Here is a 72089-nt window from a genome sequence, read left to right as displayed (position 1 = left end):
TCTTTCCAGATAACAGATGAGTAAATCGGAATTAGTAGTTCGGCTGATTTTAGAGGAATTTTTTTAACTTCCAAAACTCCACACTTAGAAAAATTTCCAAGTGAAACATGTTGATGTTAGCCTATGGAAGGAAATTCAAGTTACTGTAAATACGATTAGAATTACTTTTCAGGATCAGTAGTGGGCTGAAAGATGCAGCACTTAGGTCTCTCCCGATAACAGGTGAGTAAATCGTAATTCGTAGTACGGCTGAATCTTGAGAAATTTGTTAAACTTCCAAAACTCCACACACAGAAAAATTTCCAAGTGAAACCAGTCAATGTTAGCCTATGGAAGGAAATTCAAGTTACTGTAACTGCAATTAGAATTACTTTTCAGGATCAGTAGTGGGCTGAAAAATGCAGCACGGAGATCTCTCCTGATTACAGGTGAGTAAATTGGAATTCGTAGTTCAGCTGATTTTTGAGAAATTTTTTAAAGTTCCAAAACTCCACACTTGAAGAATTTCCAGGTAAAACATGTCAATGTTAGCCTATGGAAGAAATTTCAAGTTACTGTAAGTATGGTTACATTTACTTTTCAGGGTCCGTCCTGGGCTCAAAGATGCAGCACTAACGTCTCTCGTGATAACAGGTGAGTAAATCGGAATTCGTAGTTCGGCTGATTTTACAGGAATTTTGTAAATTTACAAAACTCCACACTTAGAAAAATGTCCATGTTAAACCAGTCAATGTTTGTCTATTGAAGGAAATTCAAGTTACTGTAAGTATGGTTACATTTACTTTTCAGGGTGGGTTCTGGGCTCAAAGATGCAGCACTCACGTCTCTCGTGTTAACAGGTGAGTAAATCGGAATTCGTACTTCGGCTGATTTTAGAGGAATATTTTGCTCAATAGTGAAGGAAGGGGCGGGCCTGAGGAGACATGTGTGCAAACATACTCCGTGGCGCGTTTTAGGTTGGGGAATATATTCCTCTTTAATCCTGAAGTCACCTGTGAGCTAACTAGCCCATCAGGTACCTTCAGTTTGCGCCAGAGAGCTGAGTTGCAGAGAGGTGTTCAGAGGGCACGCCCCGTTTTTACAACACTCTGCAACGCAGCTCCGTGGCACTTACTAGAGGTATCCGTTGGACTAGTTGGCCCCTAGGGGACCTCTAGATTGAAGAGGAATATGTTCCTCAACCTAAAACGTGCCACAGGGCGTGTTTGCACACATGTCACCTCAAGCCCCACCACCTACCTTCACCACTGTGCAAACATGCCCCGTAACATGTTCTAAGTTGGGGGATTAAGTCCCCTTGCATACTGGGGGTCCATGGGTGCCGATAAACAACAGAGGTACCAGAGGGTCTCAAATCAATGCGCCCATAAGTAAAGAAAACCAACCGAGAACCCACACTTTCTCACAGGTTGTGTCACAGAGAGCTCTACAAGGATGAGGATGTTTATCAGTTCTTGTGGGGATAGTACCCAGAGCCTGGTCTTTAAACTTCCCCTAGGTCCTCCCCCACCGTATTGTTCTGTTGTTTCAGTGCAGTTTTTTAACTGCGGACCTTGTACTCCCTACGAATTATTTTTATCGTAGTAGCAGTTCATCACGCAGATGTGATTTGAAACTTTTATTGTCACTCTAGATCATTTTTTGCACATTTGACGGGACATTTTCTCCTACCATGGCCGAGAACCATGGTTTATCTTTCTCCGATGCTGATCTCCTAGCAGCACTGGCTGATCATCCTGACCTGACAGAGTCTTCCGTGTCTGTTGTCACTGCGAGTGATGATGACTGGGGTAAACTGTTAGTTTTAAAGAAATCACAAACCAGGACAGCCACTCATGGCACAATCATGGCTCAATATCTACGAAATGACTGTGCACCCACCGGTCTCATAGTAACTAACACACCCAGACTATTTCTCAATGACAAAGAGTTTTTAAAAAACTGGGCATTGATCGCCTGGAGGTGCACCAGAGACTGGCTGATTTTGATCATCCAAACCTCGAAACGCATAGCTGACACTATGCTTATAGAAATTCAAATCCTAGAGTCTAAAATCAAAACCACAATAGCTCCTAAGGTCTTCAGCAAGAACTTAGATGACACGAATAAAAACAACAGAGATTTTAGAGAGCATACACTTTCGGTTAAGATGGATAAATTCAAGAAAGATCTTGATAAGTTTAAGTTCGAGAAAATTTATCCTTACTCTAGCGATACTTACACTCCCCCAGACTTTGGTACTAATGCCCGTAGGAAGGGATCATCCTATAGTACATCTAGTTCCGGCGAGAATTCGTCAGGCAGTGACACTGGTAGTGAAAACTCTTACTCACGAGGTCGAGGCCAAGGCAAAAGGAACTTTAGATACAACTGGAGGGGCAACCAACAACAACAATGGTGGTCACCCCATCCTTGGCAGTTTGGGGGCATGCACCCTTTCTTCCCACCACAACAACCAGGCCCGTTCCAACAGCCTATGGGACCAAATATGCCGAACTTCCCCGGTAATTTTCAAGCAAATAACTTCAACGGGCAGCCTTTTTTAGGGTTTGGCCAGGGCAGATCTCGAGGCAGGAAGAGAGGGAACACACAGCCTCAAGTTCACTTCAGCCCCCCATCAACATCAACAGAAGGGAGGACACTGAGGAGCAACTCGTCCAAAAACAAGGAGACCGGACAGAGCAGTGCAGCACCAGTATAGTCATCAACTTGAGCAGTCATGTTTTGACCCAGCAAGAGGAGGAGGCCCTGAATAAAGGTTTGGGCTTTGTGCCCACTCATTATAATGATGAGTTTGAAACCCGGCTAGAACTAGCCAGGTTTCTCAGGAAGATTAGATTACACTTCTTCTTCGCGGACAAAGAAGCGAGTGCACAGAGTGAAGAAGATGTCAACACCGGGCTGAAATGTAAGTCCACCTTCACTCCCCCCACCCATCTGATGCCTCCCCAAGTACTGGCCTATGAGCAGGCTCTAGAGAAAGAAATGGATGACCTCTTCAGTCCCAACCATAAAGTTTTTCATAATTTGCCTAAATCTCATCATTCAGCACTCAAGTCCTTGACTGATAATAAGGACTTAACAATAAAGCCAGCCGATAAGGGCGGATCGATTGTTATAATGGACACACAAGTCTACAGAACAGAGTGCCTCAGACAACTTAATATGAGACAATCTTATGCCCCGCTGAACCATGACCCGACAGATGAGCTGAAATCAAACATCAAAGCAATGGTGGAAGAAGCCTCTTCAGAGGGATGGATCACCCCAGCTGAAGCCAGGTACCTCTGCACTGAGCACCCCTACATGCCCTACTTCTACACCTTACCCAAGGTTCACAAGGAGCAACGACCGCCCCCAGGACGCCCCATAATTTCCGGGATAGGATCAGCCCTGGAACCCCTCTCCACCTTTGTGGACCATTTCTTGAGACCTATGGTGCAGGAAATGCCCACTTACCTCAAGGATACCACTGACCTCCTCAGATTGATACCTAACATCGAGTTTGATAGAGATACTGACCTCCTAGTTTCATTTGATGTTGAGGCACTCTATACCTCCATCCCGCAGGATGAGACATTGGACGTGGTACATCAACTTCTTGAGTCTAGAGAACTTAACAGCATTACTCCCGTCCAGTTCATAATGGCCTGTGCCACCCTGGCCATGAAACAAAACTTTTTTCAATTCGAGGACCAGGTTTACCTTCAAACATCAGGTACCAGCATGGGGAGCGTTTACGCCCCCAGCTTGGCGAATCTGTATGTTCACTCGTTCGAACAAAATCATGTACTGAACCAGACTAATCCTTTCATCGACAAATTAAAAACCTGGAAAAGGTACATCGACGACGTCTTTGTTGTGTGGCGAGGGACGAGCGAGAGTTGCTTAGAATTCTTGGGGTGGCTGAACAGCAGGAATAACCACCTTAAATTTACCATTGAGATCGGTCAACTACAACTAGCATTCCTTGATCTTCTGATAACAGCAGGACCAGAGGGCCTACTATCAGAGCTTTACAGGAAGCCCACTGCAAGGAACTCTCTGCTGCTATTCGACAGCAACCACCCACGAGCATTGAGGGAGAGCCTCCCCTTTAGCCAATTTCTACGGGTACAGAGAAACTGCTCCACGAGGACAGCTTTCAACAAACACTCGAATGATCTGAGTAGGCAACTAGTGGCTCGAAAATATCCCCCTAAACTTGTAAAAAGGTCCATGAAAAGGGCTATGAACAACAATCGGGAAGCCTTACTCCAACCGAGACCTCCCAAGCCGGACCTAGACCGCCTAACCTTTGTCCACACATTTGGTAGCCTTTCAAACAGCATTCAAAGTGCGGTCAAGAAGCATTGGCCTATACTGAACTCTGGACGCCTTACCCTTCCCCGTCCCCTGGTCTCCTTCAAGAGGGGCCCGAATCTGAGGGACAGACTTGTGCACACCAGGCCACGCGATGAGATGCCCAGAGCTGTAGGCACACTGTGGAATCTTCCCCCTGTCCAGGGACATCATCCTTGTGGCAACTGCCAGGTCTGTGCACAGACAAAGAAAACATTGGAAATTGACATAGGGACCACCAGACCATGGAAGCAAGTAAAGTTCACTAATTGCAATAGTGACCACGTGATCTACCTTATCACTTGCCCTTGTGGTTACAAGTATGTGGGCATGACCACACGCAAGCTCCGCATACGGATATCTGAGCACAAGAGCACGATCCGGTGTGCAAGACAAGCCACTAAACTTACTGGCCATTTCCTGGAAGCCAAACACCTAGCCACAGAATTTCAGTGGACTGTTCTTGAACAACCTTTCATACCCACACACACATCAGATGTGGCCAGCTACTTAATGAAAAAAGAACAAAGATGGGTACTCAAATTGAAAACCCACAAAGAGGGTCTGAATGACGACATTCCGTGGTCCTCACTGTAACTGATTCCTCCAGCAGTACCATTGCCTTATTTCAGCTTCACTCAACAGTGTAGCCTTACCCACAGTAGGAGGCAGATAGCTTTATCCTTAGCAGGAGGGAGACAGATACACAGATACACAAGATTCCCTGAGATATTTACACCCTGCTTCAAGCTAGGTCTCCAGGTGGGTGAACCACGATACCGTATTATGGACCCCCTGGCATTTGACTACTTGGCCGATGGGTAGCACTCCATAACAGCCTTGCTCTTTTTCTGGTGAGTTATAAAGATCTTCGCCGTGACCCTATGTGATAAAATTAAACTCCCCGTGAGTTAAGAGTCCTGCGCGTTTACATGTTGCTTGCCAGCGCTTTAAAATTAACAGCGTTTCAATTGAACGCTGCTTACATTCTTTAATTCATTTCCAAAGGTCCTTGCACGATTAGGACTTGTTTACCCCCTTGTTTGCCCCCGTCACCTTGACTACATGACGGCTGACCTGGTTTTCCAATAGGAGTGCAGCTTAACACGCACCCTGTCCAACCACGAGACGCGATTGAGCGCCTCACGTGACCACGCGTCCAATAGCAGCGCGGTTATCAAACAGCCCTCCGCCTGCCTGTTGCTGTTTACCTTGACTACGTTCGAACCTTTTCCGGTCTGGCAGCGAGTGGGCGTATAGCCCTATATGCGTCTATACCAATCCAGAGGCGCCATAGAACGCCCCACGTGACCACGTACCCAATGGGTGTAAGGTTTATCTACGGTCCCGCGCCAGCTGTCGGTACCTCCCCAGACGGCCAGGACGCCGGCCAGGAGTACCGACGGTTAGGTAAGAGGAGCCCTCGCACCCTGCCGCTTTTCCGCGCATTTTCCACCATGGGTATTTACTCAGACGGAGCCTTTCCTCAGAGAATGACACCACCTCTGTTGGATTAATAGGACCATGTATTTTCGGCTAATGGTTGTGAGAGGAGCCTTGTTCTGTCATGTGCATTTTATGTTTTAACGTGTGTCCTGCATGTTTTCTAGAGCGGTGCTTCATTTTCCCCTGAGCCTCTGCCAGGTGGGGTGAGGCCAGCCTGCCTTACAGATTTAGGTAAGAGCTCTATAACATTTGGCATTTGAAATTTCGTTCCAAATGTACTCAAATTATGTTTGCACCTAGAAAGTGCTCTTTCTAAACAACACTTTGTGTGTGTTTTCTAGTTTAAACCATAATTGATGGTCTTACTGTTTGGCCCATTTGCTATTGATAGCTATACCTCCTCATTTTCTCTCCACAGTGACTTGCACAGACTGTAAGGGCACCCGGAGCATTCAGCTGACCGTGTGCACTTGTTTATGTTTCTTTGGTGTCACCTTTCATTTTGATTTACTTTTTCACCTGGTGCAGTAGTATTTGTTTTAACTCTGGTCCTGATGAAAGCAAGGACGCAATAGTCCTTAAATTGCTGAAACTAGTCGACCATACTTACCTTAGGCTGTCTACATAAACAGACAGCTTGCGGTTGCACTGTTTTTAACATTGGTATGTCAAGCACACCTGGAATAAATTTTTGTCTAGTGCTCTTTCAAAACCAATTTTAAACACACTTTTTCTTGGTTTCTTTTTTTTCACACTTTTTCTGCACTGCACACCCCAGTCCCACTTTTTCTGCCACTCACCTACATCGAGTGGTACACCACACTGTCGCCTCTAATACTCACTGAGGATACCCCCTACCACCGGGTTGACCTCCGAGTAGAGCACTAGTAACCTCTGACGGGTGGTACGGATAAAATCCCAAATGATGAAGGGCGGATCCGAATGGTGACTGATGGGTATTTTTCCTCATCCTTGGAGAGCTCTCTGTGACACAACCCGTGAGAAAGTGTGGGTTCTCGGTTGGTTTTCTTTACTTATGGGCGCATTGATTTGAGACCCTCTGGTACCTCTGTTGTTTATCAGTTCTTGTGGGGATAGTACCCAGAGCCTGGTCTTTAAACTTCCCCTAGGTCCTCCCCCACCGTATTGTTCTGTTGGTCCATGGGTGCCAACTAGCACACCAGGAACCTCCAGTATGCGACAGGGGGCTGTGTTGCAGAGAGGTATAAAAAGGGGCGCGGCCTCATTACACCTCTCTGCAACACAGCCCCCTGGAGCGTTTGCAGAGGGGGAACTAATTCCCCTTGCATACTGGAGGTCCCTGGGGCCAACTAGCCCACCAGAAACCTCCAGTATGTGCCAGGGGGCTGCTTTGCAGAGAGGTGTAATGAGGCCACACCCCTTTTTGTACCTCTTGGCAACGCAGCCCCCTGGCGCATTTGCAGAGGGGGGACTAATTCCCCTTGCATACTGGGGGTCCCTGGGGGCCAACTAGACCACCAGGAACCTACAGTGTGCGCCAGGGGGCTGCATTGCAGAGAGGTGTAAAGAGGCCACGCCCCTTTTTACACCTCTCTGCAACACAGCCCCCTGGCGCTTTTTCAGAGGGGGAACTAATTCCCCTTGCATACTGGGGGTCCCTGGGAGCCAACTAGCCCACCAGAAACCTCCAGTATGCGCCAGGGGGCTGCGTTGCAGAATGCGACAGTATGCACCAGGGGGCTGCGTTGCAGAATACGCGCACCAACAGAAATGCTGTGATTAACTGGCCACAACCTGTGTAGATATTTTTGGACAGCATTTTATATAATGGGACACAGTCCCGGGGGGCTCAAAATAAGGATTGGAAGATATATTTGGTTTCAGAGTAGAGGGACCCTGACCCCTTGGGTGTGATTAAGGGGTCTATGAGGGACCCCTTATGTGTACAACACGTCAAAAAATAGCTGTTTGTTCACATGCGATATTCGTGAATCAGTCATGGCACTCAGCGCGGCCCCTACATGTAATGTTGTGACAAATTCACGAATATCGCCCAAAAAGTCTACCACATTGGGCTTCTTTCCTGGAGTGCATTTAGAAGTGGGTTAACAAAAGTAAAATATGAAAGGGATGGCTGGATTTGCTATCTTTGCCAGTATTACTGAATGCAAAGTTGCACAGGTAGCTATTACTTGTTGATATGCATGTGAGTGGTTTGTCATTCTTATGCTTAGTTTTTACATTATACTGAGTTTACAGTTCAACTGAGAGCATGAAAACAACTAATCAACCAACTCAATTAACAGGCATGTGAATTAAACTGTAGTTTAAACAAAAACGAAGTTAAAGGTATGTGTATAGATGAGTTTAATAACAATTGTGTATGATAAGTTTTAGTATTGTGAGTGTTTGAGAGAATCGGTGACTGGGTGTTTGAGTGTTTTTGTGGGTTCATGAATGTGTGTGAGTGTCTCTATGGGTGTGTGAGTGAGTATGTGAGTGTCTGTCTAGGTGTCAGAGTAGGTGTATCAAAAGTCCTTCAATCATGTGTTGCCCTAGAACTCTAGCATGTGTGTGTGTCATTTACCTGCGTGGTTGAGTTGGCATTAAAAACTACTTGCTAAGCTCTAATCTTCTGTTTTACTATGTACAGCTTTAAAATTCTGTTTAAAGTGCTATTTACTCCTAAGGTAGGGTGTAGGTAAGTCATAGGGGAGGTTGGTATGTGTATGGAGAGTTAGATATGCACTTTAAAGTCTCTCTGACTCATATGTGTAGTTTTGGACCTCTAATCATAGTTAGATTTGCAATCTTTCACCCATAGTGCAAGTTGTACACATATTTACAAAGCAGCGTTATGAACCTTGCTTGTAAGAGAGAGACAGCGGCATGGAGAAGAGATGTATGCGGAGAGAATGTAGCCTTGCAGTTAGAGCTGTCGACCTCGAAGCTGGGGAACCGGGTCCTAGTCTCTGCAATGATGCTGAATATCTGTGATTCTGGGCAAATGACTTAATCTTCCCGTGCCTAACAAAAATGTGTCCGTCTGTAACAAAATTGGTGCTCATGTAAAGCGCTCTGATACCCGATCTCACTGGTCTAGTTTGCGCTATATAAAACTCTTTAAAAAAAAATTCAACATTCAGAGACATATCCATACAGCACTTATGTAAACAGCAGTAACAGAGGCAGTTGCATACACATTTATAAAACCAACAATCAGTAATAGAGGCAAGTACATAATATATACAGCCACTTATACAGATAGAAATATATTGTGACTTAGTTACTTTCAGATCTAGTGACACATCCAGAGAGGAACTGATGCAATGAAGTAGTGATATTCCTAGGTATTCTTTCATACTAGCAGACCTTTCAATATGTGGGCTGCTTGCAACTGCAAAGGCTGTCTATGTAGGTTGACTGCCAGGTTCTGCATTTTAAACTGCTTACCACCCATACTGTGATTCACATACCTATTGACAAAAGCATAGATGCACTCAATCACCCAGTCAGAGATAGAATCACTGCAAATCAAATCAAAATTGTCTTTATTCGGTTTTCCATTGTTTTTGAAATACCATAAAAGTTCATAAAATACATCAATTTCATATTCATATATAAAAACCCATTTAAAAGCATAATAAAAATTCACATTTTGAATTCAAATATTAAAAGGTATTTTTTACCAGTGTTCATATACACGTAAAACAATTTGAGCCACTTATCACAGATTGGTACGATGTCTAATGCAAAATTTAAGAAAGTGCAATATGGATTTTGTCATAAGTTCAGTTTCCAAGAACTGTAAGGCCAGATAAGCTGGGCAACACTGACGCAACCTCGGAACCTTCAAAACTGGTACTATCCACCGCCTGCGTGGTGGAACATAAAACTTACAGAAAAAAAGTACATGTATAGTAGATTGTATAGAAATACAATCACAGGGGCAGGGGGAGAGATTTGTAGACCAATCATTTTGGGAAGGGAAGGAAATAATACGATGAAACACATTAAACCTGAAACGGGTCAACAAAAATCTACCATAGTGGTTTCAATTGAACTGCAGGTATGGTTGGATAGTAGGAACAAGTTGTATTAGCAAACATTGCTGTACCGAAGGTTTCCCTATTTCGTTTAACAAACGCATTTGGGACAGGTGCGACAAACATGCTATTTTTAGATCTTTTTTTGAAAGGTCCAATACTGATGAAGGGTCGTCAAAGAATCTTGCAAGTCCAATGTCAGTAAGGAATGATTTGACATAAACCAGCCACCTGATCTTCCCCATATTGTCAAGTTTCATACAGTCTTGGACAATTGTTCTCGTGAGGTGACATTGTTCCGTTGCCCAAATCCTTCGCCACAGCATGATTGGTTGGATTTTAATGATGTCCGAAATATAGTCCAAACCTAGATTGAGATGACAACCATATGTTGTGGTACTTTTTGGGACTGCCAACAAAAACCTTAAAAATGAGTTTTCGATTTTTTTGGAGCTGATCTACATTCGCCCCGCCCCAGACCCCTGCTCCATAGATCGCAATACTAAGACATTTTGCATTATATATTTTAAGCATTTCAGTCGGGGGTCTCTTGCCCAACCGAAGTGCAAAAGCCTTCAGTGTACCAACTGCCCTTAAAAAAGCCAATTTGCGGGAATTGACGGCTTCCCTCCATTTAAAAGCCTCGTCAATTAAAATCCCTAGATAGGGATATGTTTCTATTCTTTCAAGGGGGGATTTGTCCACATACATTTTCTTGGGTTTTTTACGCTTTATGCCAGCATGCATCACGTACGTCTTTTTTATGTTTATGTTTACTCTAAGATTCAAGCTGGCCATAAACGAGCAATACTTATTCAACACCCATTGGAGCTGGACTGGGGTTCTAGCAAGGATCACCGTGTCATTGGCGTATAATAAGGCTGGTATCTGCCGACGACCGGCTGCTGGGAGATCTTCTGCACCCTCTAGCATAGTGGCCTCTAACCCATTGGTGTACAAGGTAAATAAGAAAGGGGCCAGCACACACCCTTGTCTGACCCCCTTCTCTATCAGAAAACTATCAGTTAGTTGGCCTCCATCCCAAATCTCACTCTTCCCGTTGCCCCTGAGTATAATTCACGGAGGAAATTGACTATTGGGGTTTCAATTCCCATTTGCAGCATAATTGTCCACAACCTTGAGTGTACAACGCAGTCGAACGCTGCTGTTAGATCCACATATACCATGTGTAAAGAAGAACCTTTTGCCTCTACATACTTTCCGGCCAGAAGTGTCAGGTTTAGGGCCTGGTCCACCGTACTCAATCCTGCCCTGAACCCGTATTGCAGATATTGCCTCGTGGTCGTTCGTCCACTCCTGGAGACGGTCAAGAAGAATGCGCCCAGCCATCTTCCCGAGCGAATCCAGGAGTGAAATGGGACGATAACAGGCAGGACTGTCTCTGTCTCCCTTTTTAAAGATGGGAATCAATATCGTGGACGACCAAGAATCGTTCAAGCCGACCTCTTTGGCCGCATTCAATACGTTGGTGAGTAGCGGGGACCACAAGTCTGGTCTATGTTTAAAAAGGTCCACAGGGACCGAATCCGGTCCTGGTGCCTTTCCGGATTTAGCAGTTTTTATTGCCTTCTCTATCTCATTTAGTGTGAAGTGGAGGGCTAGTGGATATTTCACTGGAATCAAGGATTCTAGATGTTCTAAAAACCTCAGAGAAGTATTGCACCCAATCTCCTGCATCAATAGCGACGTCTAGAGATGGTGCGTCTACTTTATCTGTTAGGAAGGGAGATTTCACTACCTGCTAAAAGGCTGTGCTATCCTTTAGGATGCTACTTCTCTGAAGTTGGGCCCATAAGTTAGCTTGTAATTCCTTTTTCCTGGTTCGCAATGCGAGCGCATAGGCCTTCCTTAGTTTTATGATCTCCTCTCTGTCTCTCTCTACTTTGGCTAAAGCCTTCTTTAAGTTGGTAAGAGCTTTCGTACATTCTGTACTAAACCATCCCTTTCTGGTGCTCTTATTTTGCTTACAGTCCCTAGTTAGTTATTTTCTAATATTTTCTACGATGTCACCATAGATAGCCAATATCTCAGTTGAGGTTGTAGAGGGATCTAGACATCTTTCTATCGCGTTTCGGCTTGATTTTACTATTTTTGTGGTTATGGCTTCCTGATCTAATTTGCCCCATTTTAATGTAAAACCGGTTACCCTGTCCAATGTTAAAGTCTGTTGATGTAACAAGCTTAGCTAGCCCATATCTCCTCTATTCTGTGGTTTAGGTTCCTGGAGTGTCACGCTGATGGGGGAATGGTCACTAAGTGCGTTGTTAAGTACTTCAAAGGTCTTAATATTTGAAGCTTTATTAGTGGACACTAAGACATAGTCTATCAGGCTTTTGAGGCCCCTGCCATGAAAGGTTGGCATGAATTCAGTTACGGGAGTTTTTAATTTGTTAGCGAACCCCATGTCCAATTCAACCATGATCATCTGCATGTTGTTACCCTCAGTTGTATGTGTGAAGTGGGTTAAGCAGTTTCCATCTTCATCAATGATCCCACAGTTTGGGGTATCGCTCTTGTTGCATAAGTGCAAATTAAAATCTCCTCCCCAAACTACTGTGTGGGAATCCTTTGCATATTTAATTGCAAGATCGTGTACCAGATGGGAGATCTCGCTTAGAACCCTGGTTAACTCAGATAGAGTCAAGTTGTTGTAAAAATTGATAATCGTATAGACCTCTTGTCTACTTCTGTGAAAAATAATAAGCTGGTAGTTCTGCTCTAGCTTTAAGGGGATTATTTCGCAACAAGGCCAGAGATTTGAGACATATGTTACTAGCCCTCCCTTGCTCCTACCTGCATTAGATCTTATGGCTGCAGAAGAATATGTTTTGTAGCCCAGGAGATGAATGGGGTCATTAAGCCAAGTTTCCTGGAGGCAAATTAGATTACTTAAATTTGCCAAGTAAATTAAACTATTTTCAGAGTGTTTAGAGGCTAAACCCGCTACGTTCCAAAATAGTAACCTTAATTGAGAGTTGGAGCTTGTGGCGATTAGTTCCCTACTCTGGGTGCTATTATCTCCAGGGTAACTTAACTGTACTTCCCATTTCGATTTTAGAGTACTTCCCAGCACCTCTAGGTTATTTTCTGTGGGAAAGACAATACCGGTGGAATCCTCGGGAGAGGCGGAAAGCTTGTGTGTTAGATCTACCATGTTTGACTGAGCAATTGAGTTATTTAATCCAATTGATCTTTTAGGTGGTGTACGGCATCCCTCATGCAAACAATTATTTGTGTGGCTTTCTGGTATGTTTGTAATTATATCTCCAGTGTTTATTAGGCTAATCATATCGTGCTCCCTTTGTGATGGTGGTCAATCGACCAACTCTAGACAGCTGTAACTATTAAAGGTTGGTATTCCGCCCCAGGGTTCCCTTTGTGGTTCTACTCTCCTGCCATTCGTTTTCCAATCAGCCCAATCCCTGCTTTCATGCCCCATCCTCCCTGTTTCCAACCCCTTTGCCCGTTATCTGGCTGATTCCATGACCAATTTGAGGACCAATTTGAGCCTTCAAGATAGTGGCATATCGGGGGGTAAAAAAAGGATAGACGTTTGGTGTTTATGCCTCCATTCTTGTCCACTGTATCCCAGGAGCAAATATGGTCCACTGCCCGAGGATTTTCGAAGTTAACTATGACACAATCACCAAGGATTGTTTTTTGTTGATGTACTATCCATGGAGCCCTTCATGCTGTGACGATTCTGGTAACGTAGTTTTGCGGGTTTGGTCTGTTGGCATTCAACCAATGCCGAACTTTGTTTAATAGGGACCAAGTTGGTTACTCTGTGTCAGGACTCAGTTCAGGCACCCCTGTCAAAATAACTACGAACGGGGTTGCTTAAGGGGGGGAGGTTTATGGGCTTGGTCCATCCTTTCTTTGTCCGAACTCCCTGAGTGTTATATCTCTGTAGATGTTCATGATGTGGAGTATTTACTGGGAGTGACTTCGGAGCGATGTGTGTTGAAGGTGGGTTTTTCTGTGTGTCTGAAACTTTCTTAGGAAGCTTTTGGGGGGACTTGGTTTTTGGAGTTGCAGGGCCGTTAGTTGAGTTTTTGGCCATTTCTCCTGTCTTAGTAGTAGGAGTGTTACTTGTAGTAGTGGCATTTTTGGAGGATTGTCCTGGCATGATGTTAACAGTTTTATTTTTTGGTCCTCCTATATTTGTCAGCCCTAGATTCTTTGCATTTGCATTTGTTGGATTTTTTAGAGTGGCAGCTAGTGCTGCTATATGCTTCTCTATGACTGCCAAGCTCCTTTGGATGGGCTGTAGCTGATGTTTTATTAGTTCAGCTATCTGTGCCATCAGATGCTGATCAGTTTCGCGTAGTTTACATCCTTTATCCAAGTCGGGGTCTAGGTCCTCCTTGTGAGCGCTGTCAATGTTACTTTCATTCGTGCTGAGATCCACAACAGTAAGATGGGAATTAATTGCACTGTTGTCTACTTTGGATTCGTTAGAGATATTGCTTTTCTGCCTTTGCTCTTTTGTTTTATTTCCCGCTCTCTGGTTCTTGGGACGTGGCGTGTGTTGTAGCTTACTTATTTTTGGAGTTTTGATGTCTTTCTGTGTTTTTTTACTTGTACTCTTCTGTTTTGAAATTGCGCCCTCCCTTAGCCCCCTTTGTTCGTTCTGGTCGAGGGCGTCAGCCTGTAGAGGGGGACTCGAAAAAATATCGGGCATTTTTTCAAGCGCCTGGGTCAATTGGGAGTCCAACAATGACAAGGAGGCGGACAGATCAACCAGATTTGGGATGCCATGGATATCCGCGCGAGTTTCCAGAGCAGCTACGTTCTCCGGTTGAGTTAGCGGTGTTTGCGCTAGTATCAGGGGTCCCAACGACGATCGTCTGGCTTGTGCCAGTTCGTATGATACTCGGCGATCTAATAGTATTATACCCTGATCAATAGTTTGATTGGCTTTGGTGATAAATTGATCAATTGGACTAACTGTTTTAGCCATGTTTTGGAGTGTTTTGCTTCTAGTACCTCTCGGCGACATTCATTGAAAGACAGGGGATGACCACCTTTAATCTCGTGTATTTTATGTTATGATAGTAGCCTATCTGAATGAGATGGATGCAATATCAATATAACAGGCAGCATAAGAGGGTTACCTTGTATAAGATGTTAGAGGGGGAGCCCATTCCAGTCTTTTCCGGTCTGTGATGGGATAGGACGGGCCCGCGAGACGGGTCTGGTGACGTTTTTATGCGCCTCCTGGTGCTTACAGGTGACGCGGATCACCGAAAGGGCTGCTGGGTGATGTAGTCCGCCCCTCGCCGGTCTCCTCTCGGCGGCCCGCTCTGGATAACAAATGAGTGGCCGGACAGCGGAAACAGGCGGGCGGGTCCGCGATAGGATCAGGAGGTCAACAAAGGGTTTGTGGCCTGAAGAATCCTCATACAGCAACAAGGGCAAGTACAAAAGTTCCCCCACTCGATGGGGCTGGTGACGTTTTTAAGCACCTCCTGGTGCTTACAGGTGACGCGGATCACCCCAAGGGCTGCTGGGTGATGTAGTCCGCCCCTCGCCGGTCTCCTCTCGGCGGCCCCGCTCTGGATGACAAATGAGCGGCCGGGCAGCGGGAGACAGGCGGGCAGGTCTGCAATAGGATCAGGAGGTCAACAAAGGGTTCGTGGCCTGAAGAATCCTCATACAGCAACAAGGGCAAGTAAAGTTCCCTTAGAACCACAGTGTAGCGATTACCCAGAGCTGGAGAGCTAGTGTAAAGAACTACCAATGCAGCACTACAACTCCCAGAAAGCCCTGGGGCCAGACAATGCAGTCCATGCCCTCTGATAGGGTATAAAAACACTTCCGTCCCATTGCAGGTTGCTTGTCAATCCTTCCGGTTTCTTGATCGTGTATGGACCTAGCCTTCCAAGATCAGAGAGTGCGCGGACGCTTGCTTTCCCGCTGAGGACGCCGAGATCAGAGAGTGCGCGGACGCTTGCTTTCCCACTGAGGACGCCGAGAGCAGAGGGAGCGCGGAAGCTTGCCTTCCCGCTGAGGACGCCGAGAGCAGAGGGTGCGCGGACGCTTGCCTTCCCGCTGAGGACGCCGAGAGCAGAGGGTGCGCGGACGCTTGCCTTCCCGCTGAGGACGCCTAAATACTTTGTGTATTTCTAGTAAGTAGAAATCTGGTCTATTTATTATTTAGCACGGCCGTGCTATCCGAGAGTAGGTATCTGTTACCAACGGATATTTCCTAGTGGATCTTACCGAACCTAACTCTTACAAACAAAAACCTTATTCCTCCCGATAGTGATTAGAACTACTCGAGGAGGAAGTTAACCTGAATATTCCGTCTTGTGTATCAAGCTGTGCCTTAACAGCCCCCATTCCGCTTGAACTAGAGTCTCCACCTTTTTCCAGACTTCAGGCCGATTCAAGCGGTAATTATACGTAAGTGACCCCTTGTTTATATGTGTATATGCTTCCTTTGTAAACTTTGCCTCATAGCAGTACTAAACAAGTGTTCTTGTATTTACAGACATTGTTGTGACTTGAAGTCATCCGCATTCTTAGACCAGACCTTGAGGGGTATCTTCACAACAACCTTCCCCGAGCAACTACTCTTCCCTTTACCTGGAGGACTACCTGTCTCCGGTGTGTACCTCAACCGGAGAGGGTCAGTGTTATCGGGTATAGGGAAGACTATCTTCACTCCGTGGTCCCCACTGGCTAGACACCTAAAGGTTAGTGGCTTGTGTTTTCTTCTCTTGGGTTACTTGTCTGCCGCTAACCTTGACAGATTGACAAGCCCAAGGAAAGAGACCAGCCTGGGCCATGGATACTAATGCGGCCTTGGCCTCGTTACTTGAGGGATTTAGCGTACTACAACAAGAAGTTCATGCTTCCCGAGTTGAGAATCAAGAGCTTAGAAAAGATATGAACACCATGCGTAGAGAAGTCGCTGGTATGTCACGAAGAAATCCCGGGGGTGGGTCTTATATTAGAGAAGGTACGCTTCCTCCTCCCGGACAATCCATATCCCAGCCCGCGACCCCAATGGCATCAGGGGGTGGGTTCTTTAACCCCACAGCCGTACCTTCATCCTCCACAGACCACACTCCCACAGTGCACGTCATCCAGAACACTGGAATACCTTTGGCTGCCCCGGAGAGGTTCTATGGAGATCCCAAGAAGTTTGAAACTTTCTTAAACCAGTGCCATCTCCACTTCTTATGTAAACCTACCGTGTTTCATGATGATGCCGCAAAGACCGCATTCATGATGTCATATATGGGAGGAAACGCTGCGAGCTGGACTATCCCTTTGATGGGAAAGAATGATCCCGTTCTACACCGTTTCCCAGACTTTTGTACTGCCTTAAGGAAACTTTTCGATCTCAAGACTCATATGTTATCCTTAGACAAAGAACTCCTGACATTGCGACAAGGGTCACAGGATTTACTAGCGTACATCACCTCTTTTAATCGGCTCTTAGCCGAGACTGACTGGCCACAAGAAAAGAGGACCTAGTTGTTCTATCAAGGCTTGCGGAGCGAATTGAAAGACGTCTTGTCACAGGTAGTCCAATTACCTGCAACATGCGAAGAACTCATCGACCTCACAGTACAATTAGATGATCGACTGTTGGAGAGAAGAGGAGATCAAAGCAGGGGTGATGGACGTGGATGGTATCCTAAATTCAAACTCCCATCGGAAGACAACACCAAGAGTTCTGATGGTACGGAGCCCATGCAAATTGGGGGTATTCGTGGTCCTCTGACGTCGGAGGAACGAGAGCGACGGAGAAGAATGAAACTCTGTATGTATTGTGGAAAAGGGGGGCACTTTATAAGAGAGTGCCGAGCAAGAATCCCACAAACTGAGAAAACCACTGTACCAAGGAAGACGGCTGCTCTTGGATCACGTGAGACGTCGGAAAACTAGAACGTCCAACCCAGATTGAGATCTCTGGGATGGACCGGCAACCAACAATGATCTCCACCTTACTTGCCAATACGATGATGCCTGCTGTGGCACACATGAATTTGCCAATATCCCTGTGGACTACCCGGGATAACTACACGCAGATGGATGCGTTGTTAGATTCAGGAGCCACGGGAAATTACATGGATATTGACTACGCAGACTCCCTGGGGATATCGTGGGAACAGAAGAAAGAACCTGAACAGGTAAAGGCCGTGGATGGATCCGTTTTGTCTTCTGGGCCTGTTGTTAAACATACGATCCCGTTGCGAATGCAGCATGGAGAACACTCAGAGTATATACAATTTGATTTGATTGCTGCTCCTCAGTTTCGTCTAATCTTAGGCATGCCATGGCTCACGTTACATGATCCAGTAGTGAGTTGGTCAGCTCGCAGCGTCACCTTAACCTCTCCCTATTGCATGGAACATTGTTACAACCTCTTCTCTGTGTCCGAAGAAGACAATGAAGAACGTCCTAGTATCCGTCACCTGGCTGTGGCTTGCTCAGAAAAACACCTATGCAGTACGTCATCTCTGCCTGAGATATATAACGAATATCGTTCCCTGTTCGAAAAACAGAAGGCTACCGGTTTGCCCCCACACAGGGTCTATGATTGTTGCATCGAACTCCTCCCGGGTGCAAACATTCCGTGTAGTCGTGTGTATGCCCTGACTGAACATGAGAACCTCTATTTACAAAACTACATTGAGGAGAATCTTGCTACGGGGTTCATCAGCCATTCCACATCACCTGCTTCTTCGCCCCTATTCTTCATCCCGAAGAAGGACTGTGCAGAATTAAGACCCTGCATAGACTACAGAGCCTTGAACAACATCACGGTGAAAAATAGATACCCCCTTCCATTGATTCCAGTCATGATGGACCAAATAAAGGGCGCGCGTTACTTCACCAAGTTAGATCTCAGGGGGGCTTATCATCTGGTCAGAGTGAAAAAAGGCGATGAATGGAAAACCACTTTCCATTCAAAATTCGGCCTATTCAAGTATAATGTTATGCCCTTTGGTTTATGCAACGCCCCTGCGGCATTCCAATTCTTTATGGACGAAGTACTCAGGGGCCTTCTGGATACCATATGTATGGTGTATATAGACGATATCCTTGTATACTCCAGTACTCTCCAGGAACACGAACAACATGTCAAAGAAGTACTGAGTCGTCTGCAACAGCACCAACTATTTGCCAAACTGGAAAAGTGCCTCTTCCACGCAACAGAAGTCTCCTTTCTGGGATATGTAATCAACGCCAATGGCTTTCAGATGTAAAGTGGCAAGGTGGAGGCCATCACACAGTGGAAAACCCCTCTCGACGTGAAATCGGTGCAAAGCTTCCTCGGCTTTGCTAACTATTACCGACGTTTCATCAAAGACTTCTCTAGAATCATCCACCCCATATCCAATCTATTACGGAAAAATGTTCCTTTCAAGTGGGGAGAGGAGGCAGAACAATCTTTTCGCATTTTGAAAGACAGATTCACCAAGGCCCCTATCTTGCGGCATCCTGATGCCCAACTTCCATTCATTTTAGAAACGGATGCCTCACAGTACGCCTTGGGAGGAGTGCTCTCACAACGCCACCCAGAAACAGGACAAATCCATCCAGTGGCATTCTACTCAAAGAAGCTCAGTTCCTGTGAAGTAAATTATTCGATCACGGACAAGGAGTTGCTGGCCATCAAGAGAGGTTGTGAGGAGTGGAGGCATTACCTACTGGGGGCACGACATACCATTGAGATCTATACGGACCATCGGAACTTGCTGTTCTTAAAAACTGCCAAAGCGCTAACCCCCAGGCAGTTGAGATGGACTCTCTTTTTCTCTGATTACGATTTTGTCATCAAGTATCGACCAGGCTCTCAAAACGGAAAAGCCGATGCCCTCTCGAGGAATCAAGACACTCATGAAACCCAATCCGAAATACCTGTAGAACCAGCATCCATCCTTCCTGAAAAATCCTTCCCTGAAACCACTATTGCCTTACTCACCTCCAGTGATTTCCTCGAAGATACTAGAGTGGCTTTAACGGATATCGACGTCCAGGCTTGGCTACATGAAGAACCCCAATGGAGGACTCAAAAAGACGAACTCCTGTACTACCGCCAGGCCTTGTATGTGCCTGACCCTGGGTTGCAAATGCAGGTACTCACTTGGGCACATGACTCCGTGTTGGGCGGACATTGGGGAGTGTATAAAACTATAGCTACCATAGAGCGTTCATTTTGGTGGCCGACTTTACGTAATGATGTCAAAAAATACGTACGGAACTGTTCAGTGTGCACCCAAGGAAAAGCAAAACACACCAAACCCTCGGGTCTGCTACGCTCAATTCCTGTCCCTCCTGCACCGTGGCATACGGTCTTGATGGATTTCATAGTAGAGATGCCTTTATGTCAAGGAAAAACTACAGTACTGGTGATAGTAGATCACTTGACGAAAATGGGACATTTCGTACCTTTGGAAGGCCTACCTACTTCCGCCGAACTTGCCATGATTATTTTGCAGCATCTCATCAGAGCCCATGGCATTCCCCGAGTATTCATTACTGACAGAGGGACTCAATTTACATCCCGTTTTTGGAAAGCCCTTTGCGATTCACTAGCTATTGATGCTAGACTCTCGACGAGCTATCACCCGCAGACAGATGGCAAAACGGAGAGGCTCAACAAAACTATCGAACAATATCTGCGTTGCAAAACTCGACGGATTGGGTCACCCTACTATGGCTAGCAGAATTTACGTATAATAACTCTGATCATTCCACCCTGGGGTGTTCCCCCTTCTTTTGCCTCCTTGGGTACCATCCGAACATTCTTCCCTTCGAGTGGCCTGTAACGACCAACCTGACCAGTATTCAGGAACATCATGCTCATTTACAGGCTGTGCAAATCGACGCGAAACGTCACTTGGCGGAAGCTCAGGCATCACAGAAACGCTACGCCGACAAGAAACGCACTCCAGAACCGGTCTACCAGGTGGGGGATAAGGTATGGCTTTCCACTAAAAACATTCATCTCCGGGGTATCAACAAACTCAAACCTAGATACATAGGTCCCTATAGTGTTGAGGAAGTCATCAACCCTGTGGCCTTAAAAGTATCTATTCCCCAAAACTGGAGAATTCATCCTGTTTTTCATGTCTCTCTACTCCTACCTTGTCCCGTAGACACTAGATTGCCCGTGCATCCTGCACCAGTGTTGGTAGAAGGACTGGAGGAATACGAGGTAGAAGAGTTGTTGGATTCACGGATCCATCGGGGCCGAGTGCAGTTTTTGGTAGGTTGGAAGGGATTTGGGGTCGAGGAGAGAACTTGGGAACCAGAGCCGAATCTCCACTGCCCCGATTTGGTTACGCAATTTCATCAGCAGTATCCAGGGAAGCCGGGTCGACCGCCGGGTCGGCGATCCTCGAGAGGGGGTTCTGTAGCGATTACCCAGAGCTGGAGAGCTAGTGTAAAGAAATACCAATGCAGCAGTACAACTCCCAGAAAGCCCTAGGGCCAGACAACGCAGTCCATGCCCTCTGATAGGGTATAAAAACACTTCCGTCCCATTGCAGGTTACTTGTCAATCCTTCCGGTTTCTTGATCGTGTATGGACCTAGCCTTCCGAGATCAGAGAGTGCGCGGATGCTTGCTTTCCCGCTGAGGACGCCGAGATCAGAGAGTGCGCGGACGCTTGCTTTCCCGCTGAGGACGCCGAGAGCAGAGGGAGCGCGGACGCTTGCCTTCCCGCTGAGGACGCTGAGAGCAGAGGGTGTGCGGACGCTTGCCTTCCCGCTGAGGACGCCGAGAGCAGAGGGTGCGCGGACGCTTGCCTTCCCGCTGAGGACGCCTAAATACTTTGTGTATTTCTAGTAAGTAGAAATCTGGTCTATTTATTATTTAGCACGGCCGTGCTATCCGAGAGTAGGTATCTGTTATCAACGGATATTTCCTAGTGGATCTTACCGAACCTAACTCTTACAAACAAAAACCTTATTCCTCCCGATAGTGATTAGAACTACTCGAGGAGGAAGTTAACCTGAATATTCCTTCTTGTGTATCAAGCTGTGCCTTAACAGCCCCCATTCCGCTTGAACTAGAGTCTCCACCTTTTTCCAGACTTCAGGCCGATTCAAGCGGTAATTATACGTAAGTGACCCCTTGTTTATATGTGTATATGCTTCCTTTGTAAACGTTGCCTCATAGCAGTACTAAACAAGTGTTCTTGTATTTACAGACATTGTTGTGACTTGAAGTCATCCGCATCCTTAGACCAAACCTTGAGGGGTGTCTTCACAACAACCTTCCCCGAGCAACTACCCTTCCCTTTACCTGGAGGACTACCTGTCTCCGGTGTGTACCTCACCCGGAGAGGGTCAGTGTTATCGGGTATAGGGAAGACTATCTTCTCTCCGTGGTCCCCGCTGGCTAGACACCTAAAGGTTAGTGGCTTGTGTTTTCTTCTCTTGGGTTACTTGTCTGCCACTAACCTTGACACACAGATAGAATCACTTACACATTTAGTCACATGCCATACAGCAGTTATGTGTCCAGTAGAAGCAGAGTCACTTGAACACGCAGGTATTTATCTCACTACTCAGTAAGAGAGCTAATACGTAATATATACAGGCAGTTGCATACACATACAGACAGCCATAGAGATACTACGACAACTAGTCATATAGCAACATAGTCACATATCCAGTGACACACCCAGAGAAGGACTGATATACCTAATTAGATATGTACTGAAGTACTGATACTTCTAATCACCGATGCAGACAATTATCCCTACAAATATGTGTTTGGCCTACTAATGCAGAGCCTGTGTGTGCAACTTTCGTGCTAGGTTGAATTGACATTTAAAATTCCTTTCTAAGCTTTAAACTTCCCTTGTACTACATATAAGTTACTCTTAAAGTAGGGTGTACATAGTCCATAGGGCAGGGTGCTATGTGCTTAAGAAGTAAGACAATGTTTATGGTGTACAAATGAAAAACTGAGATCAGAAAAAAGGGAAAATGAAATGTTTTACTATAATGTGATATACTATTACATCATAAGCAAGGTATACTGTTTTAATCTGTAGTTTTGTGAATGTAATACTAACGTATGTTTATGTTCTTTTTCAACAGTGCTTGAAGTAGTTCGTCATTAGATGTTTCAACATACTCTTTGTGCCACATGAATATTTGTAAGACCTACCCTTGTGGAGGGTTTCTTCACGTAAAGAGTTCTTCACATGCTTTGATACTACTTTCTTTTGCCTGGAGCGTATGGCAAAAAACTCCCATGCAATAGATTGCTCCTTTGCTCGGAGTTGCTCCTCCAAAGAGTGGTGTTCCACAGGTTGTGGCAACTTATCTTCACTGCCACCAGATCCCATTTTATTGGCAAAATATAGAAATTACATTAACATTTAATGTACAAAAGAAAGAGAGAAGGTTCTCAAATGAGAAAGGATATTTAATAATCTTTATGATTATTTGTTTTCCCACGGTTCAAGGATGAAACTTTATACACTACATTGATTAGGGTGTACAAGTATAAAAGCTGAGAACAGTAAAAAAAGGGAAAAAGAAATGTTTTACTATAATGTGACTGCCAATACAGCATAATAAATGGTAGTGTTTGGTAATAGTATGAACTTATGCATTGCATAAACTAAATCTTTGTTGAGGAATTTTGAAAAATGTAATTCTAAGTGATAATCATGTTCTTTATGTTTTTAAACAGATGAATGACACCATCTATTGAACTAATTTCAAAATTGATTCTTTTTGAGTAGTTCTGCAAACTCACATTGTCAAGGTATACACCAAGGTACAGTGTCATAGAGCCACTGAGACATCCAGACACACACTGATAGAGCCATTCATATGCCCAGTCACCCACCCATTCAGCAACTCGTACACTCACTCACTCACTTACATACCCATATCACACTGTCAGTTACCAACACAAAAACTACCACATGCATTCACTCACCCATACACACACTCACATGCCCAGTCATAGACCTATACAGCCACTGACATACCTTATTTATATACTCGTAGAACTAATGACATACCCACTCACTCAGCCATACAGACACTAACATACCAACTTACTCACCCATACAGCTACTACCACAATCACTCTCACCTATGCAGGCACTCACATACCCAGTCACACACCTATACATCTACTGACATACCTACTTATTCACCCATATACCTGGTAACACAAGCACTCACTCAACCATACACTCACTCATGCATTCAGTCACTCACTGATACAGCTACTAAAACACCCACTCACATATACTGCTACTAACATACACACACAAACATCTATACAGCCAATCACTTACCCATAGAGTCAATGATATACCCACTAACTCGCCCATACACATACTCAGACACCCACTCCACTCATAGACCCATAGAGCAACTAACACACCCACTCACTCCCCCATACAGTTAATGACACGCCCACTCACTCAGTCATATAGACACTAAAACAGACACTCGCTCAACCATACAGCTAGTAATACAGCCTCTCACTTACCTATACAACCACTTACTCACCTTGCCACACACCTTACAGTCACTGACACACCCAGTAACCACCCATACAGCTATTAACTCACATACTCATTCAGCCATACAGACTGTCACACACATACTCATGCACTCATCCGTACAGCCACTTACACACCCACTCACTTACCCACATAGACAATGACACAGGTACTCACTCCCCCATACAGTCACTGACACAGTCACTCCATCAGCCATACTATCACTGATGCAGCCACTCACTCACCTATGCAAATGCTACCACAGACACTCACTCACCTATACAGGTACTAACACAGCCACTCACTCACCTACACAACCACTCACACCCAGTCACACACCTATATAGTCACTGGCATACCCACTGGTTCACCCATACAACCACTCACACATGTACTTACTCAACCATGCAGCCTATCACACACCCACCAACCCACTCACTCACTCATCCATTAACTGACACACCCACTCACTCATACTGTTACTGAAGAAGTGGAGAAGTGTGGCTCAGGGGTTAGAGGCGGCAGACCTGGAGCTTGAGTTCGGCCCTGGACCAGGGTTCCATTCCCCGCCTCGGCGGGTCTTGGGCTCAATAATCCCACGGACTCGATAATTCTCGCTCCGGTGCCTTCTCGACTCACGGGCTCACACTCTGCGACTCTGGGCAATAGCTTGCTTAATCTCCACATCGGCCCCTCGCGGTGGGATGCCTGGCTTTCACCTTGTGGATACCCTGCCAGGGTTATCTCACAGGGGAATACCAGGACGGGTTCCCTAAGCAAGCGCGGAGATGCCCCAGGGTAAGTCATGCGCTATATAAGTTTCATACATTTACATTTACATACCAACTCACTCAGCCACATAGTTACTAACACACACCATCACTCACCCATACAGCTACTAACACAGCCACTGGCACTTGTATATATTCACTCACACACCCACTCAGTCACCCAAACAGTCATTCATACACCCACTCAGTCACCTATACAGCTACTAACACATGCACTCCACTCACATAGCTGTACAGTTTGACACACTCACACACTCACTTACCCATACAGTCACTGACAGACCCACTCACTCACCCAGTCATTGACACCCAGTCATTCATCCATACAGCCACTAACTCACTCACTCCCTCACTCACCCATACATTCACTCACACAGCCACATACTCTCCCATACAGCTACTAACACACACACAAATTCACTTGCCCATACAACTATTCATATGCTTCTATTCACTCACCCAAACAGACACTGATTTCCATATTCACACATCTGTACACACACTCGCACAAGCAGTCACTTACCAATACACGCACTCACATACCCATACAAAGTTGCAGTCATTCATAAACCCATGCACCCATTATGACACCCACTCACTCATTCAACCACATACCCACTCACTGAAACACTTACACAACCACTTACTTACTCATTCACCCACTCACTAACACAGAAACTCAGTCATTTATACTCTTTTTTATAGATACATACACATACAGTTTACATATTTTTTAAATCAAGAAATTTTAATATTCAGAACTTTATTTTTTAACCATTCTGTAGTTTTTGGGATTAAAAAAAAAATGCCAACTGAAAAAAATAACAGAAAGTAATTGAAATTGAGGTCATAAGCGCAATTTAATGGCTCTTAGCTGCCTCTAGAACTGCGACAACTGTTTGTTTCCCCACCGTTACCACTTTTTTTTACAGGAGACATCCTTTACATCGAATGCAATACATCACATGCCATTACGATACGGTTGTTATAACAACCGCATTGTTACATCGCATACCTTTACAACGCAAGTTGTTACAACAACTTGCTGTAGGGGGCACAAGGTGTTGGAATTGAAATCCAACACCTTCCCAACTGTTGCACAGACTGGAGTTGGAATAGTAAATTATAATATTTTAACATCCAGCACCCCCTACAGCAAGTGGTTTTAACAACTTACATTGTAAAGGTATGCGATGTAACAATGCGGTTGCTGTAACAACCTTGTTGCAATGGCATGCGATGTATTGCATGCGATGTAACATCGCATATTCCTTTTTTTTACAGTCTGAATAAAATGTGCCTACTCTTCGCTGGGGACTTCTCTGGGAGACGCTGCTCTACTTCTGCAGGAATAGACTCCCCTGGCGCAATCAGTGTTGCCCCCTGAAGTTGATGCATCTTCTTCAGTGGGCTTTTTCTGGGTTCTGATCAAGTGCTTGATATGGTATGTTTTCAGATGAGTCAAAATACTTGTGCCACAAGTATGTTTTATTGAACCTCTGGACAGGGTCTTCTCGCATAATGAGCACTTCACATGCTTCGCCACTGTCTTCTTTTCCCCAGATGGAATTATAAACAATTCCAAGGTGACAGACTGCGACTTCCCTGGGGATTCCTCATCAGATGGTTTGTGCTCCTCAGGGTGTGCCTATTGCTCTGCACTGTCACCAGATGCCATTTTATTTTTTTCTCAAAAAGTGAAAAATGATATCCTCATATTAGAATTAGTAGGTGCTGCAAGAAATACTTTCAATCTGAGCACTGCAAGTGTGAAGAACAGAAAACTTGATGATGACTTCCTTTATAGAATAATAGAAAGTATCTTTATCAATGAAATCCCTTTATTTCATGTCATGTGATATTCATGAATGCCAATGTCTCTGCGAATGCTGAAGTAGTCACAAAAATGGGAAATGGAAAATAAAACAGTTTGGAACCATAAAATTACGTATGACAATCTCACATTACATGTTATATTAGTGAACTATTGAATTTATTATAATATGTGTATATAAGTTTTTAACATTCTTATGCCGTTTTCATGTATATTTGCGATCCCGGGATATACGTAGAGCACCTTTTGCAACAAATTTGTCAATTTAAAAAAAAATCCGAAAGAAAGGAAAGCCTTCTGGGAACATTTGTTTCTTGATGTCGAAGAAATGATGCTCTGTTTTTGATTTCCAAGAATATTAGGACATCTCCACCAAACAAAAAAACTTGCTTCATTTACTTAGGAGAAAGTACCCTTACTTGGTGGAGATTCATCTCTTTGTAGTCCTGTTGACTTCTCTATAGCAGGATTCATGTTATCACAGATTTCTGGATAAAGACCCATGAAGGACAATAACATTGCTGAAACATAGAAAAGGTTACAGGAGACATTTACTCATGATTCTTTATGCAGCTATTGTTTAGAATACGCAACTGAGATTTACCAAATGAGATAGCACATACTAATTAACCAGTATAAGCTAGTCAAACTGGGCAGACATTTTGGAATTGTGTTGGATAAATGGGCAGGTGATGTTCCTTTCTGGCCCTGATGCTCATTTTACAGAAATTAAAGGTTAACAGGAAGCATTTACACATATAACATAGCAGGTGTTCCAGGTGAAGCTCTATGTGGACTTGGGGAACGTGCGGACCGGAATAACAGGCGGGGAGGCCGAATATAGTGAGCTATGTCTCTGGTTTTATTGCAACAGATGGATGGAAATACAAAGTCACTGTGCCGTTAGGGATGGTGGATTTGGTTGATGACCCGGTTCGATGAGGAGGATCTTGGATCAGGTGTTGCTTCCCGCTTTTGCCTTTCGTCTCCTCGGGATGGCGCTGGGGCTCCACGGAGGCTTGAAGAAAGGGAGAGAAGCGCAAGGGCTTTAGTCCGTGTAACACAGTCGGAATGCTGCCACCTACACCCGGGTGTGAGACGGTAGGAAAAAGGACGGTGAGGGAGGGACGGAAACGGGTTGTGGATGAGACCAGGAAGAGACGGGAGGGAAGAGAGGTGCCCGGTGCTGGGTAGTGAATGGGCTCCATACAGCGTGCGTGAAACAGGGGATATTAATATATATACAGTGACTCGGTGCTCGTGAATCCTACGGTATTTACAACTATCTATATACAATTCTATGTACAGGGGCACTGAGAAAGGGTGACGTGTACTCACGTGCCCCGCCGCAACTCTCGTCCGAGTTGCGGCCGCTCTCCAGCTTCCTCCTGAGGACGCCACCAGTCCTCCGTCCAGACGTCCTCGTCTTCCTCCTCGCTTCGCTCTCGGTGTGCTGTGCCGCTCTCTGTCGGGGGTCCGTCGCTCTCCGCTGCCTCCTGCCACGAGTCGGTTGCTCCGAACGCCTTTCCTTTCTCCTCAGGGCTTTTTCTATCTTCCGGCTGGTCGACAGCTCGTCCACTTCCGGGGTCAGGGGCGAGTGCTTCCGGGTTGAAAGAGGTCGTCCTGTTTCCGCTTCCGGGATCGTTGGTGAGGGTTTCCGGTTCTTCGCGTTCAGGGTTCGGCACCTGCAGGGGATGAGAAAGAGAGGGTGTCCTGGGTGACCGGGACGTTAACTGGCCAAGCGAGGGAGGCAGGAGTTCCCCGCTCGGACACCGCCGGAAAGAGGTAGGCGCAGCCTCCGTTCCACATCCCCTTTCCCTAGCTGTCTTTCTTGTAGGGGGGTTTGCGAGGCGGATACCGGGAAAGATAGTCAGCATTGCCCTGTTGTAATCCTTTCCGGTGTAAGGTTTTAAACCTAAAGGGCTGTAGGGAAAGAAACCACCGGAGGACTCTGTCATTGTGGCCCCGGTTGCGGGCCATCCATTCCAGAGGGGCATGATCGGTGTATAGTATGAATTCACGCCCCTCGAGGTAGTACCTAAGACTTTCCACTGCCCACTTAATGGCTAGGGCCTCTTTTTCCACCACGGCATAATTTACTTCACGGGGAAAGAGTTTTCTGCTGAGGTATAGGATTGGCCGTTCGACCCCTGTCGGGTCTTTTTGGGAGAGCACGGCCCCCAAGCCTTGATCAGAGGCATCAGTCTGCAATATGAAAGGTTGTGTATATTCCGGGCTGACTAACACTGGTTCCGAGACCAGGGACTGTTTCAGTTGCTCGAAGGAGTGTACTACCGCAGGTGAGGGATGTCTGAGTGCTTCTTCGGTTTTAGTGCTTTTCTTTAACAAATCGGTCAAAGGTGCTGCGGTTTGTGAGAAGTTCGGGATAAACCTCCGATAGTACCCCAGTAATCCAAGGAAGGCACGAAGTTCCTTCCTGGTTTGAGGGAAGGGTATGGTTTGAATGGCCTTGATTTTATTGTTCTGAGGCCGTATGAGTCCTTCCCCCAATAGGTATCCGAGATATTTCACACTCTGGGCTGCGAGGGTGGTCTTGGAGGGGTTGATGGTAAATCCCTTGTTCCCTAAAGAGGTCACTACAGCTCGTAAATGGTCTAAGTGCTGCTCCCAATTGTCACTATAAATGACAATGTCGTCTAGGTATGCCCCGGCGTATCTCATGTGTGGCTGTAGTACCAGGTTCATGGCTCGTTGGAAGGTGGCCGGGGCACCATGAAGCCCAAAGGGCATCACCTTGAACTGAAATAATCCCTCCGGGGTGGAAAAGGCCGTTTTGTGTTTGTCTGTCTCTTTCAGTGGGATCTGCCAGTAACCCTTGCAGAGGTCAAGGGTGCTTATGTACCTGGCTTTGCCTATGCGTTCCACCATTTCATCTACGCGTGGCAAGGGGTAGGTATCGAAGGCTGATATTTTATTTACTTCTCTGAAGTCTATACAAAATCTGGTGGATCCGTCTGGCTTGGGTACTAGAACAATCGGGGAATTCCAGCTGCTGCAGGATGGTTCTATGATGCCCATTTTCAGCATTAGATTTGTCTCCTCTTTAATGATAGCTCTACGAGCTTCGGGGATGCGGTAGGACCTTTGTCTCACGGTTTTTCCCGGTTCCGTATTGATGGCATGTTCAACTACGGTGGAGTGACCGGGAAGGGAAGAGAATACGGTTTGTACCAAGGATAAGGCTCGCCTGAGATCCTGTTTGTTGGCTTCTGGGAGGTCAGGGTCAATGCATCCTTCAAAGGGGGGAACTATGGCATTGGACATGACAGGACGGGCTCCTTCCCACTTCTTCAAGAGGTTCACGTGATAGATCTGCGTGATCCCTCGGGTGGGTTCTGTCTCCACTTCATATGTTACAGGAGTCACGGCTCTTAGTACAGTGAAGGGACCCTGCCAGTGCCCTAGTAACTTGTGGTCGGAAGAAGGTAATAACAACAATACCAGATCACCAGGATTGAATTTCCGGGCTTTAGTTCCCTTGTCGTATTGACGTTTTTGGGTATCTTGAGCTGCTACCAGATTTTGTCTCACAATGACCCTTATCTGTTCCAAGTGGGTCTTTAGATTGTCCACGTATTCGGGTAGGTGTCGGGTTCTGTCTGGTTCGGCCTCCCAGGCTTCTTTAGCCATATCTAGAAGGGTCCGTGGGGCTCGCCCATACAACAACTCGTACGGTGAATAACCTGTGCTGCTTTGAGGCTTACACCTGATGGCGAACAGCGCCAGGGGAAGCATCTCCTCCCATCTTTTGCTTTCGAGGCCTAAAAGCTTCTTGAGGGTCGTTTTGAGAGTAGCATTGTATCGCTCTACCAACCCATCTGTCTGGGGGTGGTAGGCAGCTGTTCGTATTTGTTTGATGCCGAGGTGGGAGCAAACCTGGCGCATAAGGGAGGAAACAAAGGGTGTCCCCTGGTCCGTTAAAATCTCCCGGGGAAAACCTACTCTCGAAAATATGGATATGAGGGCCTTGGCTATTGTTTGGGTGGTGGGTTGTCGTAAGGGTACTGCCTCGGGGAAGCGGGTGGCATAGTCCTCCAGTACCAGAGCATATCTACATCCTGATCTCGAGGGAAGCAAAGGCCCTATAATGTCCATGCCTACTCTGGTAAAAGGGACATCAATAATAGGAAGGGGTTGGAGAGGAACCCGGGGAGGACGGTATCGACTGTTCCGTTGGCAGACTGGGCATTCACGACAATACCGTGTGATTTCTCCGTGTACCCCGGGCCAATAAAACTTGTCTAGGATCGTGTGTCCGGTTTTTTCATCGCTGAAATGACCTCCCAGTAAGTGGCTGTGGGCTAGGAATAGTACTTTCTCTCGAAACAACCCGGGGATAACCAGCTGGGTAGGTTGTTGGGGTCCTCCCTTTCTGTACAGGAGTCCGTTCTTCCGGAAAAAGTAAGGACCTACATGTAGGGGATCCTCTGCATCCAGAGCGCGGGCCCAAGCCTCCTGCAACACCGGGTCTTCCTGTTGGGTGGCGCGGAACTCTCTGTTGGTTTCCCAGGGATGTATCTCGACGTGGGCAGGACAGGCCACTGCAAAGTCCTTTCTTTCATTCCTTTTCTGCCTTTTGGTCTTGAATGGTTTGCTCGCTGGATGTTCCGGAGGGGGTTCACGGGAAAACGGGGCATCGGCCCACCACTTCTTCAGAGACTCGGTGGTGTCTTGAAGGAGATGGGGTAGTCCACTATAGTCGCTCCCCAATATTGCTTCTTCTGGGAGAGTGGGTATGAGGCCCACCGTGAGTAGACTACCCATATCCGAGGGGTGTTGGACATGTACCTGGGTGGTCGGATAGTTTTTGGTGTCGCCATGGACACATTTGATAGCGACGGTACCGGTGACCGGACCGACAGGGCGAGGTAGTTCTTGGGGTCTGATGACGCTTTGCCTACATCCAGTGTCGGCCAGTGCCATCATTTGGTGTCCTTCAATCCGCACTGGGCATCGAAACGGAGGTGGAGTATTTTCAGCGGTGAGGCACACATAGTTTCTTGCCATCCCTATCTCCATTGGCTCCTCCTTTTGAGGACATACGCGAGCAATATGTCCGTATCCACCACAATGATAACATTGGGGTCCAGGTGGGTGAGGCCGCGGCAAGACAGGATAAGGCAAGAGGGGAGCAGGCTCGGGTTTCCTGACCACTGGAGGAGGTCGTGGGAGCCGAGCATGGTACCCTGGAGGTATACGGGGATGGTGTTCATCCTTAGGACGTTGGGACTCCTGGGCTCTGCTATATGCGCTGGCTATTTCTACAGCACTGGCGAGCGTTAAACGCGCATGTTGGCGTACCCACTTCTGGGTGGCAGGGTGCAGGGACGCCAGATACTGCTCGAGATATATTTTGGACAGAATGTCTTCCTTGGTGGCGGTAGCAGGTTTTAACCACCGATTGGCCAGATCTTGGATCCGAAAGGCTAGAGCTCTAGGGGTTTCCTGGGGTCCTTCTTTTGCCTGTCGTAGCCGAACCCTGTAGGCCTCGTCATCAATCCCCAGTCGTTCCAGGATGCAGGTCTTGATGTCGGCATAAGGTGTTTGTCCCTGGATGTTGGCTTGCTGGTAGGCGGCCTGTAGTTCACCCGTCAAGAGTGGTCCTAAGTAGTGGCCCCACCGGTCTTCGGGCCATGCAGCCGCCTGAGCTAGGCGCTCGAAGTTCGTGAAGAAATAGTCTGGATCCTCACCGGGTACGTATTTCTGTAACACGACTGAGGGTAGGGAGGTGGCGGGTCTTTGTTGCCCCATAACGGTTGTGAGCTTCTCGAGTGCTTGATCCTGCGCGGTGCCCTGGCCCTTCAGCACATCGTGCAGCTGACCGCGATCGTCTTCCGCCGTCTTGAGGAACCGCTCCATCATCTTTCCTAGTTGCTCCTGGCTTTCCGCCAGTTGTTTGACAGCGGCCTCCATGCCTCCGGGACATCCCACTTCTGACACCAACTGTGGACTTGGGGAACGTGCGGACCGGAATAACAGGCGGGGAGGCCGAATATAGTGAGCTATGTCTCTGGTTTTATTGCAACAGATGGATGGAAATACAAAGTCACTGTGCCGTTAGGGATGGTGGATTTGGTTGATGACCCGGTTCGATGAGGAGGATCTTGGATCAGGTGTTGCTTCCCGCTTTTGCCTTTCGTCTCCTCGGGATGGCGCTGGGGCTCCACGGAGGCTTGAAGAAAGGGAGAGAAGCGCAAGGGCTTTAGTCCGTGTAACACAGTCGGAATGCTGCCACCTACACCCGGGTGTGAGACGGTAGGAAAAAGGACGGTGAGGGAGGGACGGAAACGGGTTGTGGATGAGACCAGGAAGAGACGGGAGGGAAGAGAGGTGCCCGGTGCTGGGTAGTGAATGGGCTCTATACAGCGTGCGTGAAACAGGGGATATTAATATATATACAGTGACTCGGTGCTCGTGAATCCTACGGTATTTACAACTATCTATATACAATTCTATGTACAGGGGCACTGAGAAAGGGTGACGTGTACTCACGTGCCCCGCCGCAACTCTCGTCCGAGTTGCGGCCGCTCTCCAGCTTCCTCCTGAGGACGCCACCAGTCCTCCGTCCAGACATCCTCGTCTTCCTCCTCGCTTCGCTCTAGCCGTGCTGTGCCGCTCTCTGTCGGGGGTCCGTCGCTCTCCGCTGCCTCCTGCCACGAGTCGGTTGCTCCGAACGCCTTTCCTTTCTCCTCAGGGCTTTTTCTATCTTCCGGCTGGTCGACAGCTCGTCCACTTCCGGGGTCAGGGGCGAGTGCTTCCGGGTTGAAAGAGGTCGTCCTGTTTCCGCTTCCGGGATCGTTGGTGAGGGTTTCCGGTTCTTCGCGTTCAGGGTTCGGCACCTGCAGGGGATGAGAAAGAGAGGGTGTCCTGGGTGACCGGGACGTTAACTGGCCAAGCGAGGGAGGCAGGAGTTCCCCGCTCGGACACCGCCGGAAAGAGGTAGGCGCAGCCTCCGTTCCACACTCTACTTCTGTAAAGGTCAAATTATTCTGCCTTCCTGGGCTTGATGAAGGCAAAGCAAGTATGTTCTCCCAGCAATTCTACATTAAAAGACGATCTGAAATGTTTTGTGGAGGTGAATGCATCAATGCTCTATTGGAGCGCAATATGTAGTGATTGTGTCGAGTGGGTTCTTTCTTGTCCTTAACTGATGAAAGCAGAGTAGGCCTGGGTTAAAAACTCCACTCCACTTGAGGAGTTTAAGGAACAGGGCACTCATGGTCGCAAACTCACCTTGAGTAGCTTTCCTGCTGGAGAAGCAGCTGAATCTACTTCAAAATACATTTTTGAGTGGATTTTCTTCTCCACCTGACCATTCAAGTTATTTTCTTGTGCAAGAAGCCTTTTAAAAAAAAACTAAAAAAAACATATTCAAACACTGATGAAGTGCCCCAGAGACTCCAACTTCCTGTTTCTGTCCAGCAGGCTCCTCTTAATGCTTTGTCAATCTCCTGGTCACTTTTCATTTGGATTTGGAGCTGGAAGGAGCACCCTCATTGTCTGTTCCATTCATACCATTGGATTAAAGGGCTTTGTATTTGAGATTGTACAAGTAAGTTAAAAAAACTCTTGTAACACAGTGTTTGTTTGATAGAGGGCATGCACCAGTATTCATTTGTACTTTTATTCAATTTTTCAAATTTATTCTGTTAGGTGGTCTGCAGTTTCGGTACAGGCCTCACTATATTTTTGCATACATTTTTACTTCTTTTGTAAAGGAACAATGTTGCACAGTTCAGTAAGCCAGTGTGCTTTTGTCATAGGTTGAATGTGTTTTTGTTACCCATTCTTCCTTGCTCATGTTGTTTGACCATGTGACTACCAGCCATTTTGTTCATCCAGTTAGTGTTTTTTTACCAAATTCTTGCATGTATTCTTTATTCCCTGTGCCTCCTTGCTCACTGCTGTTGTTTGACCATATGGCTGGAAGCCATTTTGTGCATCCAGCCAGTGTGCCTTTGCCATAGGCTTGCCTGGATCGATGTGTGATATCAGTTTAATAATATGCTTGACGATCATTGTAGTATATGTATATTAAGAATTTGAGTTTGATGAACTGTGCATATTTATTACATGCCTTTTTTGCAATTTTTATTTTGCACAACGTTGCCTCACAAAAGGTTTATTCTCATACTTCCATACCCACATCAGCAATTACTGATTGTTTTTTTATTTTCATTTTTCACTTGCTTTTTTTATTTACATTTTAAATTGTAACTTTCTAAATATTTTTTCCATTTTTATTTTATTTATTAGTTTGATTGTTTCATTTTTCATTTTTTTTAAATTATATTTTTTCTTTTTTAAATGTATAATTTTTTTGATTATTATATTTTTTGCATTTTGCTTTCATCCATCCATACATCCATCCATCCATCTAGCCATCCACCATAGGTGCACAGCCATACAACAGCATTCCGTTTTTTGGGACATAACTCCTTTTCCTCCCAGACACCCTGGCTGTAGTGCACTGCAGACATATCAGCATTGTTATCATTATTCAATTTCCCCATGCACCACATTGCCTGCCAATTGCATGCATTTCATTGATCCATGCACTTTCCTGAGTGCTACTGGTGTCTCCTTTAGAATAGATGGACATAAACCAAAGAGCTATATCTGTCTGTTGTGTTATCCTGATTGGAAATTAGCAGCTAGATTCATGAAGCATTTTTGCGGGCGCAAACGGTGCGAATCGCAGAATTCGGCCGTTTGCACCCGCAAAAATGGCATTTGAAATTCATTATTGGGTCATGTACTCGCAATTTGAGAAATCGCAAAAAATTGCGATTTCTCAAATTGCGATCGCATTTAAGGAATCTCTATTTGAGATTCCTTAAATGCTATTCATGACTAAGCATGGGCGGAAAATCCGTTACTCTTGCGGATTTTGCGGATTTTCGGTAAATTCGCAATCCGCGAGATCCGCGAATTTCCCGCAAAATCCGCAAATTCGCACGCAGCGGATTTTTTTCTCTTGGTGATACAATTTTACTGCGTGCGGTGTAAGTTCGCAATTGCGAACTGGTACAAAACCCTCGCGAACTGGCAGAAATCCTTGCGAACTGGCAGAAATGCTTGCGAACACAAAAAAAGCATTCAGCAGGTTCAAAAGTTCAAACTCATCATTAGTAACCATTCCCTGTAGTGCTTCCTGACAAGTGCCCCTCCAGAGTTCAGTTGCTAGTTGCAACAATTATATGAGCCTGCTCTGACCCTCACAGCAGGCTCATAGAATAGCTACAAGTAGGCCACAAAGGTCCTGGAAAAAAAATTGCACTGCAACAGAAAGCAAATTACAGATAAGGAAGCAGGCAGGTACCAGACTGGAATTTTAAAACAGTGACACATTAATAAATCAACCCCAAATTAATTCATGTCAGTTGAAGCAGGCAGGTGTGCTTGCTTTTCCCCCCATAATCTACAGTGATGATGAACCAGAGGGTGGCATTGATGCACCAGAGGATGGCATGGGTGAAACAGAGGGTGGCAGGGGTGAAACAGAGGGTTCTGGGAACCTGTGATGATGAACCAGACGTAGAAACAACATAATCGTGACCGTTGCGAGCCGACATGTAAGTTCGCAATTGCGAACTGGTACAAAACCCTCGCGAACTGGCAGAAATCCTTGCGAACTGGCAGAAATCCTTGCGAACACAAAAAAAGCATTCAGCAGGTTCAAAAGTTCAAACTCATCATTAGTAACCATTCCCTGTAGTGCTTCCTGACAAGGGCCCCTCCAGAGTTCAGTTGCTAGTTGCAACAATTATATGACCCTGCTCTGACCCTCACAGCAGGCTCATAGAATAGCTACAAGTAGGCCACAAAGGTCCTGGAAAAAAAAATTGCACTGCAACAGAAAGCAAATTACAGATAAGGAAGCAGGTGCCAGACTGGAATTTTAAAACAGTGACACATTAATAAATCAACCCCAAATTAATTCATGTCAGTTGAAGCAGGCAGGTGTGCTTGCTTTTCCCCCCATAATCTACAGTGATGATGAACCAGAGGGTAGCATTGATGCACCAGAGGATGGCATGGGTGAAACAGAGGGTGGCAGGGGTGAAACAGAGGGTTCTAGGAACCTGTGATGATGAACCAGACGTAGAAACAACATAATCGTGACCGTTACGAGCCAACATGTAAGTATGCAATTGCGAACTGGTACAAAACCGTCGCGAACTGGCAGAAATCCTTGCGAACTGGCAGAAATCCTTGCGAACACAAAAAAAAATCCGCTAATTCGCGAGAATTCGCGGATTTTGCGGATTGCGAGTTAGCAAATTCGCAAAATACGCGAACGCCAGATGCGCAAAATTCGCCCATGCTTATTCATGACTCAATAAAAATTTGCGAATTCGCTATTTTTTCCCGCTATTTACCGCAAAGTCAGACTTCGTGGTAAATAGCGAAAACGGAGAAAAATGCACTTTTGTGCATTTTTCTCAGTTGTATGTTACACACACACATGTCCTTCGGACATGTGTGTGCGCAACATGAGTCTAATTTACATTTCAGGGGTGCTACAGGGTGTCCTGTGGACACCCCTAGCACCCTTGAAATCGCCTTTAGGCCCAAAGGATTGAATGGGGAGTTATTCCTTATTTGCAATTAGCAATTTGCTAATCGCAAATAAGGAATGTGTAGGAATCGCCATTTCTTTTGCGATTCCTAAATGAATCCCGTTTTGCGAGTCTGTAATAGCGATTACTTATTATTCGCTATTACAGACTCGCAAAACATGCCGATGATGAATCGGGCTGTAAATGTTAAGGCACGATGTTGTGGTTTGGCTTTAAAGTGGGCGATTTATTATTACCTAATTGACAATCCACACTAATATTGCCTTTGTCTGTACTAATTCAAACATCAACAATGCCACTATTCACTAAATATTTTTCTTGTTTGGTTGCTTTTAGGTGTAAAGAGCAGAAAAGACATCACCCACAGTACTGCCAAACAGGAGGCCTGTACAGTGACATCAGTCCTCCAATCTCTTCCGCATGTGCAACTTAGTGCCACTGCTAACTGAGAGCTTTAAGATGTCCCCAAAGAAAATTGCTCCCCAGAAAGTGGTCAGTGAGAAGAAGCAGCTTTTCACCACTGGTGTGCCAACCACCAACTTTTCAGGGGCCGTGTGCATGCCAGACCAGCTCGAGGGAGGAATCTTGGAGCAGCATACCCACATCAGCAGCCCCATTCCACCCCACCACCCCAAAATGAGACCAAGACTGTGTCTGTCAATGAGACAGCCACTGCAATCGTGGTGACGCCGACAAGCAGTGACGCTGAATTTTATTTGTCCCTTTCGCAAAGTAGTACCCAATCATTTGAGGAAACAGACAAAGTGGACAGCAGCTGCAGCCAACAATAGTACATGTTCCTCAAATTAGAGCAGAATAGGAGGTTGGGCTTCCTGCCGAGTAAGAACCTCCTCTTTTAGAATCATTGGCTCCCAGAACTCCACCAAGGAAAAGGTAGGGTACTACTCCACCATCTTCTCGAAGTACCACTACTGATGGTGGTGATAGGGACATGGAATGAACCCCGGCATAGTCAGGGAGATGCAGGAGAGGCAAAGGAAAAGAAAAGTTCCTGAAAGCCTTAGAATTATGGAAGAAGATGATGAGGACAATGATGACGATAAGCTAGTCATTGTGGAAGGTGGCACAGAGGAGCCTAACATTACCATTCAACCTGCTCCAAGGATGTGGTACAGGTAACGCCGCCAGCTCCCATATTTGAAAAGCCCCAGCTGAGCCCTGTGCCAACCCCTACCTCAATAGAAGTATGCAATGTAGAGAAGCAATCAACAATGCACCCACCTACCTCCAGTTCTTCATCAGGAATTGGCGGTGTCCCAGTAAAAAGTACTCCTCCCCAGTTTGGGAATTTTTTACACTTAGAAAATGCCGGGGTACCTCATTGGTATTTGCACCTTTTGCCACATGAATGTTCATTGAGGTAAGTCTAGTTCAGTTCCCATTTTGGGCCTGGAGACCAAATGACCCATATGAAAAAGCATCACACAATCCGGTAGAAGGAGCACCTTAAAAAAATTGCTGAATGTGGTGCTGAAGGCGAGGAGAGTCAGAAACATCAGCTACATATCCAATCACAGTGGGAGGTGATGAGGAAGCAGAGGGAGTTATCCTCATGCACAGCAGGCCTGTATCCAGAAGTGCGCCAGCAGAATCACCCCCCTCAACGTCCTCATAATAGCACAAGTAGAGTCAGATGTAAACGTCATGGCATTGTGACTGCCCCAGCACGCTACACATTGAGTTTACCACTACCTGCTTCTTGAAAGCCGTCTACATAAGTGGCCCCAGAAAAAGAAGAAAATCCAAGCTATTGCTATGGGCATGTTTAGATAGGAAGGGCCCTACTACCGCAACCATCCAAAGGCATGCTTGTACAATGGGAAGCTGCCAAAAATGTTAGCGCTGGATGTTATCCCTTTTTTGTGTGGAGGGAATGGGATTGTTAGAATTTGTGGCAGCCATCTGCCCCAAATGGAAGGTTCCAAGTCAGACATATTTTGCTAGAGTTGCCATTCTATTGCTACATCATGATATGCTGCTATTGGTTGGACAAGCTTGTGGACCAGTTGTCACGTGACTGATTAGGTGTGCATCACTGCACACTGGATATCTTTTGGGGGGTAAAGCAAAAACTATCAACAGATCTTTGCTTTGAAGAAAGTTTTAATAGCGTTTGGTGGCATGCAACAGTAGCCGCATTAGTCATAGAGAAATCACATACAGCTCCAAACAACTTGGCTGAATTTAGCTGCAAGGTGTCTGAATGGCTGGGACCCAGAGGTCTCAGATTTGGATTTGTTGCCAGGGACAATGGTAGTAACATAGGCAAGGCCATGGCAGATGGTGGCTATTTCAGAGTCCTCTGTTTGGCACATTGCATCAACCTATTTGTGCTAGCCTTTCTAAAAAAAAGTAAACATAGTCAACAACATACTGACCACCCGCAGATGAATCTGCACTCATTTCAGTCATTCTTTTAAAATCCATTAACTGTTGTATATTATTCAGCACGCTAATAAAGTACTAGTTAAACCCCTGATACAGGAGGTGCCAAAACATTGGAACTCGACCTATTACATGTTGCGTCAGTTTGAGCAGTACAGACTAATCAATGACTATCGTTTTCAAATTCTTATATAATGGCATAAGGCCCAAAAAAAAAAAAGCTTTAATGTAAGGGGCAAGACTATCGAAAAGGTGGAAACCTTCACCTTCACATTTCTGGAGAATATGTTAAATAAGGAGATGAAATGGGATTCTTTCGTCATGGCAAGGGCCCAGCAAACAAGCAGGGTAGTGGAGGGGCTGTTTAGGTTTGCCTGTTTGCCTGTAAGTTAGGCCATAAGCCAATACCCGAGCTTGGTATTAAGCAAAATGCTTGCCGGTTGCATGTGTGTGGCTACCAAAAAAATCATAATCATTTGTTACAAGTGGTGGAAACATGTTTATGAAACGCTTGTTGATGATTCCAAATACCTGTGCCACCTCTTTCTCTCACCAAGAAGTGGGGATGGAATATATACAAGATCGTATTGGCTCTGCCCCCCTGCTCTTATGGACCAAAATTTGGGTCTCTTAAGAGTAACAGTTTTCTAGGGAGATTATTGAAGACTGTATTAATTTGGACACGTCATTGAAGATTCCTTGGCTTCGTTTTGTGAGGGATAGGTTTTCTGAGATTGGGTTGGCCGTGTACTTTGACACCCCAATGAGTTTCCCTGCAATTGTGAAGGTTATAACAAAAGAGTCGCATAACATCTGGGCAATCTTGCATCATTCGCAATTGGAGGCGTCAGATCCTAGCTTCCAGTTTATGCATAAACAGCAATTTTACCTATCTTTCACCACGAATAATCAGATACGTTTTTTTAACAAGATTCCACTTAGGCACTTTATTGGCATTTCCTAAACAATCTGGGTGGATGGACAACCTCACTACTTGCCCTTTCGACATTATGGCAACCCAGAGCACCTTACATTTTACTCTTTTTTGTGCACTTTATAAAAAACCGAGGAGAAGATTTTTGGCACCACTACTCAGGAATATTCGTCCATGTATATAAGTTGAGGGGTTTAGATATCTGCATTCACTGACCAATTCTGTTATTTGCAGTGCAGTGTAAAATTTGATTAAAACTGCAATGTGCATTAGGAAATGTTATGAATTACAGTAACTGGCTGGGGAGAAGAAATGATTTGTATAGTTCCTTTAAAAAAAAAATATGAAATTTTATGGCCGATGAGGCATTCATTTTTAATTGTAATTTTACTTCATTAAGAAACTTTTATTTCAAAAATGTATTTTAAAAATGTATTGTCTTTTTGTTAAACTTTTGTGGTCTTTTACCGGATAAGGTTAGTTTGAATTTGACTATCTTATTCAAAGGGGAGGAGATGCAATTAGGAAAGCTATGACCATGGATGCGGACAAATGGGGCCTAGTCAAATGCCAGGCACAGATGTTCCTCCCTTTTGAGATTTCAACATGGTAAGTTAGAAAGGAGTACAGTATGATGGGCCAAGCTATCCCATTGTTGCATCTGCTACAGGACCATCTAAAGAAGGTGTCTGAAAGGTTTGCACTTGTAGGTGTGAACGGAAACACAGAAGTGCATGCCTTGGCTAAGTTCCTAATCCTTCTCTTGGCTTGTAATGCAAAGCTGCAAAGTGACATTATCTTGTACAAAGAGTATCTCTGTGCCAGACTACTTAATCCATGGTACAAAGAAATTCTGCCCACTTTCATTCCTTTTTCTGAAGGGTATGTTTCAAAATACAAGAAGTGGATTGTTGAACAAGCTGGAGACCTGAAAGAAGAACAGCTGGAACTTTGAGTCCCTCTCTGCAGTTCTGGGATGCCGCCTTCAACTTCCAGAGAGGGCAGTCCTGTTGCACACCACAGCCAGCACCAGCAATAAGATTACCAGTGGAAACAACAACAGGAACATAAGAATTGTCAGCAACTCTGCATTGTCTTGGTATCAAATGGCAGGGCTTAATTCCCATACATAGGTGAAGGCAAAAAGGTTGAGCAAGTGGCAGCACAAATGACCATTCACAGGATGTTCCGGGAGTATCTTGATGACCCAAAAAATGTCTATGTGGTCAAAACCCATTTATGTATTGGTATGGGAAGATATGCCAATGGCCAGAGCTCAGCAGGCTAGCAATAAAGTACCTGGCTTGTCCTGTAGTTAGTGTGCTAGCTGAGTGCATCTTCAGTGCAGCTGGCACAGTTGTTACAGAGAGAAGCACCAATTTCCCCACCTCAAAATGTGGTGAGGTTGACCAAGATCAAAATAAACCAACATTTCATACCACACAATTACACCGTTCCTGAAACAGTACAGGAAGAGCAGGATGATAAGTGGGCAGAATTAGGTATGTTAGCTGACCAAATTCTAGGTGAACCACCTGAGTTTGAGGACAACTCTACTTCCTGGACTGAATATGCCAGCACCACCACAGAACCTTTTATTTATTGCCAGATTGGACTTGGACCAGTATGCAGTGAAGAAGTCTCCACAATTCCTGTATGTCATTGGATTCAATGGCTGACTCCATCACTTGGCAATTCATTTTTTTGCATCACTTAGAAGGGCTTCCCCCAGAAAATCACTGAGTGCCAATATCTAATTCCAATGTGTTGCCTGCGTAAAAGGTACAATTGTGTACCTACCTACTACCTAACCTATACATGCTTGTATTGGAAGAGTTAACTATAAATATTGCAACAATAAGGGAGTGTTGATTAATGATTTATGTGGTGGCAGACAGTGCTCAAAATAATTCGCTATTTCTAGTTCTTTTTATAATACTTGGAATTCTTTGATGTGCCATAGTGGTAGTAGTCTGACCTCAGTCTTTCTAAAGCTATAATATAAATGTGTACGTATAACCTATCAACTTTCGTTTTTTCTTTCAATTTAGTTGCCTGTGATCCTTTTGATAAATACTACAGTTGGTGGTCCGATAGGTGGGAGTAGGAACTTGCTGTGTTGCCGTCCCTACCACTAGCATAAGAAGGCACCTTGGGAAACTCTACAGTAAGGTATTGGAAGATTCTTCATCTATTCATGTAAAAGGGCTATAGGGTGAAGTGAACTACTTCAAGCAGTATGTAACAGACTTGTATTGCAGATGAGATAAGTAATTGTGTATCTATGTTTCCACAGGCTATACAGGGAAAGACAGCATTCCCTCCTAACTGGCATACACTTTAAGAAATAGTAAAGACAGGCTGAGCAAAAAAAGTATCAGTGAAAAGTTAAAATTCAGACAGTGTGGATTATAAACTATTTCCTCTACTAACATACATATATATTATAAAACCCACCCTCTCTACCCAAACAGACCTCCTCTTCTCCCACATTTCCTAATAAATAAATATCATTACTAAATTGTCCAAAAATACACTGCCCAAACTCCCACCTTCTCCACCCACAACAACGGTCTCCCACCAAAAGTAATTTTTTTAAAAAGAGCTAGTAGAGGGCATTCTCTACAAGGGTCTTCAGATGTTGGATGCGGGCCTCAGGCATGCCATCCTATGGTCCAAGTGCGCCAGCTCACACAACAAGCAGTGATGGTGGAAGCTGTCTGAAAGGGGGAATTTGGCACAAGGTCAGGCACAGCAGCCCGACCTGCTGGTGATGCTAGTGTGGCCTGTAGACTGGAGGAAAAGGCAGTTGGACGGTGGAACTGGGCCCAGGGGCAGTGACATGTGTAAGGCCCTCCTTGTCCACCCACGGGTGATAGTGGCCCCTGGTGGCCTCCAGTCTCTGCCACCAGAACCGGGCTGCAATCTTCTGCCAGGTCAGTGGTGTTGGTGGTGGACCAACAAGAGTAGCCACATCAAGAAAGAAATAGAAAAAAGTTAAGAATGCTTTGTGTAAACACTTGTTTGTTTACATTACCCACGCCTCCCATGACCTCCTCCAGCACTAGAGTGACCCAGCCACCGCTGGGCCGCCTAGATCTCCCCTCCTGCCGCCTCGCCTGTCTCGCCTGCCCCCGGGCTGAGGCCGCCGCCCAGAGCTCCCGCTGCTGACTCCCTGCAGCCCCGCCCACCTCCATCCCATTCGCTGACCCCGCCACCCAGCTGACCCGCCCTCCCAGGCTCCTCACTTAAGGGGCCAGCGGGGGAAGAGCCAGGAGTGACCACCGCACCTTTGTCAAGGCCAGGTCACCCCTCCTGCCAGCCGCTGCTCCAGCTGCCTGCCAGTTCCAGTAGCCCGCTCGCCTGCCAGCACCCTCTGCGACCCAGCCGCCGCTGGGCCGCCCGGATCACCCCTCCCGCCTCCCACGCCTCCCGCGACCTCCTCCAGCACTAGAGCGACCCAGCCGCCGCTAGGCCGCCTGGATCTCCCCTCCTGCCGCCTCGCCTGTCTCGCCTGCCCCCGGGCTGAGGCCGCCGCTGACTCCCTGCGGCCCCGCCCACCTCCATCCCATTTTCCAACCCCGCCACCCAGCTGACCCGCCCTCCCCTGCTCCTCACTTATGACGCCCCCTCTGCGACCGCGCAGTGGACGCGCGCAGCGGGAGCACCGATTGAGCGCCGAAGGTGCACCAAGGGAAAGCCCGCCTGCGCCCGTCCGCGCCTGGACCGCGCCCAGCGCAAGACCTCCTGGCCCCCGCAGATGCCCGCCCTCCCGCCGGACCTACGCCGCCACCACCCTCAATGCACTCAACACCAGCCGAATCCCGGGATGCTACCGAGCCACCCCGAGACGCACCCACAGACCCTTCAGCTGCCACGCCTGCAAGTTCACCTGTATCCGGACCTGCCCTGCACCAGCACCCGCCAAGCCGAACACCAGCAGCAACCACCTCAAGTGCATCCTGCTCAACACCCGCTCCGTCCACAGACACGCCATCGAACTCTGGAACCTCCTCGACACCACAGCTCCTGACGTTGCCTTCCTCACGGAAACCTGGATGAACGCCTCCTCAGCGCCCGAGATCGCCATCGCCATCCCAGAGGGATACAAGATCATCCGGAGGGACCGCGCCAACCAGACCAGAGGAGGAGGCATCGCCATCATCCACAGGAACACCATCCGCATCACGACCAACACCGACGACAGCCTGACAACCGCCGAACACCTACACTTCCAGATCCACACCGACCCCAAGACCACCCTCAGAGGCACCCTGATCTACCGACCACCGGGACCACGCACACCATTCAGCAAAGACATCGCAGACTTCATCAGCCCGCACGCCCTCCCCTCCGCTGACTACATCCTCCTCGGGGACCTCAACTTCCACCTGGAGAACAACAACGACCGCAACACCACCACCCTGCTTGACAACCTCGCCAACCTCGGACTGAAGCAGCTGGTGTCCACCCCAACCCACCTCGCCGGACACACACTCGACGCCGTCTTCTCATCCAGCAAAGACATCGCCTTCAGCCACGCCACTGGACTCCACTGGACGGACCACAGCTGCGTCCACTTCAGCTTCAAAAAGAAAGCGACCCACCACCACCAGCAACAGGTCTTGCTGCCGCCCAGCAAACCCGGCAGCAAGAAGGCCCCATGGTTCACAACGAACTCAAGAGCTCCAAGAAGAACTGCAGAGCCCTCGAGAAAGCCTGGAGAAGGGAGCCAACACCGGACAACATGACCACCCTCAAGCTCGCCACCCGGAAGCACCATCAACTGATCCACGCCACCAAGAAAACAGAATTCAAGGACCGGCTGGACAACAACGCACACAACTGCAAGGAACTCTTCAACATCGTGAAAGAGCTCTCCAACCCCAACGCCGGAAACAACGACATCACCCCATCGCAAGACCTCTGCAACTCCCTCGACTCCTACTTCCACAACAAGATCGCTGACATACACAACAGCTTCAGCACACACACAACGCTCCCCACGACCGCACCAATGCCTCCCACCACCACCCTCAGCGCCTGGACCCCGATCAACACAGAAGACACCATCCGCACTATGAACTCTATCCACTCCGGATCTCCGACCGACCCCTGCCCTCACCACGTCTTCAACAAGGCCGACGCTGTCATCGCACCCCACCTGCGGGACATCATCAACACCTCCTTCGACACCGCCACCTTCCCTGAGAGCACGCCGAACTCAGCGCTCTACTAAAGAAACCAACATCGGACCCCACCGAACTCAAGAATTACCGCCCCATCTCGCTCCTCCCGTTTCCAGCCAAAGTCATCGAGAAGACAGTCAACAAACAGCTGGCCGCCTTCCTCGAGACGAATGGATCGCTCGACCCCTCACAGTCTGGCTTCCAAGCCAACCACAGCACCGAGACCGCCCTCATCGCTGCCACCGATGACATCCGAGCCCTGCTGGACAACGGAGAAACAGCGGCCCTCATCCTCCTAGACCTCTCCGCGGCATTCAACGCTGTCTGCCACCGCACCCTAGTGCAGCGCCTCAGCAACGTCGGAGTCCAGGAGAAGGCACTGGAATGGATCATCTCCTTCCTCGACGGAAAAACACAGAGAGTCCGCCTACCACCGTACAAGTCAGAGGCCACCGAAGTCATCTGCGGCGTCCCTCAAGGATCCTCGCTCAGCCCCACCCTTTTCAACGTCTACATGAGCCCCCTCACGGCCATCGCACGCCAACACAACCTCAACATCATCTCCTACGCTGACGACACCCAGCTGATCCTCTCCCTGACCAACGACCCCGCCGCCGCCAGAGCCAACCTTCACGAAGGGATGAAAGACGTAGCCGAGTGGATGACGACCAGCCGCCTGAAACTGAACTCTGACAAGACGGAAGTCCTCATCCTGGGCTCCTCGCCCTCCGCCTGGGACGACTCCCGGTGGCCCCCCGTCCTGGGCACCGCACCCAATCCGACAGACCACGCACGCAACCTAGGCTTCATCCTGGACTCCTCCCTCTCCATGACCAGACAAGTCAACGCCGTCTCCTCGTCGTGCTTCAACATCCTGCGCATGCTACGGAAGATCTTCCGGTGGATCCCCACCGAGACCAGGAAGACGGTCACCCAGGTCCTCGTCACCATCCGTCTGGACTACGGCAACGCCCTCTACGCCGGAACCACCGCCAAGCTCCAGAAGAGACTCCAGCGGATACAGAACGCCTCAGCCAGACTCATCCTCGACATCCCCCGACGCAGCCACATCTCCGGACATCTGAGAGACCTGCACTGGCTCCCCGTCAACAAGAGAATCACCTTCCGTCTCCTCACCCACGCACACAAAGCCCTACACGACCAAGGCCCGAGCTACCTCAACAACCGCCTCAACTTCTACGCTCCCAAACGCCATCTCCGATCAACCAGCCACGCCCTCGCCGCCGTCCCCCGCATCCGAAGAACGACAACAGGAGGAAGGTCGTTCACCTACCTGGCCGACAGGAACTCCGTCCCTCCCGACCTGCGACTGACCCAAGACCACCTCTCCTTCAGGAAGAAGATCAAGACCTGGCTGTTCGAGCAGCAGCGGCACCCCCCCACCCCCATGCGCCTTGAGACCCTCCGGGTGAGTAGTGCGCTTTATAAATGTCTTTGATTGATTGATTGATTGATTATATAGTGGCACAGTATAACTACAATTGCTGGTCCCCTAGGAGCCATTGGCATATTTTTTATGTAATTAGGAAAGTCAGTCACAGGGACATAATTTTAACAACACATGCCTCACATAAAAGAACTGACTGGCTGAAAAGAAGCATAAGATTAAAATTCCTATGAAAAAGTAAACCACACAGACACTTGGGCCCAATTCACAAAGGCAAAGTGAGACGAAAGTCTAACTTTGGCAGATGATTACTAATATGTCACACACATCACGTATAACATTCGGATACTCAATATCCTGTCTACCATAAGTCAACAGTGGGAAAAGCAATGCACTCCAGTACAGGGAAAGGGACAGGATACATAGATTTTATTGGGTATATTTGTCACAGAGTATCCCATCGGCAAAGCACGAAAATCACAGACACAATCCAATTTGAAATTACTTTAACCTTCCTTTGTTTTGTTCGAAATAGAGCACCAAGCAGCCAATGCTTTTCGTTCTTTTAGACAAGAACTTCGTCAGGGCTATCAAACTGTTTGTGGTTGTATTCGAAGAGGGCAAAATTACCAGGCTGGCTTAAGTAGGAACACCTACCTAGACTTCAACCTCCTTGTCCAAGGACAAATGAAAATTAAATGTCTGCTGAGCCTATCAAACTTGTTGATGGCTGAATTCCCAAAGCCAAAGACGAGAAATATTAAATGTCTTTTGTGCCAAAACACGGCATCTCGGACGTCGAAGTATACGTAAATCTAAGCGCTCGATGAATGATGATGCGTGGGATCTGCCTCACTTAAGAAATACAGTGGGCATACTAGTAATTGTAAATAACCAAGCAAAGTTACTTGCAATTGCCTGTACCTGCCACCACAGACACGCCCCCTTCAGCTGCCTGCTGCTGGTGCAATGGTGCTGTTGGTCCCATCACGGGTGGTCTGTGCAGCTAGAACAAACATTACACATTATACATGTCAGAAAATCCTCCTCCTTTTTCTTTTTTTTAGAAAAATACAACAGCAACACATGAGATAATCTTAAGTCAGATAAATTCCATCTTCCTTGCGAAGTCTCTCAGGGCTCGGCACTTTCACCCACATTGTTCAATATTTAGGTGACTCTGCTGGCTCTACTAGTTAAGCACCATTGCTTTTTGCTTGTGTCATATGCTGATGACACACAAGTTATAATCTCCATATCCTCCCAAGATCATCTGCCCTCAGCCAGGTTTCACAGTTGTATGGTTCATATTATTCAATGGATGCACCTCAACTTTCTAAAATTAAACACTCAGAAGACGGAGGTCATGGAATTTGGCTCTGGTCCTCCCATTTGGAATTCTGACTGGTGGCCGGGAAAAGCAGGAGCCTGTCCACTGCCTGTGACCAAAATGAGAAACCTGGGCGTGATGTTCGACACCCAGCGTAGCTTTATGGGGCAGATAAACCAGGTTACCTCAACCTGCTATTTCACTCTACGAATTTTGCTGAAGATTTTACCGTATCTCCCGATGGAGCTGCAAAAACCAGTTGTCTTAGCACTCGTTCTGTCTCGGATTGATTATTGCAATGCTCTTTATCTTGGTTTGGATAGAGACAATTGAACACATTTCAATCCCTAGAGAACGCAGCAGCTTGGATCCTACTGAATCCCCCCAAAAATAGTCATATATCAGGGACTATCAGAAAATTTCACTGGCTCCCAGTCAAGGAGCGAATTGAATTTAAGGCGTTATGCTTGATTCAGAGAAGCTTACACATGGAGGATGCCCCACAGAATATTGTAAATTATTCCAATGGTATACTCCTGATCGCTCCCTGTGATCAGCAAAGCAAGCACTCGTTAGGTCTTCAAGAATCAAGAAAGCAAAATAGGGTGGGAGAAGCCTCTCTCATCTGGCTTCTAAACTATGGAGTAAGCTGCCACTTAATATTAGATCTTTACTGACCCATGCAAATATCCGTGCCTTGTTGAAAACCTGGCTTTTTCCGAAGCAGTAGCATTCTTTTTCCTGACCTTTTCATATCTCTGCTATTCCAGCACCAAGACGCCTCGGCTATAGAGTGCTTTACAAACTTTTACTTACTTACTTACTTACTATGGTTCAGTTCACAGTATCTCCTATTCCATCTGAAATTTCACTTTGGGCATTTTGCTTGTTGACAATGTTAGAAAACCCAGTAGTCAAGCCAACCATAATGGAGGGGCAGAGCTATGATGACTGTGCAATGAAGGGGTAGAATACATTGGTCAATAAAGGACACAGGACTGTGGTTGGCAAATGCAATGGGACTATCTTCATACTACTCACCTGCCATGTTGCACTACCATCAAAACTGTTGTTAAGCCCTATTCGATATTTCCTACACTACATTTGGAAATTCTTAATCTTGTCTTAAAACATAGCTCCACCTTTGATGGGCCAACTCAGTTAGTTTTGCAATTCAATGCATAGATGCATATTTGACATACTACATCACTGGAAGATTGCTTGGGACTGTACAAGCTACATAAAAAGAAAGACTCAGAGAACACTAACTTACCGTTAATATATTAATACTACTACCACAGTACCACTATTTTAGTGACAGAAGGACAGAAGAGACAAGGTAGCACCAAGCACCTGGTTCACTGAAATGAATGTCTGACAAAATATGGACAGACAGAAAATCGGGCTACAAAAATATCAGCACAGAAATAACGAAGTCAAAAATATCGAACTCCAATCTACATAAAGGTAAGTACAAATACATCGGAAAAATATATCAGGGTCAAAAATATCGATGTTAAAAATATCGTTTTTTAAAATATTTTAATAATAATGTAAAATAAAATAAATAATACATATAATTAAAAAATATAGATATAAATATTAAAATATATTTAAAAATATTAACTAATACATATAGGGGCCGATTGCGATTCGGTAAAATCCCTTACAAATAGCCTTACGGAGCATATTTCCCGTATGAATCATACCCTGAAACGTCTCTGTACGTATGATGAAGTACGATTTGGATCCAACGCAGATCTCCGTAAGATTCGTACCAATAACCATACGACTGAAATATACGTACGATTTATATCCAGAAGAGGCATTACGCGACGTCCGTGCGTAAAGAAGCAGCAGTTTCCAGTTCGTCTCTGCAACACTCCATACGACACTTTTTCTACGAGAAATCAAAACATCTGTAAAAACATAGTCCGGCCCGAACCCCATCCCATCCCTGGTACGCGACACACACGCTGTGAACCCCTTCGTCCGTGTCATCCCAGTCCTGTACGCCTACGACATGGTGCACAGAAACCGACGACGGTGCATACGGTGAGCACAACGTACCGCAACAACGGAAGTGTACTTGTACGGTGCGTCTTACCCGCACGCGTATATAACCATTGCAATAGTGATACGATGTGCACACATGCCAGGAATGTTGGGGTACGGTGCATTTCACGCGCTCTCCTATGACACCATGACAATAGTGATACGATGCTCACACGCGCCATGAATGTTGGGATTCGGTGCATTTCACACGCTCGTGTATGGCACCATTACAATAGTGATATGATGCGCACACACGCCATGAATGTTGGGGTACTGTGTGATTTAAGCGCTCGAGTATGGCACCATTACAATAGTGATATGATGCGCACACGCACTATGAATGTTGGGATATGGTGTGTTTCATGCGCTTGAGTATGGCACTATTACAATAGTGATACGATGCGCACACACGCCATGAATGTTGGGGTACGGTGCGTTCCACGCGCTCATGTATGGTACCAGGACAATTGTGATAGGAGGCACAAACACACCATCAACCCCATGTTGCCAACAGTATGGGGGTGGGTGCACAGGACTCCCAGCAGTGCCCAACAGTATGGTAGTGGGTATATAATACTCCCAGCAGTGCCCAGACATATGAGGGGTGGGTGCACATGACTCCTAGCATTGCCCAGACATATGAGGGGTGAGTGCACAGGACTCCCAGCAGTGCCCAACAGTATGGGGGTGGGTGGATATAACTACCAGCAGTGCCCAACAGTATGGGGTTGGTGAAGAGGACTCCCAGTAGTGCCCAGACATATGAGTGGTGGGTGCACAGGACTCCCAGCAGTGCCCAACAGTATGGGGGTGGGTGCACAGGACTCCCAGCAGTGCCCAGACATATGACTGGTGGGTGCACATGACTCCCAGCAATGCCCAGACATATGAGGGGTGGGTGTATTTGACTCCCAGCAGTGCCCAGACATATGAGGGGTGGGTACACATGACTCCCAGCAGTGCCCAACAGTATGGGGTGGGCGCACATGACTCCCTGTAGTGCCCAGACATATGAGGGGTGGGTGCACAGGACTCCCTGCCATGCCCAACAGTATGGGGGTGGGTGGATATAACTACCAGCAGTGCCCAACAGTATGGGGTTGGTGCAGAGGACTCCCAGCAGTGCCCAGACATATGAGTGGTGGGTGCACAGAACTCCCAGCAGTGCCCAGACATGGGAGGGTTGGGTGGATATGACTCCCAGCAGTGCCCAATAGTATGGGGGTGGGTGGATATGACTCCCAGCAGTGACCAACAGTATGGGGGTTGGTGCACAGGACTCCCAGTAGTGCCCAGACATGTGAGTGGTGGGTGCACATGACTCCCAGCAGTGCCCAACAGTATGGGGGTTGGTGGATATGACTCCCAGCAGTGCCTAGACATATGAGGGGTGGGTGCACATGACTCCCAGAAGTGCCCAGACATATGAGGGGTGGGTGCAGATGACTCCCTGCAGTGCCCAACAATATGGGGGTGGGTAGATATGACTCCCAGCAGTGCCCAACAGTATGACTCCCAGCAGTGCCCAGAAATATGAGGGGTGGGTGGATATGCCTCCCAGCAGTGCCCAGACATATGAGGGTGGGTGCACATGACTCCCAGCCATGCCCAATAGTATGGGGGTGGTGGATATGAGTCCCAGCAGTGCCCAGACATATGAGGGGAGGGTATATATGACTTCCAGCAGTGCCCAGACATATGAGGGGTGGGTGCACAGGACTCCCTGCAGTGCCCAACAGTATGGGGTGGGTGGATATGACTCCCAGCGGTACTCTACAGTATGGGGGTGGTGGCACAGGACTCCCAGCAGAGCCCAACAGTATGGAGGTGGGTGGATATGACTCCCAGCAGTGCCCAGACATATGAGGGGTGGCTGCACATGACTCTCAGCAGTGCCCAGACATATGAGGGGTGGGTGCACAGGACTCCCTGCAGTGCCCAACAGAATGGGGGTGGGTGGATATGACTCCCAGCAGTGCCCAACAGTATGTGGGTGGGTGCACAGGACTCTCAGTAGTGCCCATTCATATGATTGATGGGTGCACATGACTCCCAGCACTGCCCAGACATATGAGTAGTGGGTGGATATGACTCCTAGTAGTGCCCAGACATATGAGGGGTGGCCGCACAGGATTCCCCGCAGTTCCCAACAGTATGGGGGGTGGATATGACTACCAGCAGTGCCCAACAGTATGGGGGTGTGTGGATATGACTCCCAGCAGTGCCCAGACATATGAAGGGTGGGTGCACATGACTCCCAGAAGTGCCCAGACATATGAGGGATGGGTGCACATGACTCCCTGCAGTGCCCAACAATATGGGGGTGGGTAGATATGACTCCCAGTAGTGCCCAACAGTATGGGGGTGGGTGCACAGGACTCCCAGCAGTGCCCAAAGGTATGGGGGGGTGTGGATATGACTCCCAGCAGTGCCCAGACATATGAGTGGTGGGTGCACATGACTCCCAGCAGTGCCCAGACATATGAGGGTGGGTGGATATGACTCACAGGAGTGCCCAGACATATGAGGGGTGGGTTCACATGACTCCCATCAGTGCCCAACAGTATGGGGGTGGGTGAACATGACTCCCGGCAGTGCCCAGCCATATGAGGGGTGGGTGCACAGGACTCCCTGCAGTACCCAGACATATGAGTGGTGGGTGCACATGACTCCCAGCAGTGCCCAGACATATGAGGGATGGGTGGATGTGACTCCCAGCATTGCCCAACAGTATGCAGGTGGGTGGATATGACTTTCAGCAGTGCCCAGACATATGCGGGGTGGGTGCACATGACTCCCAGCAGTGCCCAGACATATGAGGGGTGGGTGCACATGACTCCCAGCAGTGCCCAGACATATGAGGGGAGGGTGGACATGACTCCCAGCAGTGCCCAGACATATGAGGGGTGGGTGCACAGGACTCCCTGCAGTGCCCAACAGTATGTGGTGGGTGGATATGACTCCCAGCAGTGCCCAACAGTATGGGAGTGGGTGCACAGGACTCCCATCAATGCCCAGACATATGAGTGGTGGGTGCACGTGACTCCCAGCAGTGCCCAGACATATGAGGGGTGGGTGGATATGACTCCCAGCAGTGCCCAGACATATGAAGGGTGCACAGGTCTCCCTGAAGTGCCCATCAGGATGGGGGTGGGTGGAAATGACTCCCAGCAGTGCCCAACAGTATGGGGGTGGGTGCTCAGGACTCCAGCAGTGCCCAACAGTATAAGGGTGAGTGATTATGACTCCCAGCAGTGCCCAGACATATGAGGGGTGGATAATTATGACTCCCAGCAGTGCCCAGACATATGAGGGGTGGGTGCACAGGACTCCCTGCAGTTCCCAACAGTATGAGGGTAGGTGGATATGACTCCCAGCGGTACCCTGCAGGATGGGGGTGGGTGCACAGGACTCCCAGCAGTGCCCAACAGTATGGGGGTGGGTGGACATGACTCCCAGCAGTGCCCATACATATTAGGGGTGGGTGCACATGACTCCCAGCAGGCCCAACAGTATGGGGGTGGGTGGATATGACTCCCAGCAGTGCCAAACAGTATGGGGGTGGGTGCACAGGACTCTCAGCAGTGCCCAGTCATATGAGTGGTGGGTGCACATGACTCCCAGCAGTGCCCAGATATATGAGGGGTGGGTGGATATGACTCCTAGCAGTGCCCAGACATATGGGGGTGGGTGCACAGGACTCCCTGCAGAGCCAAACAATATGGGGGTGGCTGGATATGACTCCCAGCAGTGCCCAACTGTATGGGGTGGGTGCACAGGACTCCCAGCAGTGCCCAGACATATGAGTGGTTGGTGGACATGACTCCCAGCAGTGCCCAGACATATTAAGGGTGGGTGGATATGACTCCCAGCAGTGCCCAACAGTATGCGGGTGGGTGGATATGACTCCCAGGCGTGCCCAGACATATGAGGGGTGGCTGGATATTACTCCCAGCAGTGCCCAGATATATGAGGGGTGGGTGCACATGACTCCCAGCAGTGACCAGCCATTTGAGGGGTGGGTGCACAGGACTCCCTGCAGTGCCCAACAGTATGGGGGTGGGTGGATATGACTCCCAGCAGTGCCCAACAGTATGGGGGTGGGTGCACAGGACTCCCAGCAGTGCCCAGACATATGAGTGGTGGGTGCACATGACTCTCAGCAGTGCCCAGACATATGAGGGGTGGGTGCACAGGACTCCCTGCAGTGCCCAACAGAATGGGGGTGGGTGGATATGACTCCCAGCAGAGCCCAACAGTATGTGGGTGGGTGCACAGGACTCTCAGTAGTGCCCATTCATATGATTGGTGGGTGCACATGACTCCCAGCACTGCCCAGACATATGAGTAGTGGGTGGATATGACTCCTAGTAGTGCCCAGACATATGAGGGGTGGCCGCACAGGATTCCCCGCAGTTCCCAACAGTATGGGGGGTGGATATGACTACCAGCAGTGCCCAACAGTATGGGGGTGTGTGGATATGACTCCCAGCAGTGCCCAGACATATGAAGGGTGGGTGCACATGACTCCCAGAAGTGCCCAGACATATGAGGGATGGGTGCACATGACTCCCTGCAGTGCCCAACAATATGGGGGTGGGTAGATATGACTCCCAGTAGTGCCCAACAGTATGGGGGTGGGTGCACAGGACTCCCAGCAGTGCCCAACGGTATGGGGGGGTGTGGATATGACTCCCAGCAGTGCCCAGACATATGAGTGGTGGGTGCACATGACTCCCAGCAGTGCCCAGACATATGAGGGTGGGTGGATATGACTCACAGGAGTGCCCAGACATATGAGGGGTGGGTTCACATGACTCCCATCAGTGCCCAACAGTATGGGGGTGGGTGAACATGACTCGCGGCAGTGCCCAGCCATATGAGGGGTGGGTGCACAGGACTCCCTGCAGTACCCAGACATATGAGTGGTGGGTGCACATGACTCCCAGCAGTGCCCAGACATGTGAGGGATGGGTGGATGTGACTCCCAGCATTGCCCAACAGTATGCAGGTGGGTGGATATGACTCCCAGCAGTGCCCAGACATATGCGGGGTGGGTGCACATGACTCCCAGCAGTGCCCAGACATATGAGGGGTGGGTGCACATGACTCCCAGCAGTGCCCAGACATATGAGGGGAGGGTGGACATGACTCCCAGCAGTGCCCAGACATATGAGGGGTGGGTGCACAGGACTCCCTGCAGTGCCCAACAGTATGTGGTGGGTGGATATGACTCCCAGCAGTGCCCAACAGTATGGGAGTGGGTGCACAGGACTCCCATCAATGCCCAGACATATGAGTGGTGGGTGCACGTGACTCCCAGCAGTGCCCAGACATATGAGGGGTGGGTGGATATGACTCCCAGCAGTGCCCAGACATATGAAGGGTGCACAGGTCTCCCTGAAGTGCCCATCAGGATGGGGGTGGGTGGAAATGACTCCCAGCAGTGCCCAACAGTATGGGGGTGGGTGCTCAGGACTCCAGCAGTGCCCAACAGTATAAGGGTGAGTGATTATGACTCCCAGCAGTGCCCAGACATATGAGGGGTGGATAATTATGACTCCCAGCAGTGCCCAGACATATGAGGGGTGGGTGCACAGGACTCCCTGCAGTTCCCAACAGTATGAGGGTAGGTGGATATGACTCCCAGCGGTACCCTGCAGGATGGGGGTGGGTGCACAGGACTCCCAGCAGTGCCCAACAGTATGGGGGTGGGTGGACATGACTCCCAGCAGTGCCCATACATATTAGGGGTGGGTGCACATGACTCCCAGCAGGCCCAACAGTATGGGGGTGGGTGGATATGACTCCCAGCAGTGCCAAACAGTATGGGGGTGGGTGCACAGGACTCTCAGCAGTGCCCAGTCATATGAGTGGTGGGTGCACATGACTCCCAGCAGTGCCCAGATATATGAGGGGTGGGTGGATATGACTCCTAGCAGTGCCCAGACATATGGGGGTGGGTGCACAGGACTCCCTGCAGAGCCTAACAATATGGGGGTGGCTGGATATGACTCCCAGCAGTGCCCAACTGTATGGGGTGGGTGCACAGGACTCCCAGCAGTGCCCAGACATATGAGTGGTTGGTGGACATGACTCCCAGCAGTGCCCAGACATATTAAGGGTGGGTGGATATGACTCCCAGCAGTGCCCAACAGTATGCGGGTGGGTGGATATGACTCCCAGGCGTGCCCAGACATATGAGGGGTGGCTGGATATTACTCCCAGCAGTGCCCAGATATATGAGGGGTGGGTGCACATGACTCCCAGCAGTGACCAGCCATTTGAGGGGTGGGTGCACAGGACTCCCTGCAGTGCCCAACAGTATGGGGGTGGGTGGATATGACTCCCAGCAGTGCCCAACAGTATGGGGGTGGGTGCACAGGACTCCCAGCAGTGCCCAGACATATGAGTGGTGGGTGCACATGACTCCCAGCAGTGCCCAGACATATGAGGGGAGGGTGGATATGACTCCCAGCAGTGCCCAGACATATGAGGGGTGGATGCACAGGACTCCCTGCAATGCCCAACAGTATGGGGTGGGTGGATATGAACTCCCAGCAGTGCCCAACAGTATGGGGGTGGGTGTACAGGACTCCCATCAATGCCCAGACATATGAGTGGTCGGTGCACGGGACTCCCAGCAGTGCCCAGACATATGAGGGGTGGGTGGATATGACTCCCAGCAGTGCCCAAACATATGAAGGGTGGGTGCACAGGACTCCCTGAAGTGCCCATCAGGATGGGGGTGGGTGGAAATGACTCCCAGCAGTGCCCAACAGTATTAGGGTGGGTGCTCAGGACTCCAGCAGTGCCCAACAGTATGGGGGTGAGTGAATATGACTCCCAGCAGTGCCCAGACATATGAGGGGTGGATAATTATGACTCCCAGCAGTGCCCAGACATATGAGGGGTGGGTGCACAGGACTCCCTGCAGTTCCCAACAGTATGAGGGTAGGTGGATATGACTCCCAGCGGTACCCTGCAGTATGGGGGTGGGTGCACAGGACTCCCAGCAGTGCCCAACAGTATGGGGGTGGGTGGACATGACTCCCAGCAGTGCCCATACATATTAGGGGTGGGTGCACATGACTCCCAGCAGTGCCCAACAGTATGGGGGTGGGTGGATATGACTCCCAGCAGTGCCCATCAGTATGGGGGTGGGTGCACAGGACTCTCAGCAGTGCCCAGTCATATGAGTGGTGGGTGCACATGACACCCAGCAGTGCCCAGACATATGAGGGGTGAGTGGATATGACGCCTAGCAGTGCCCAGACATATGGGGTGGGTGCACAGGACTCCCTGCAGTGCCTAACAGTATGGGGGTGGGTGGATTTGACTCCCAGCAGTGCCCAGCAGTATGGGGGTGGGTGCACAGGACTCCCAGCAGTTCCCAACAGAATGGGGGTGGGTGGATATGAGTCCCAGCAGTGCCCAAACATATGAGGGGTGGGTGCACATAACTTCCAGAAGTGCCCAGACATAAGAGGGGTGGGTGAAAATGACTTCCTGCAGTGCCCAACAATATGGGGGTGGCTGGATATGACTCCCAGCAGTGCCCAACTGTATGGGGTGGGTGCACAGGACTCCCAGTAGTGCCCAGACATATGAGTGGTTGGTGGACATGACTCCCAGCAGTGCCCAGACATATGAAGGGTGGGTGGATATGACTCCCAGCAGTGCCCAACAGTATGCAGGTGGGTGGATATGACTCCCAGCAGTGCCCAGACATATGAGGGGTGGGTGGATATTACTCCCAGCAGTGCCCAGATATATGAGGGGTGGGTGCACATGACTCCCAGCAGTGACCAGCCATTTGAGGGGTGGGTGCATAGGACTCACTGCAGTGCCCAACAGTATGGGGGTGGGTGGATATGATTCCCAGCAGTGCTCAACAGCATGTGGGTGGGTGCACAGGACTCCCAGCAGTGCCCAGACATATGAGTAGTGGGTGCACATGACTCCCAATAGTGCCCAGGCATATGAGAGGTGGGTGGATATGATTCTCAGCAGTGGCCGGACATATGAGGTATAGGTTCACAGGAGTGCCTGCTGTGCCCAACAGTATGGGGGAGGGTGGATATGACACTCAGAAGTGCCCAACAGTATGGGGGTGGGTGCACAGGACTCCAGCAATGCCCAACAGTATGGGGGTGGGTGGATATGACTCCCAGCATCTAGATCCCAGACATATGAGGGGTGGGTGCATATGACTTCCAGCAGTGCCCAGACATATGAGGGGTGGGTGCACAGGACTCTCTGCAGTGCCCAACAGTATGGGGGTGGGTGGATATTACTCCCAGCAGTACCAAACAGTAGGGGGTGGGTGCACAGGACTCCCAGCAGTGCCCAGTCATATGAGTGCTGGGTGCACTTGACTGCCAGCAGTGCCCAGACATTTGAGGGGTGGGTGGATATAACTGCTAGCAGTGCCCAGACATATGAGGGGTGGGTGCACAGGACTCCCTTCAGTGCCCAACCGTATGGGCTGGGTGGATATGACTCCCAGCAGTGCCCAACAGTATGGGGGTGGGTGCGCAGGACTCCCAGCAGTTCCCAACAGTATGGGGGTGGGTGGATATGACTCCCAGCAGTGCCCAGACATATGAGGGGTGGGTGCCATTGACTCCCAGCAGTGCCCAGACATATAAGGGGTGGGTGCACAGGACTCCCTGCAGTGCCCAACAGTATGGGGGTGGGTGGATATGACTCCCAGCAGTGCCCAACAGTATGGGGGTGGGTGCACAGGACTCCCAGCAGTGCCCAGACATATGAGTGGTGGGTGCACATGACTCCCAGCAGTGCCCAGACATATGAGGGGTGGGTGGATATGACTCCCAGCAGTGCCCAGACTTACGAGGGGTGGGTGCACAGGACTCCCTGCAGTGCCCAACAGTATGGGGTGGGTGCACAGGACTCCAATCTGTACCCGACAGTATGGAGGTGGGTGTATATGACTCCCAGCAGTGCCCAGCCATATGAGGGGTGGGTGCGCATGACTCCCAGCAGTGCCCAGACATATGAGGGCTGGGTGCACAGGACTCCCTTCAGTGCCCAAAAGTATGGGGGGTGCACAGGACTCCCAGCAGTGCCCAGACTTATAAGGGGTGGGTGCACAGGACTCCCAGTAGTGCCCAACAGTATGCAGTGGGTGGATATGACTCCCAGCAGTGCCCAGACATATGAGGGGTGGGTGGATATGACTCTCAGCGGTGCCCAGACATATGAGTTGTGGGTGCACATGACTCCCAGCAGTGTCCAACAGTATGGGGGTAGGTGCACAGGACTCCCAGCAGCGCCCAGACATATGAGTGGTGGGTGCACATGACTCCCAGCAGTGCCCAGACATATGAGGGGTGGGTGTATATGACTCCCAGCAGTGCCCAGACATATGAGTGGTGGGTGCACAGGACTCTCTGCAGTGCCCAACAGTATGGGGGTGGGTGGATATGACTCCCAGCAGTGCCAAACAGTAGGGGGGTGGGTGCACAGGACTCCCAGCAGTGCCCAGTCATATGAGTGCTGGGTGCACTTGACTCCCAGCAGTGCCCAGACATATGAGGGGTGGGTAGATATAACTGCTAGCAGTGCCCAGACATATGAGGGGTGGGTGCACAGGACTCCCTTCAGTGCCCAACCATATGGGGTGGGTGGATATGACTCCCAGCAGTGCCCAACAGTATGGGGGTGGGTGCGCAGGACTGCCAGCAGTTCGTAACAGTATGGGGGTGGGTGGATATGACTCCCAGCAGTGCCCAGACATATGAGGGGTGGGCGCCATTGACTCCCAGCAGTGCCCAGGCATATGAGGGGTGGGAGCACAGGACTCCCTGCAGTGCCCAACAGTATGGGGGTGGGTGGATATGACTCCCAGCAGTGCCCACACATATGAGGGGTGGGTGCCATTGACTCCCAGCAGTGCCCAGACATATGAGGGGTGGGTGCACAGGACTCCCTGCAGTGCCCAACAGTATGGGGGTGGGTGGATATGACTCCCAGCAGTGCCCAACAGTATGGGGGTGGGTGCAAAGGACTCCCAGCAGTGCCCAGCCATATGAGTGGTGGGTGCACATGACTCCCAGCAGTGCCCAGACATATGAGGGGTGGGTGGATATGACTCCCAGCAGTGCCCAGACTTATGAGGGGTGGGTGCACAGGACTCCCTGCAGTGCCCAACAGTATGGGGTGAGTGCACAGGACTCCCATCAGTGCCCAACAGTATGGGGGTCGGTGTATATGACTCCCAGCAGTGCCCAGCCATATGAGGGGTGGGTGCACATGACTCCCAGCAGTGCCCAGACATATGAGGGGTGGGCGCACAGGATTACCTTCAGTGCCCAACAGTATGGGGGGTGCACAGGACTCCCAGCAGTGCCTAACACTATGGGGGTGGGTGGATTTGACTCCCAGCAGTGCCCAGCAGTATGGGGGTGGGTGCACAGGACTCCCAGCAGTGCCCAACAGAATGGGGGTGGGTGGATATGACTCCCAGCAGTGCCCAGACATATGAGGGGTGGGTGCACATAACTTCCAGAAGTGCCCAGACATAAGAGGGGTGGGTGAAAATGACTCCCTGCAGTGCCCAACAATATGGGGGTGGCTGGATATGACTCCCAGCAGTGCTCAACTGTATGGGGTGGGTGCACAGGACTCCCAGCAGTGCCCAGACATATGAGTGGTTGGTGAACATGACTCCCAGCAGTGCCCAGACATATGAAGGGTGGGTGGATATGACTCCCAGCAGTGCCCAACAGTATGCGGGTGCGTGGATATGACTCCCAGCAGTGCCCAGACATATGAGGGGTGGGTGGATATTACTCCCAGCAGTGCCCAGATATATGAGGGGTGGGTGCACATGACTCCCAGCAGTGACCAGCCATTTGAGGGGTGGGTGCACAGGACTCCCTGCAGTGCCCAACAGTATGGGGGTGGGTGGATATGATTCCCAGCAGTGCTCAACAGCATGTGGGTGGGTGCACAGGACTCCCAGCAGTGCCCAGACATATGAGTAGTGGGTGCACATGACTCCCAATAGTGCCCAGGCATATGAGAGGTGGGTGGATATGATTCCCAGCAGTGGCCGGACATATGAGGTATAGGTTCACAGGAGTGCCTGCTGTGCCCAACAGTATGGGGGAGGGTGGATATGACACTCAGAAGTGCCCAACAGTATGGGGGTGGGTGCACAGGACTCCAGCAATGCCCAACAGTATGGGGGTGGGTGGATATGACTCCCAGCATCTAGTTCCCAGACATATGAGGGGTGGGTGCATATGACTTCCAGCAGTGCCCAGACATATGAGGGGTGGGTGCACAGGACTCTCTGCAGTGCCCAACAGTATGGGGGTGGGTGGATATGACTCCCAGCAGTGCCAAACAGTAGGGGGGTGGGTGCACAGGACTCCCAGCAGTGCCCAGTCATATGAGTGCTGGGTGCACTTGACTCCCAGCAGTGCCCAGACATATGAGGGGTGGGTGGATATAACTGCTAGCAGTGCCCAGACATATGAGGGGTGGGTGCACAGGACTCCCTTCAGTGCCCAACCGTATGGGGTGGGTGGATATGACTCCCAGCAGTGCCCAACAGTATGGGGATGGGTGCGCAGGACTCCCAGCAGTTCCCAACAGTATGGGGGTGGGTGGATATGACTCCCAGCAGTGCCCAGACATATGAGGGGTGGGTGCCATTGACTCCCAGCAGTGCCCAGACATATAAGGGGTGGGTGCACAGGACTCCCTGCAGTGCCCAACAGTATGGGGGTGGGTGGATATGACTCCCAGCAGTGCCCAACAGTATGGGGGTGGGTGCACAGGACTGTGCACCCACCCCACTGCTAGCAGTGCCCAGACATATGAGGGGTGGGTGCACAGGACTCCCTTCAGTGCCCAACCGTATGGGGTGGGTGGATATGCCTCCCAGCAGTGCCCAACAGTATGGGGGTGGGTGCGCAGGACTCCCAGCAGTTCCCAACAGTATGGGGGTGGGTGGATATGACTCCCAGCAGTGCCCAGACATATGAGGGGTGGGTGCCATTGACTCCCAACAGTGCCCAGACATATAAGGGGTGGGTGCACAGGACTCCCTGCAGTGCCCAACAGTATGGGGGTGGGTGGATATGACTCCCAGCAGTGCCCAGACATATGAGTGGTGGGTGCACATGACTCCCAGCAGTGCCCAGACATATGAGGGGTGGGTGGATATGACTCCCAGCAGTGCCCAGACTTACGAGGGGTGGGTGCACAGGACTCCCTGCAGTGCCCAACAGTATGGAGGTGGGTGTATATGACTCCCAGCAGTGCCCAGCCATATGAGGGTTGGGTGCACATGACTCCCAGCAGTGCCCAGACATATGAGGGGTGGGTGCACAGGACTCCCTTCAGTGCCCAAAAGTATGGGGGGTGCACAGGACTCCCAGCAGTGCCCAGACTTATAAGGGGTGGGTGCACAGGACTCCCAGTAGTGCCCAACAGTATGCAGTGGGTGGATATGACTCCCAGCAGTGCCCAGACATATGAGGGGTGGGTGGATATGACTCTCAGCGGTGCCAAGACATATGAGGCGTGGGTGCACATGACTCCCAGCAGTGTCCAACAGTATGGGGGTAGGTGCACAGGACTCCCAGCAGTGCCCAGACATATGAGTGGTGGGTGCACATGACTCCCAGCAGTGCCCAGACATATGAGGGGTGGGTGGATATGACTCCCAGCAGTGCCCAGACATATGAGTGGTGGGTGCACAGGACTCTCTGCAGTGCCCAACAGTATGGGGGTGGGTGGATATGACTCCCAGCAGTGCCAAACAGTAGGGGGGTGGGTGCACAGGACTCCCAGCAGTGCCCAGTCATATGAGTGCTGGGTGCACTTGACTCCCAGCAGTGCCCAGACATATGAGGGGTGGGTGGATATAACTGCTAGCAGTGCCCAGACATATGAGGGGTGGGTGCACAGGACTCCCTTCAGTGCCCAACCATATGGGGTGGGTGGATATGACTCCCAGCAGTGCCTAACAGTATGGGGGTGGGTGCGCAGGACTCCCAGCAGTTCGTAACAGTATGGGGGTGGGCGGATATGACTCCCAGCAGTGCCCAGACATATGAGGGGTGGGTGCCATTGACTCCCAGCAGTGCTCAGACATATGAGGGGTGGGTGCACAGGACTCCCTGCAGTGCCCAACAGTATGGGGGTGGGTGGATATGACTCCCAGCAGTGCCCACACATATGAGGGGTGGGTGCCATTGACTCCCAGCAGTGCCCAGACATATGAGGGGTGGGTGCACAGGACTCCCTGCAGTGCCCAACAGTATGGGAGTGGGTGGATATGACTCCCAGCAGTGCCCAACAGTATGGGGGTGGGTGCACAGGACTCCCAGCAGTGCCCAGACATATGAGTGGTGGGTGCACATGACTCCCAGCAGTGCCCAGACATATGAGGGGTGGGTGGATATGACTCCCAGCAGTGCCCAGACATATGAGGGGTGGGTGCACATAACTTCCAGAAGTGCCCAGACATAAGAGGGGTGGGTGAAAATGACTCCCTGCAGTGCCCAACAATATGGGGGTGGCTGGATATGACTCCCAGCAGTGCTCAACTGTATGGGGTGGGTGCACAGGACTCCCAGCAGTGCCCAGACATATGAGTGGTTGGTGAACATGACTCCCAGCAGTGCCCAGACATATGAAGGGTGGGTGGATATGACTCCCAGCAGTGCCCAACAGTATGCGGGTGCGTGGATATGACTCCCAGCAGTGCCCAGACATATGAGGGGTGGGTGGATATTACTCCCAGCAGTGCCCAGATATATGAGGGGTGGGTGCACATGACTCCCAGCAGTGACCAGCCATTTGAGGGGTGGGTGCACAGGACTCCCTGCAGTGCCCAACAGTATGGGGGTGGGTGGATATGATTCCCAGCAGTGCTCAACAGCATGTGGGTGGGTGCACAGGACTCCCAGCAGTGCCCAGACATATGAGTAGTGGGTGCACATGACTCCCAATAGTGCCCAGGCATATGAGAGGTGGGTGGATATGATTCCCAGCAGTGGCCGAACATATGAGGTATAGGTTCACAGGAGTGCCTGCTGTGCCCAACAGTATGGGGGAGGGTGGATATGACACTCAGAAGTGCCCAACAGTATGGGGGTGGGTGCACAGGACTCCAGCAATGCCCAACAGTATGGGGGTGGGTGGATATGACTCCCAGCATCTAGTTCCCAGACATATGAGGGGTGGGTGCATATGACTTCCAGCAGTGCCCAGACATATGAGGGGTGGGTGCACAGGACTCTCTGCAGTGCCCAACAGTATGGGGGTGGGTGGATATGACTCCCAGCAGTGCCAAACAGTAGGGGGGTGGGTGCACAGGACTCCCAGCAGTGCCCAGTCATATGAGTGCTGGGTGCACTTGACTCCCAGCAGTGCCCAGACATATGAGGGGTGGGTGGATATAACTGCTAGCAGTGCCTAGACATATGAGGGGTGGGTGCACAGGACTCCCTTCAGTGCCCAACCGTATGGGGTGGGTGGATATGACTCCCAGCAGTGCCCAACAGTATGGGGATGGGTGCGCAGGACTCCCAGCAGTTCCCAACAGTATGGGGGTGGGTGGATATGACTCCCAGCAGTGCCCAGACATATGAGGGGTGGGTGCCATTGACTCCCAGCAGTGCCCAGACATATAAGGGGTGGGTGCACAGGACTCCCTGCAGTGCCCAACAGTATGGGGGTGGGTGGATATGACTCCCAGCAGTGCCCAACAGTATGGGGGTGGGTGCACAGGACTGTGCACCCACCCCACTGCTAGCAGTGCCCAGACATATGAGGGGTGGGTGCACAGGACTCCCTTCAGTGCCCAACCGTATGGGGTGGGTGGATATGCCTCCCAGCAGTGCCCAACAGTATGGGGGTGGGTGCGCAGGACTCCCAGCAGTTCCCAACAGTATGGGGGTGGGTGGATATGACTCCCAGCAGTGCCCAGACATATGAGGGGTGGGTGCCATTGACTCCCAACAGTGCCCAGACATATAAGGGGTGGGTGCACAGGACTCCCTGCAGTGCCCAACAGTATGGGGGTGGGTGGATATGACTCCCAGCAGTGCCCAGACATATGAGTGGTGGGTGCACATGACTCCCAGCAGTGCCCAGACATATGAGGGGTGGGTGGATATGACTCCCAGCAGTGCCCAGACTTACGAGGGGTGGGTGCACAGGACTCCCTGCAGTGCCCAACAGTATGGAGGTGGGTGTATATGACTCCCAGCAGTGCCCAGCCATATGAGGGTTGGGTGCACATGACTCCCAGCAGTGCCCAGACATATGAGGGGTGGGTGCACAGGACTCCCTTCAGTGCCCAAAAGTATGGGGGGTGCACAGGACTCCCAGCAGTGCCCAGACTTATAAGGGGTGGGTGCACAGGACTCCCAGTAGTGCCCAACAGTATGCAGTGGGTGGATATGACTCCCAGCAGTGCCCAGACATATGAGGGGTGGGTGGATATGACTCTCAGCGGTGCCAAGACATATGAGGCGTGGGTGCACATGACTCCCAGCAGTGTCCAACAGTATGGGGGTAGGTGCACAGGACTCCCAGCAGTGCCCAGACATATGAGTGGTGGGTGCACATGACTCCCAGCAGTGCCCAGACATATGAGGGGTGGGTGGATATGACTCCCAGCAGTGCCCAGACATATGAGTGGTGGGTGCACAGGACTCTCTGCAGTGCCCAACAGTATGGGGGTGGGTGGATATGACTCCCAGCAGTGCCAAACAGTAGGGGGGTGGGTGCACAGGACTCCCAGCAGTGCCCAGTCATATGAGTGCTGGGTGCACTTGACTCCCAGCAGTGCCCAGACATATGAGGGGTGGGTGGATATAACTGCTAGCAGTGCCCAGACATATGAGGGGTGGGTGCACAGGACTCCCTTCAGTGCCCAACCATATGGGGTGGGTGGATATGACTCCCAGCAGTGCCTAACAGTATGGGGGTGGGTGCGCAGGACTCCCAGCAGTTCGTAACAGTCTTGGGGTGGGCGGATATGACTCCCAGCAGTGCCCAGACATATGAGGGGTGGGTGCCATTGACTCCCAGCAGTGCTCAGACATATGAGGGGTGGATGCACAGGACTCCCTGCAGTGCCCAACAGTATGGGGGTGGGTGGATATGACTCCCAGCAGTGCCCACACATATGAGGGGTGGGTGCCATTGACTCCCAGCAGTGCCCAGACATATGAGGGGTGGGTGCACAGGACTCCCTGCAGTGCCCAACAGTATGGGAGTGGGTGGATATGACTCCCAGCAGTGCCCAACAGTATGGGGGTGGGTGCACAGGACTCCCAGCAGTGCCCAGACATATGAGTGGTGGGTGCACATGACTCCCAGCAGTGCCCAGACATATGAGGGTTGGGTGGATATGACTCCCAGCAGTGCCCAGACTTATGAGGGGTGGTTGCACAGGACTCCCTGCAGTGCCCAACAGTATGGGGTGGGTGCACAGGACTCCCATCAGTGCCCAACAGTATGGGGGTGGGTGTATATGACTCCCAGCAGTGCCCAGCCATATGAGGGGTGGGTGCACATGACTCCCAGCAGCGCCCAGACATATGAGGGGTGGGTGCACAGGACTCCCTTCAGTGCCCAACAGTATGGGGGGTGCACAGGACTCCCAGCAGTGCCCAGACTTATAAGGGGTGGGTGCACAGGACTCCCAGTGGTGCCCAACAGTATGCAGTGGGTGGATATGACTCCCAGCAGTGCCCAGACATATGAGGGGTGGGTGGATATGACTCTCAGCGGTGCCCAGACATATGAGGGGTGGGTGCACATGACTCCCAGCAGTGTCCAACAGTATGGGGGTAGGTGCACAGGACTCCCAGCAGTGCCCAGACATATGAGTGGTGGGTGCACATGACTGCCAGCAGTGCCCAGACATATGAGGGGTCGGTGGATGTGACTCACAGCAGTGCCCAGACATATGAGTGGTGGGTGAGCATGACTCCCGGCAGTGCCCATACATATGAGGGGTGGGTGCAAAGGATTCCCTGCAGTGCCCAACAGTATGGGGGTGTGTGGATATGACTCCCTGCAGTTCCCAACAGTATCGGGGTGGGTGCACAGGACTCCCAGCAGTGCCCAGACATATGAGTGGTGGGTGGATATGACTCCCAGCAGTGCCCAACAGTATGGGGGTGGGTGCACAGGACTCCCAGCAGTGCCCAAAAGATTGGGGTTGGTGGATGTGACTTCCAGCAGTGCCCAGACATATGAGGGGTGGGTGCACATGACTACCAGCAGCACCCAACAGTATGGAGGTGGGGCACAGGACTCCCAGCAGTGCCCAGACATATAAGTGGTGGGTGCACATGACTCCAAGCAGTGCCCAGATATATGAGGAGTGGGTGGATATGACTCCCAGCAGTGCCTAACAGTATGGGTGGTACCTCAACATCAGCATACCACAACTTCATGGGGTGTGTGCACATCCCTAACTTGGACTATAGTGATAGTGCCAGAGCAACACATCCCTTACAGCAGTGTCCGACTCCCTGGAGGATGGATTACTGTCAAGCACTGTGTGACACACCACATTTGGGTGTGAGGTCAAATTCCACATGCATACCCACCCATGGAGGCTGCAGGCGAAATACACACCCTACTATCATGACACAATAGTGTATAGTCATGTACCAGCCCACCAAACAAAGAGAGCGAAAGGGAACACACACATCCCATCCCAGGGCTGATATGAATGTCCAGGTGGTGGTCAGACCATCATGATGTCGTCTCTCATGGAAGGAATAGGGTTGAAACCCCTTAGATAAAATGCACAAAATTGTGAGGCATGTGCCCAAATACCCTGCATAACAATTCCCAACATAGGAGTAGGCTGTGATAACACACATGCATAGTGGTAAAAAGGGTGAATGTGTCCTTGAAGGCATTTGTACATACTCAAAACACAAGCAAGTGAGTTTTAAGCATGGCACAGACGAATGAGCATGAGACATCTATGAGCAGGCATGGCCATTGTTGTAGGGAACCGTCACCAAAAAAGTAAATGTGCACACATGTCAGCACAACAATTGTGCAACTGTCTGCAGTGAAGATCTCAGGTGTCACAGAGGAAGGAACAGTCCTTGGGAAAATGTCTCTAGCCAAACTTAACCCACACAACCAATGATTAATTGCAGAGACATTTTAATGGCAGACAGATACAATGGTCCACCTCATGACCATCAACCAAAAACATCTTTCAGAACACCAAAACATTACCATGACACCAACTCCAGGGCCCTCATCACCAACATCAAGTGCCTGAAATTCAACAGTGTTGAACATAAATTAAAAGGCTTTATTCAGCATGAACAAAAAATAATTGCAAAAATGAGTCTCTGCTCGAATAAGGCCAACGGCCAGTCCATACAACAATCCTACTAGGGGGACGTTGGTTAGGCCGTCTACCCCAACTTGCCTGCACATGGATCAGTTAATGGGATGTGGACCCTTGGGGGGCATCATGGGGGGCAGGATGAGGCACCGCAGGGTCAGGAGTGGTAAGGGTAGGTGGGGTGGGTGCAGGGGTGGATACATCCTCCTCAGTGCAGAGTGCAGCGCCGAAGGTGGACTCATACTCAACGCTGCACACTGCAGCCAGTTCGACCAGCCCAACCCCTACACCCGAGGACACAATTGGAGTGGAGGTAGTGGGATGTGAGGGTTATGCACCGTGACTATGGCTGCGTGTATGTGGTCTATGACCAGTCCCATTGGGTGTGTCTACAGCCCCCTCAGTTTGCATGCCAGGAGCTGTGCGCTTCGACTTTTGTGGGGGTGTGCTGTCTGGGTCTGTTGTGGTGCGTGATGGTGTCTTCCTGCATGTGCGTTGGACAGGTTTCGGAGTGGGGAGTGTGGATGGGTCGGAAGGATGGGGGACAGACCGCGGCAGGAGGGAAACTGCTGCGGTCAGTGAGGAGTCCATGGACAGCATTAACCGACGTTGGTCAGACATCGTAGCTTACATGCCCTCCATGAACAACGGTGTTAGGATTTGAGTGTGGCTATGGAGGACATTCAGCATTGATGTCTGGCCAACCTGAATCTGGGGGAGTAAGTCCACAGACTCCGCACTGAGGGCAGCAGGATAGACATGGGCAGGGGCAGCGGTGCCGGGGCCGAAAGGAGACATGGGGGGGCTGCACGGACAGAAGGGACCGGAGCAACTGGGAGGGTGGAGATGGTTCTGGAGGAGGAGGGGACAGACACAGTGATGCTGCCAGGTGTGGCGGCGTATTCCCTCTCCTCCTGGGAGTCAGAAGTGGATCCGTCTTCGTGGTAGGATGTGCCGCCTTCCAAGAGGTCCGCAGTCTGACTCCCCTCACCCTCCATGCCACTGGCTCCCTCCGACTCCTCAGCGCTGGTGGCACTGTGGCTGGGTCCCTCCTCCAGGTCTGTGCAGCTATCTCCTCCTGTCTCTGTTGATGATGCTGTGGGCAAGGAGAGGAAACAGAAATGCATCAGTCACCTGTACACATCTGACACATGAGCACAAAATCAGTAGGTCACACTGGAAATCATGGCATGCATCATGAGTAATAGCCAGATAACAACATATTTGAACCTTGTACTGCCCAGTTGGTATAGACACAAGCCTACTTGGACACAGTGATCAAAAGAACACACCAGGCCACAACTTGAATGAGAATTACACAGAGAAGCTAGTGTTTGTTTACAGGAGAGCAGATCAATTAAATGAAGTGATGCCACCTCAAGTTCACAAAGAAATAAACAGTAGTGGTGCCCCTCATGCCAAACTAACCCACCTCACTCCCCAAGGTGACACCACACTGCAAGCCCTGTTGGTACATTTGGCAAAAAATATATGTAACTAAATGTTGGCATCTTGGGACTCACCATACTTGACACAATCAACATTTATTTATTGAAGATTTGTACAGCTCTAGCTGGACCCGAAGGTATCAAAGCGGTCACAACAAATACAAATAGGCATCAGAAAGACAGTGAGGACGGAAAACAGGCCAGGGATCACATGGGCGAAGTAATAGTCTGTACAATAACAACATGATCTCAAAACAGGGCGGAGATCGAAAGCGAGTCATCCGGCTCTGGGATCGTAGAGAGCATGGTCTATCAAAGTCAAACGTGGAGTTCTGGAGGAGGCGGGGACAGACCCAGTGATGCTGCCAGGTGTTGCGGCGTATTCCCCTTCCTCCTGGGAGTCAGAAGCGGATCCGTCTGCGTGGTAGGATGTGCCGCCTTCCAAGAGGTCCGCAGTCTGACTCCCCTCACCGTCCGTGCCACTGGCTCCCTCCGACTCCTGAGCGCTGGTGGCACTGTGGCTGGGTCCCTCCTCCAGGTCTGAGCAGCTATCTCCTCCTGTCTCTGTTGATGATGCTGTGGGCAACGAGAGGAAACAGAAATGCATCAGTCACCTGTACACATCTGACACATGAGCACAAAATCAGTAGGTCACACTAGAAATCATGGCATGCATCATGAGTAATAGCCAGATAACTCTGCACATATTTGAGCTTTGTACTGCCCAGTTGGTATAGACACAATCCTACTTGGACACAATGATCAAAAAAACACACCAGGCCACAACTTGAATGAGAATTACACAGAGAAGCTAGTGTTTGTTTACAGGAGAGTAGATCAATACAATGAAGTGATGCCACCTCAAGTTCACAAAGAAATAAACAGTAGTGATGCCCCTCATGCCAAACTAACCCACCTCACTCCCCAAGGGGACACCACACTGCGAGCCCTGTAGGTATATTTGGCAAAAAATATATGTAACTAAATGTTGGCATCTTGGGACTCACCATACATGACACAATCAACATTTATTTATTTATTTATTGAAGATTTGTATAGCCCTAGCTGGACCCGAGGGTATCAGAGCGCTTCACAACAAATACAAATAGGCATCAGAAAGACAGTGAGGACGGAAAACAGGGCAGGGAGCGCATGGGCGAAGTAAAAGTCTGTACAATAACAACATGAGCGCAAAACAGGGCGGAGATTGAAAGCAAATCATCCGGCTCTGGGATCGTAGAGAGCATGGTCTATCAAAGTCAAACGTGGAGTTCTTGTTACGATCCAGAACGCTCAAGGAAGAGGGCTTTAAGTAGCATCTTGAATTTCGGGAAGGAGGCGGTCATTCTGATATGGAGGGGGATGGAGT

This window comes from Lissotriton vulgaris, chromosome 12 (genome assembly GCF_964263255.1).
Source record: "Lissotriton vulgaris chromosome 12, aLisVul1.2, whole genome shotgun sequence".
Classification (NCBI taxonomy): Eukaryota; Metazoa; Chordata; class Amphibia; order Caudata; family Salamandridae; genus Lissotriton; species Lissotriton vulgaris.
Note: the sequence above shows the minus strand (reverse complement) of the source record.